This window comes from Temnothorax americanus, unplaced genomic scaffold, assembly GCF_048541705.1.
Source record: "Temnothorax americanus isolate GAGA-0224 unplaced genomic scaffold, ASM4854170v1 Scaffold31, whole genome shotgun sequence".
Classification (NCBI taxonomy): Eukaryota; Metazoa; Arthropoda; class Insecta; order Hymenoptera; family Formicidae; genus Temnothorax; species Temnothorax americanus.
The window spans coordinates 943,489-998,499 of NW_027509453.1; the positions used below are offsets into that span (position 1 = coordinate 943,489).

Genomic DNA, 55,011 nt, shown 5'->3' on the forward strand with positions numbered 1-55,011 from the left:
ATAATACTGAAAATATATATATATGGATAAAAATATATATAATAAATAATAACATAATTAATGATATACAAGAGCTTTTGTCGCGCATATCGATTTTCAATAATAGATATTATAACAAATACGTTTTACGTTCGCATTCGAAAACAAATATAATTCTACATGAAAGTAATTAAATTTGATTTAATTGTGGAAAATGGAATTAATGTGTCTATCTCTCAAACGATGGAAAGGCAGTGTATAAAAAATTACATCACGATAATTACATCTATCGTCATTTGCATATAGCAAATTTTACAAGTTATACGATTTACGTATCATAATTTGGTGTACACGATTAAGTACGATTTTTCGCGTAAGCGGTATACTAAATACATATAAATATTTAAATAGTGTTTCGACATATATATATATATGTAGGTCCGAAAGTATGTTCCGGGACATTTGGCAGTTTCCAGGACTGTCCTGGAAAAAATTGATGTCCTACGGCAATTTTCGGGACAGTTTTTTGAATTTGATTACATATATAGCGTTATATTCCAGGAGTGTACATTTCAAAAAACGTAAACAGTCCCGGAACATACCTCTGGACCTACATATATATATATATATATATATATATATATATATATATCCAACATGAATTATACATACATATACATTACATATAATATATATATATTCCTTATAGTTATTTTATATTTTATATATATTTTAAATAGTAACAATCATGTACATCCATGTGATAAGCGTATGGCATGAGTGAGGGCTTACAGATACAGGAATGTATATCGTATGAGAAATGTGAAGACGATTATTGTTCTGTGACAGTCTGTTTCACAAAGTGTCGTAAATTTTTCACGGTATACTTTCGAGACAACCTTTGATGTGCTGCCAAGCTTGGAGACCCTGTAAGAATAATGTTATCGTCAAGAAGCATCGCGAAACACGAATTCCGTAGAACATGAAATTTAATATATCGACCTTCCTAGCTAATTTAAATTGCAGAACGCAATAAGCTGCTAAAGTTTCTTTCAGATCAACGACTTTTTGATGCTGGAACCTCTCAATGTCCATCATGGCTTTAATGGAGAACGACCTATACGGTAATTTATCAAAATTATTAACGTTATCATCGGATATCGAGTAAGATGATGTCTAGAAACGTGATTTTACTTCAAATCTTCATCCACTTGCTTCACAGTTTCGTCGTGGTGCGCAATTCGCTGCTCCAGCTGAAGAACTTTCAATTCGCGAACCTCCTCAGTATCCACAGAGCCAAATAAACGCGACATCAGACCGGCCTTACCTTGAAAACAAAGTTTTGCATTCCCGAGAGTATATGTAACCAAACCAAATTCAAACGTTATATTTCAGGCACAGTTATTCTAATGCGTATAGTAAAGTCCAAAAGTTTCTGGCCCAAGGATAAATGAAAGATGATAAAATAAAACAATTTTCATTTGTAAATATATAATTACTTTATTTTTCAATACATTTTTTTACAACGATGAATTAATTTTTCTATACCATTAAAAAGATATTCTAAATTTTTGTCGTTAAAATAGTTTAATTTAAACGAAAAGATCACTTCTTCATCACCGATAATATTTTTTCCATAAAAATCGGACTTCAATTTTGAAAAAATAAGGAATAATCACTAGAAGCTAAATCGAAATTATAGGACGATGTTAAATTATTTTAAGGACAAAAATTGAGAATACTTTTTTGGTAGTACAGAAAAAATAATTTCGTATTGAAACAAAGGATAATTGTATTGAAAAATAAAAATGGTTGTTTTATTGTATCATCTTTTTTTACACCTTTTTTATATCCTTAGACTAGAAACTTTTGGATCTTACTACGTACCTTGCATGACTTTGTCTTTCTGTTCAAACGCAGCAGTCAAGGCATCGTGCGCTTCGTCCTTAGCCAATTGCAGAGCTTCTCTGCGTCTAACCACAGCCTGCAACGCTGACGCACCGAACAGCCATTCCTTCAGCTGATCAGCTATGAGCTCTTCCTCCTCGAGCGTGGTATCTATCGTCGCCGCTAACGAGTCCAAGTAATGTCCCGATTTCTAAGAAAACAAGCTGTAATACGGTGTTTTTCAAACTTGAACTGCATTTCTTTTTTTCTTTTTATTTTATCAAATTGCGTTGCTCTTTCTATTTTTCGACGTTAGCAAATAAAATCGATGTTTCTCGCTTTATCGGCACGATTACGGTGTTACTTTTTATAATAAGAAATACCTGCAATTCGTCGCCCATTCCTTTCTCTATGGCACTCCATTCGCTGAAGACACGCCCATAATTTGCGTGCAACTTGTATAGACTGTGCTGCTTTTCAACGAGCCGTGCGCGCACTCGCAGGAGATTGCACAAGTTATTCTGCAAAAATAATTATTTGAAGGCACACCGACAACACTTGCATCATAATTAAAATATTATCAATATGGGCGAACAAATTCTCAAAGATCGCTGGTCATTAAAAAATCTATTTTGTTAAAATAAAACATATAATATTACGAAGATAACATTTTAATTCGTTAAGTAAAAATAAGGCAATAAAAAAGCCAAGCGCAGTAATTCTTGCGCAATATTACATATTCTTAGTCATTACATCATAAGATTAGCGGACGTTTCGACTTTTTTTTGGTCATCTTCAGCGCAATTCGTTTATATTTTATCTAATTTGACTGCGTTAAACATCGACACTCTAACGTTTATATTGCGCATTAATTACTGCGCTTGGCTCTTATTGCGCCTCCTTTTTACTTATTGATTTATTCAAGCGAGCCTTTATGTACTTTTTAATTTTAATTCGTAGCATACCTGCAGCTCAATTCCATAATTTTTTATAGTTTCGAACCGTTTGTCCGGCTTTCTTAGTCGTACCGCTACGCTAAGTGCTTTCAGTTTCGATTCTGCGATCTGCAAATACCCTATGCAAAAAATAATAAATATGATTATCTAAGATATTTCTTAATCTTTAAAACTTAATGTTTCTATGATCTTCTCTATCATGCGTAAAAAATAAAAATTACCTGTTTCTTTAACACTTTCTCTCCAACCGTCCTTCTGCTGAAGAAATCCCATGAAATGTTCGTCGCGCGATAGTATAGGATGTGATGCAACTCTTATAAGGAAATTCTGTGCACAAAAATATTTTCTATGACGTTCCTAGTATACAACATTCATCGCACGGTATACTGTTATAATTGCAAATCGGAAACGTACCTCGAGTCCAGCTCTTCTGCGATCAACAAAGTCGGGATCGAACGTGTCAGTCGTCACTTTTTGCCAAGCGTAGAGAACCTTCTTTTCCGGCAGCGGTGGTAACACGATGTAGGGATACGAAATCTCCAGATAAGCACGAAGCAATTCAAATTCCGTATATCGCCGCCATAACGAGCTTATCCTAGTTAGCGCGTTTTTGAAATCTGGGTCAGTGACTCTGTAAAAGAAAGGAGAAAGAAATCATACATAATAAATAACCGCATGCAATAGTATTTCCTAAATAATAAAACTCATATCAGTTCGCAATAAACTGTTGCACGATTCGTATTTTTGCTTTTTTACTCACTTAGTTTCAATGAGGTATACCGTGTAGAATTCTCTTAAATTAAGTGCTCTATTCGCCCTCTTCTCAGCCTCCACTATTGAGATCTCCATGTGATCGAGCAGGCAGTCCTGAAATATATTGACGCTGCATAACATACTGTACGTTTACGCGAGCGTTAATTCTGTAGTAACTTACGATAATTCCTTCGAGTAAACGGGATTTTCCTTCGCGTAAACGGGATTTTGTAGTAACTTACGATAATTTACTCCGCGTAAACGGGTAAATTATCGTAAGTTAATACAGAAGTAACGCTCGCGTAAACGTAGTAACAGTCCATCTCGAAACGTTCGCGAGAGTTTGAGAGACACTGCCTTCGTTCTCCATCTGTTTTTTCCTTATCGTTCGTGCGGAATGTCGCGGTTTTGGCGAAGTAAACATTAGTACGCAACAGCTGTGCTCACACAATATACGATGGTATACGAGGGGATCGAGGGGAGAATAGAATACGAGTCACTGACACCAATTGAGAGGCGCAGGAGGCGCTGCGCGGTGCTCCGATGACTGCGCGACACACATTCGCGAGTTAATTAAAATTAAATCAATTAATCGACGTCTTTAAATTTGTTCAATCCATCGAACGATCGGCCGGGAAGTGGTCTTTCCGAAATTCCGGAGTCGCGCAACTCGCCGCGGGCGACGAGCGAGGCAGCGCGACTCCGAAAAAGGCGGACTGCGATTGACTGCGACGAGAGAGAGAAAGAGAGAGAGAGAGAGAGAGAGAGAGAGAGAGAGAGAGAGAGAGAGAGAGAGAGAGAGAGAGAGAGAGAGAGAGAGAGAGAGAGAGAGAGAGAGCGACTTATCGATTTGCCACAGACGAATGCGTGTGAAAAAGCGAGCCAAGACCCTTTACCTCTTTCCGCGTCTCCATGGCGGTCATGTTGGCGTTAGCCTCCCTCTGATAGTTGCCGTTCTGAAAGACCTCTTCCATGGTTTCACGTCGCCGTTTTGCCTGCAACTACCTACGGGTCCAGCCAGCGGGACTCCAATTTAGTTTTTCGCATCACGTCGGATCGCTCGACGCCGCCGACCTGCTACCACCACTGGTCGTATCGATACTGCCGAGTGCCGCGTCGCAGGTCGCAGGGTAACATGCTGCGCACAATCGCGGCAGTCCAACCGAGAACCGGTCCCAGCTACTGATACTGTAATACAGTCACTGTATTACTGTGAGAATACGGTCAAACTTAAAATACACCGAATTGCGAGGAAGGCGTATAGAAATTATGAGCACCGAAAGGCGCCCAACTGACGATTTTGTGATTCATACACGGACGTTTTTCTCAACGATGATTTTACGTATTAACGCAGTCGAATGAAGCGAAAAAGATCCTACGAAAAAGATACGTTGGCTACGCTGACGCTGACGCTTTTCTCTAGAGACGTCTCCACGGAGAGAACAGCCAGCGGTTTCTTGTTGCGTACTTTTTTGCGTCGCACGCGTTGCATATAGAAGGGGTAAAGAAGGCGTTATAGTAATAAAATTATTTTTTTATTACATTTTCTGCGTTGCATCATAATTATATTTTCCTTGTTGTTGTTATGCTTATAACAATAGATTGTGATAAATAAGATTAGAACAATCGATGACAGAGATATTTTTTTACGACTTTAAACATCGTAGTTGCGGGACGTACTTAAAATACGTTTCCTTCATACGCATGTCGAACACACACACATTGCGCGACCGTACAATTCATTTATTCTATATACATGTATGTATATATAGAATATAGTAGGTGGGAGCAAGAATACACAGCCTTATTTACTATATAGATGAGCGTGCGTATTTACATAATGAAAGATATAATGCGCGGATATAAAACTGCGACGGCGATTATTAAAGTGCATATATAATATAGACGGAAAGCTATTTACATGTCGATTTTTCGACAAATAATAAAACAAATTACAAAATCATCGTGGGACATATCTGCTTAAAGGTCAAACAATATCCTTCGGTTTGTCACCTTGCGTCGGTTTTCGGGGGAGAATAACAACCAGAAGTGCAGACACTGTAAAATAAGCAGAAATGTTTAAGAAACATTTTTATACATACGTAAAAAGTTATATTCAATGTAGAGATAAAAATGTAATTTAATATGCATTTAATATACAATTAATGTTGTTTTTACCTAAAGAGGCTGAGCCGATCATAACGAATGGTCCTAAACACGATAGATTAAATAAAACGGGAAATAGTAAATTGCCGATTACTGCGCCAATTCTTCCCATCATCATAGTTGTGCTAACCGCCATAGTTCTAGAACAAGAAAAAATATTGATATTGGATAGATCAATAGGGTAAACAATAAAATATACCTAATGTAATATCCAGACAGAAATAATTGGTCGAATCGACGTTTGTTTTTATATAATGTTATGTTAATCGGAGCAATTGCGAATATATTTGCGAGATTTCTCTTGTCTTTTGGCTAATTCTATATCAAATCAGTACAAAATCGGGAAGTACACAATACATTTATGTATTTGATGCAGAATTTGATTATAGAAATCTTATAGAAATATTCGTAATTATTCAATTAACATTATGATGAGGTCAAAGATTGTCAAAGATGACCAAAATATCAATCAATATTCGATATCGACCATTCATCGACACATCGACAGTACCTTAGATATGTAGGAAAATTATCAACAATAACATTAACGACAGTCGCACCGCCTATACTCGTCATAGCGACAAACACCGAGGACAATCCAAGGATACCGTTAGTATCTTCAGCCCAATACAGTGAAGCGCAACAAGCAGCAGCGACGACGAAACAAATCGCTGCACAGAAATCAAATAATTATAACACACACACAATTACAGATAATAGTGTATAAATAATTATAATAAAATTAATAATGAAAAAAATTATAATAAAATATAGGATAATTATAATAAAATTATAGTATTGCATAATATTGTTCAATATTATTATTCGCAATGTTATTTTATAAATAAAGTCGATATTTCTTCACTACCAAATTACTTCATTGTCTTACCCATTAGCGTCCTCTTTCCTACAACAGTAATCAAAGAACCAGCTATAGTATAACCGATAACGCTCGTCACAGCAATGACAATCGAATTGATGAAGACTCTAGAATTCAGCTCCGCCTGAAATTGACGTGCATGTCACTTCCAGGATTTATATTTTGTTTCCTGCGTTGCGATCAAAATTTACGAATTAGCGGACTTACCGGAATGCATATCGTTGTAGAGTTATGCATCATCTCGTTGATATACTGCGTAGAATTATGATGCGACTCTTCCTGGCCTAGCATATAACAGAATGTAGGCTGCAAACCCGACACTTGACTGTCGTCCTTCATGAGAGTACTTTTGTAACTCTCGATCATCGCGAACAGCTGCGGCAGCCAAAGCCGGAGTGAGTTTGACCTGCAATCGGCATTAATTGAACTCTCGAAGCTTTATTTATTTTGGTGACTCCATTTTTTTAAAATTAAAATTGAAGACAGAAAAGGGAAACGAAAGGTTGGTTAAACTGACCCTATCGTTGCTCCAAGTTGTACCATCGATATAAGTATCAATCTGAAGATGTTGGATCGCAAGAAAAGTGGCTTTATTCTGTTCCAACAGTTTTTCAGCTTGTCCTGTATACGTTCTCCGCATGATTCAACTGAATATTCATTTTCCAGACTCTTTATCTATCAATTAATAATAAAACAACCGTATTATTATTATTACCACATTAACTGTTCCTTCTGTTCTACAGCCGCTCAATTTATCAAATTCTCATTTCTTACAATTTCATTACGCGTTTTTTTACATATGTTTTAGTTTAGGTTTTGTTTATGCCTTACTTGTTATTTTATGCTTTGTTCTACAAACTCCAATTTTTCATTCTGTTTATTTTATGTTCCGAATAACATATCTTTTTTTATACAAATATATAATTAGCCTTATCTTTTATATGTACACCTTTCATACTTATTGTATTGATTTATCTTGTTACTAATCAATTCTGTATATATACATAAAGTTATTAAAATTATTAAAATCAATGCAATGAAACAAATAATGTATTTAAATAAATATAATGATTTTGTAATCACGCTGTACGCAGCTATCGTGCGTATATTAAAACATTGTCGAAATGACTCGGTAAAGCATCATGTTTTTACAATTGAATTTTATTTGCGCGACTTAATTGAAAGTTATTTGTGTTAACAGATCAAGCAATTTAATCTACAACAGTTGTAGATTAAAATCTTAATTATTTCAAATAAATACATTGCTTATTATCTTTGAATATAATATCGTCATTCATACGCATATTACCGGGTACGTGTCAGGATCCTTTCCAGTGTTGAGCGAGTAGATTTTCTTGAAGACACTCAATGCCTCGTCGTGCCGACCCTTCAGAATAAGGAAACGCGGACTTTCTGGGAAAGCGAAAAGAGCGATGCACGCTAGAAACTCGGGTAGTGAACAAATGGCTAAGAACACTCTCCAGGAACTTATCTCGATCTTTGTTTCGCTTAAAAATGTGATGTACCACTTTTGAGGTATTATAAGCCATGCTATACCTGCGAGATAAAAAGTAAAAATCAAATTTAACTGCAATGTATTCAAGTTTATTTGCCATAAAATGTGTATGTATCTGAATGAAATAAAATATTGCGCGCTCTTTTTTCCACGCTTTTATTTTAAATCTCTAAATCAACTTTAACTCTTCTTGTTCCCAGCGAGTTTCACACAATGCAGCAATATGTATCTTGCACCATTGCATTGCACGCATTACCGGCTTAAAAATCGGCGCCTTTATAATTTAACCCCCCGTCGATCTGTAGATAAGATTGTGTCAAGGCTGCACTTACATGGCAGGGAAATGTTTCCGAGTGAGAAGAACACGCCAAGCCACATGTACGACCTCGATCGATGTGCCTCATTGTGTATTTCCGCCAAGTACGACATAAGCGCCGCGTACGGGCCAGATATGCTGCAATTTGTCGATCGCGATGTCAACTCTTACGTAATATTTATATATGTATAACAAAATATTCAAAAAAATATTCAGTGATGTCATACCGCACCGACTGGCAATTCCCACTTACATCATGCCGTCAAAAAGTTTGAACGTTATTAAAAGCCAAGATCTGTGCGAGAAACACGTTGCCACGCTTAGTAGCCCGGTAAGCAGGTAACCGTAGAACATTATTTTCTTACGGCCGAACATGTCGGTCACGTAACCCCAGAAAAACACCGTACAGATCATTCCTGAAAACAAACCAACCGGTCAGCCGATTCTACCTTCATACATACCTGGATTTTCCCACCAGGACTTGCGATATTAAAATGAAAAAGGATGAGAAATAATATGCTGCAAAAATAAATCGTTTGCGTTCTGAAGTAATTTTGTTCCTGCATTTGCGATATGTCATGAATTTACGATAAGAGATCAATGCTGCATTATTCGATAGATACGCGCCTAGGGGCCTCCTATAACTAGATTGTGAAAATTAAAGGATTTCAGCCGAAATTATCGAAGATAAAAACACCTACTTTCTGTGTCGTGAGAAATCAACTCTAGTCAGAATCGAGGGACAAGATGAAAATTTACATAATGTGAATGTAACTGTTCTTTTCTTGTTGGTTTTTTATCCAACCTTTACCTTCAAGCGTGATACTAAATCAATATTTAAACTGTTTTCTATATTTCTCTTAGTTTCTTGAAAATTGAAACTAAATAATTAAATATCCTGTTTTTTTTTTCTTTAGTGACTAGTCGTGCAAATAAAAACCTGTACAATTTTTTGATAAAATATAAAAATATAGTTATGTTTACTTTATTAAAAATAATTCATAAACTTTTTATTGCGTGTTTAATAAACTTATCGTAATGAAAAATAACGTTATCTTACTATTAGTTTTAAATTAACAAGACACATAACGATGGAAAATTGCAAATGTCTATAATTGATTCAAAGTTATTTCAATGCCATGCATTGCTAGTTGCGAGGAGAGCCCCGTGATGCCTGTACCTTATAATGAGTCTATAGAGACCCATGCATTAATCTGCCACTATAGTTGCTCGCGGAGACCAAAAGTGATCGTTGAAAACGGCCGGCCGAAATATAATCGGTCGGTCGGAATTCGCATGCGACAAGAAATAAAATGATACGGTATTTACCGTGAGTTCGCGTTTGCTCTCACTATTGCCTACAACGAACCGGTAGTGTACACCGCACGATAATCATAGAGACTCTAAGTGTGCCAAGCTCTAGGCGCTCCAGGGCTCTCATTGAGCTCTCTGGCACCTGTAATAAAGCGTTGTTATGCAATTGTTAGACGGATCGAGATACTACCTACGAACGCCATCGAATTCAGCAGCCCTTTGTCGAACATCGTCAGCTGGAGATCACATTCGGCGGATGGTAGCACGTAGGACATCGCCGACGACGAGAAAATACTGGAGAAACTGGCCGGCAGTACCGCCAGCAGTAGCAAATAATTAAATTTTCCATATCCTAGTACGCAAATAAAAATATTTTAATGTGTGTATTAAATCAGTTCTGTTTTCAATGTATCACATTCTCTATTAACATGTTCAACGTCGTGAGGGCCATCGCCGTGGATATATTGATATGTCGCACTGCCATGGAACGAATAATATTTAGACAGTCACGTGCACATGTAGTGTGTCAGCAGAAATTCAATCAGACTTTTGTTTTTATTTATTATAAATATTTGTTAAAAAGTTAGTTAAGCATACATTGCTACTGTTTTTCTTGAAGACAAAATAGAATGACAATATTAAACAAATTATTTCATGTGGCGATAAACGTGTGTTAAATAAGTAATACTGAGACTTATAAACATAACACAATATAATTTGTATAATTTATGTATTTTTACTTACCTGCTGCTGCAATTGCCCGTTCAAAGTCTGCGGGACTTGAATCCTCAGACCTTACTTCCTCACCTAGAAGCAAAAACAGCGATTAGTTATAAATCTCGATAACATAGTTGCTTTAGAGTTGTATAATTAAAATTGAATTAATACCTGATATACAGCGCATACGTCTGTATCTATACGATCTATACGTCGTAATTAAATCAAGAAAGCGTCTAAAAACCATTTTTCTGACCTATCGTCAAACACGGCTACATTTGCACTAACTACGCACGTATAATCGATGTTCGTTGTACGAACTTATTGCGAGAAACAGTCAATATTGCCACAACGCTTGAAATGCCGTTAATGTTACCAAAACAGAATATATACTATCTTCGCGGATGTGTCAGTTTTATTTAGCACTGTATACAACGGTAATATCACTATACAACTTATTTTTATTTACAAATGCGTTGTCACTATAATTTATAAATACGTAATTAACTGTAATTAACTGTAAAAGATAGATATCTCATAGAACACGTCAAGTAATTATATTCTTTATACTTTACACCGTAACTGCGGGAAATACTTGATATAATTAAATTTGTATTTTTTAAAGTCGTTATGCAACTGCAAGTTAAACATAGATCTTCTTCAGCAACACGCGGAAAGATACTCGCACGATGCGAGAGAAGATAATTATGATAATCGTTTCGCGTGAGACTACACTAATTTCATAAAACTTGCTTTGCAGAAAGCGTCACAAGTTTAGTATAAAATGCTAATGCAATTTGTTAGAACACACTTTAAATTTGCATGATACTTCGTAATCGCGATGCCATTATCTCGAAGTTGAGAATTATGCACGGATCGGAAAGACCGAAAGATAACGTCAATCAACGAATACGGATCGTACCCGACTAACGATTTATTGACAATGTTCGTTCTAATATGCTGTCCAAAATATCCACACATGAATTATCTGAAGTGTATGTTTACAAGCGTTCTCGAACTCAGCGAATTTTTCGATACCTTATTGGTGAAATAAATTGAAGACTGCAAAATCCTTTGAGTTTACTTAATTGCATAAAAAAATGCTTTCTCAAAAAATATGATAGAATAAAATTTAAGTTTTTTGAGATATTTATTTGTGTAATTAATAATAAATTGCGAGTTATATATAGAGCTATAATGTTTTAATCAATAATATAATTTAGCAAGCTCGTTAAAACACCTTTCTGTATATCCAAATAATGATGAAACAATGCACTTGCATTTGAGATAATCTAACGCGGTGATGCAACATACACATTCCTTTTTTTATCATTTAGGTATTGCTTAAACACATGACGGTATGTTAAACACGCGATAAATCAGCGCTAAGTTCATGTATTTTTTTTATCACTTGGATTCGTTTAAGCTAAACATTTTTATTTGTCTCGCGCCAAGACACATGAAATATACGTGTACTTAAGTGTACTAAAATTTCGCGAATATTTTTTAATATTTATGATTTGACATTTTAACATTTTGATATTTTTGACATTTTCAGTGATGCAAATGTTAATGCGTGTGGAATACGTTGATATTGTGCTGAAATATAGAATAGAAGAGAAGCAAAATTGAAGTAGAAAGAGATTTAAAAAATAGAAAATGAAAAAATGGAAAGAGAAACTGTTAATCATACCAGGCATGTTAAATTCATTTTACGTAGCAATTCTATTTCTCTCGACTTGTTCTTTATAAATGCTCATTTCTTAGAAGATAAAAAAGTGCATGAAACATTTGTAAACCACGCCTATAAACGCTAAACATTACAATCAATTACAGCCAGCGCCAGCAAGCCTATTTTAATAATTTTTAATATGTGCATTATACAATTCCTAATGTGTTATTTTTTTGTATTCTATACATACATATGAAAGAGAAAGAGAGACAAAGCCTTACAGAAGTTAAGCCTACATTGCTCTGTTTGCAACTAGAAATTTGCATTTTGTAAAGTATTTTAATTAAATTCTTAACGCATTTTTGCTTACATAACGTAAAACATTAATATATAAATAATATAACGTAAGACATTAACGATAATGAACAGCGTTTAAAACTGTAAGGCAATTGTATGTATGATTTTTGATCATGTATGTATTGTATGTAATTTAGTATATAATTAAATAATTATTTATTTAAAATAATTTTGTAATGTGTTATGATAATTTAGCAACAATTTTTAATAATTTGTAATATTTTTATTTATTTTATTTATTCTGCTAATATTTCTTGTTTTCTTCTTTTCAAAATAATTAAAATATTTGTAAATATATTTGGAAATTTTGAAAAAGTGAAAATCAAACGGCCACCTTTCCAACAAAACAAAGAATGTTGGTTTAAACAAAAAAAAATCGATTTGTTATAATAATATAAATACTTGTTTATAATATTTCTAATTCAATTATTTTAAAAATTAGCGTCGATTATAATGATAATATTGTAGAATTTGCAAAGAAAGACATGGGATGACATTTTAATTTTGCTTTGATAAAAACATTATAATATATTAATCCTTTTAATAAAACAACTCAATAGTAAAAATGTTTTATTTAAAAAAAATGCAATGCACTTTTGTGTAATTTAATCTTCTCTGCAGTTTAAATTACTGAATAAACAAAGATTGAGTAATTTGTTTGTAAATATTTGACATATTATTCAACACGGCACTGCCAGCCAATACATAATTTCATTATAATTTAAATTATTTATCTTAACCCTTGGAGAGAGAGAGAGAGAGAGAGAGAGAGAGAGAGAGAGAGAGAGAGAGAGAGAGAGAGAGAGAGAGAGAGAGAACACAAAGAGTCAATTTGACCCTGTTCTATTTTTTTGCCAGAAAAATTTTTAGCCAGAAATATTAAAAATAAAAGAAATAAAATTTTTTTCGTAAATTACGTTTTTTTCAAAGGAACACTCTAGGTCAATCTGATTTTACACACACTTTGATCGTCCACCATTTTAAATTGACGAGTGCGATCAGCTTAAAAAAATTTCCAGATGTACTTGGAACATTCCAAATACATGTGGAAATTTTTTCAAGCTGATCGCACTCGTCAATTTAAAATGGTGGACGATCAAAGTGTGTGTATAGGGTCCAGATTGACCCAGAGTGTTCTCCGTGAATGAAAAAATAGGTGTGTTCTCCGAGAGTTAATTTTCTTATATATGTATATGATAATACGTACGATATAATGACATATGTAGATTATGTATATCGTATATATTTATACATATTGCAAAAATTTTCAAAATTTATTTAAAGATAAAAGCTCAATATTTTGTAAAAATTATACTAAACATAATTTTACGTAAATATGGAAATAAATAATAATACAAGCAATTCTTATTTTGACATTATGCGTATTATCGTATATTAAGCGATCGTGATTAATGGATTACATTAACGGATCAACTGTTCTACATTTACACACAGTTGAAGAAATATTGTGAGATATTGACGCAGAAGGTCATTACGTAAGTATTACATATACTTGTATTTATGAATCGCTACTTGCATTGTAAATTTTTTTTTAAACAACAGATAGTTAAATGATATAATTATATACGCAGTTAAAGAAATCGAGAAACTTTTGTAATAAAATAGATATCCAAACAAGAAAATTGTACAAAATGCGGAGAAATATGTTTGTAAGTGGTTCACTTATCATTACAAAATCAATCTTTATTTTCTCCACAAATTGTGAATCCAATTTAATTTATAAGGATTACAACTGTGAATTCCGTAACTAAAAAATTGTTTTAAAACCATACATGCAGATGTTTTTAAATTTAACTGATATCTAGTCAAATAATATTTATCGTGTGACTCATTTAGGCATTATTTAATAACGATAAATAATATTTATAAAAGGAGAAACTTACCGTCCGCCACGTCACGTCAATAAATATACGCGCGATGAATTTAATATTAAAATAAAAATATTTTAATATTTTAATATTAAATGTATGATGTGTGTGTGTGTGTGTGTATTTAATATTAAATGAAAGATAATGTTAGACATAGGTCGTAATAAATAAAGATATTAAATTAAAGACACCATTTTTGACACCTTCCTAAAAGTTTGAATATGCTGTGTAATAGATACAAATATATGTATATACACTCATTAGAAAAATTGAGAGTCGAATCGCTTCCATTCTCAGTACATGCCATCACATGCGCGCATATTCAATGGTATAATCTTCCGTAATTAAAGTACATATATAACAGATTTCTCCGCAATTGTCGTACCGTTGTGTTGTCGTGTTGCTGCGGTAATCCGATCAAAAGAAGGACCTACGCATTAGGCCAGACTAGAGTTAAGCTCAACAGGGTCTTCTTTCCCCGCTAATTTTTCCAAGCCCGTTCTCTTGGCAGTTACTAGACAAATATCTCAGTTTTTCTGGCATTTGAGTGTACGTATATATGTGTACATTTTTTATACAGTGTATTCAAACTTTACCTTTTTTTTCTTATAATATTATATATTTCTTATAATCTATATATGTGTGTATATTTGATAATAATATCACACAAAAACATTTCTAGAAGCTTATCTCTAAGAGTTCAAAAATACAAAAATAAATAATAAAACTTGCAAAAATCTCATGATGGAGAGTTGGGGGTAACTTGCCTTTAGGTTTCATTAATATCTTTTTCTATCGTCGTCGAAGGATTTCGAGAGTGAGATACGCAGGGATCGGGAACGCAGTAAAATAAATTCGCGATGCACCAGCAGCAACTCTTAATCGGCGATCCTAGCGTCGTCGTCGCGCGTGCACCACCCTGAGAGGGATGTTTCTTCAGTTGCACATGCACAGTGGTGCGCGACAACCGTTAAACTGATTTCGCTCGTTAGATTCACTACCAAAGTATCGTCGAGACGAAAGAAGTGCGAAGAAGACGGTGACGATGCCGACGACGACAGGCGCGTCCATCGCGTTACGCGGTGGGGCGAAACAGGTTCCTAAACGAACCTATATAATTTTCTCGCGTATCAACGAGAAAAAGCCATCTCCTGCATCCACACCCACGCGAGAACACGTAATATATATATATATATATATATATATATATATATATATATATAATACCGCGCTCATTTTAGATATATAAGAAAACTCTATGGTGTTTCTTTTCAAACGCTCCCAAGTGGTCTGCCAAGTAGCGCGGCGGCACATTTGTTTGGCCCGCAAAATTTGCACGAACTGCATTCCACGAACTTGCACATTTATAACAGCCTCATTTTTGCGCAAAGATCCTGCACGATACAAAAAAGACAGTTGAGAAATTCGAATGTCGTCGAGGCATGTTGTTTGTCTCTTTCTGACGCAGGTTGAACGCACACTCGCGTGTCGCACGGAATTTTTGCATTAATCGAATCAAGATTAAAATCAGGATTCTACTCGAAAATTAATGCCTAATGCATACTGGTTTGACCGCCGCGCATAGTTCACCAGTTCGGATCATATGCTATACTCGGTCTAGAACCGCGAGATTTTTTGGACAGAATGACATTTTGATGGAATGCAATCGCCGATCAAAAAAAATCAATGTGTATCGAAATTCAGAACTCTTTTTAAACGACGATTATAATGACATACATATGGGGGAAAAAAACAAATATAGTATAAGATGTCAGATCTCATCCTATAATACGTACGTTCCATTTTCGTCGGTATCTTTCCGCTCGGAATTGTTCCATTATCGGATCTCTTCGCAAATTCACCTTTCCCGAGCGCCATCGTAGGAACAATGCCAAAATCGGCATCGGGCCTTATGTTTTGTACATCGCAGGTGTCCTGTATATTATCACGATTCAGTAAACAAAAGCAATGATAACGAGACTGTATATATTTTTACAAGCTCATCCGCGATTTTCAATCGCAAATATCGACAACAAAAATGCATGGATTATTGCAGCTTCTGCCCGATTTCCGTGAAAGCCACAAAGTGACCATCATCACGTAAACCGGCCCGTCAGGCGAACGAATTGCATATTGCTGATCGAATGTAGCAGACAGTCTGTTTAGTATGTAAATTATTCCAGTGTACGATGCGAAGTGAAATTCCAAATTCCTTAGCACATAAAGTCGTTACTCACTGTTTGTCTTATATGGTGCTTCGGGGGTCGCAAATTACGATCTATCTTATCTTTATGTGCGGGCGCGTGATAATCTTAATTGACGACACGCGGCTTTCGGAAGAATACCGTGAGTCAAGACATGACGAATCTGTAAATTCGTCGGTGTCAAAGAATTTTATACGTTTACCTAGAAGTAGGCTTTGTGAGAAAGATAATAATGCATTGCATTATTAATTATTCTGCAAATAAATGCTATAAGCGCCTATACTATTATACTTATCGCGGACACGTAAATGTAAATAAGTAATTATATAATGTATTTAGCGAGGTATATTTAGTCGTTGCGTATGTTAGGTGTTTCGTATATCGAAAAAGTTTGAGTTTTGTTTTAAATTTCTTTTGATAAGATTATAAAATCATATTCTTCTACAAAGACACATTTCAGTTTCTACAACATACATGATTTTTTTTAAGTTACGCTAATTTGCGAAAATGTGGAAAATTGGAGAAGAAAAGTTCATATGTAGCATTGCAATATGCACATACGATATGCAAATAGATAATTATGTAATGTAAATATAATTATACGTGCAAGTATATTTGCAAAGATAAACTAGCACTAATAAAACCTGCGAATGGTGATTTGTAGAGAAAGATAAAATAGAATGGGCGGCTTTAACGCGTCGCTTGACTTTAATTGCGTTTGACCTTCCGCTTTTAAGCCGATTAACCGATGATCATGTTACGAAATGGCGATCTCGGCCAACGATAGAAAAAGCGAACCATGCGCTCTTTTCTTCATACAGAATCATATTGGATACAAAATTATAGCATTATTCTGACGAAACTATTAACATGGATTACCTTATACTATATGAATTATTTACAAGGCAGGAAGTGTACGTTATAGTGTATTAACTTATGGTAACATATGCAGTACTTTTTTTTGTCATCTACGGAAAAATCGAACGTGTCAGCTCTGTGTTAGTTCACTAATGTATATACAGGCACAAATTTGCATTTTTAATTTGCTTTTGATTAATTAATATAGCTAACGGACATTAGGTAATAATATCGCGGCATTAAAGCTGCTGCAATTGCTTGAAGGGAGTGTCATTTCCTTTGGTTACTTCAATGAGAATCACGATGACTACACAGTCGGAATTTGTGTACTTTTGTAAAAAAAATTTGCTGGTTAAAGTTTTTGTGTGTTAAGTATATAAAAAATATAAAATCAACACATTCATGTGTAAAAACACATGCTACGTTAACTGCACAGTAAAAAATAAAATGTTAATCGTAACATTTTTCAAATGTCCCAAAAAGTCCACTCTAAATTTTGAGTTAAACTAACTCATTCATCGTGTGTTACTTGTTGACAAATTAGAAATGTTAATTTATTGACACTATATTTTACATTTTTATATTTGTTCTTTTAACTTTAAGTATAATGTAAAAATAACTTGTAAAAAATGTCGATTTAACATATTTGAATAAACGATAGTTATTTCAACTTAAGAGAAATGTTGTTTTGAACATTTGATTGTAGTAAATTTGATTATTTTGTATGTCAAAGTTTACGATTATTTGAGAAGATTTACTTTAACTTTTGTTTATGTTAAAAGAACTTTAAAGCGTGTTGATTTTTTGAAATAATTATGTTAAAAGAACTCAAAAAAATATTCAATTTCTAAATGACATACATAAAGTGTTAAGTTATCACGTTGACATTAATATAACACATGAAAATGTTACGAAAATAATAACATAGCTGTTGTATGTTAATTTTACATTGAAATAATAGTCAAATCATGGTAACACAAAAAAATTATAACATTTGGACGCACAATTTTTTACTGTGTGAATTTAACAAATATAAAATGTAAAGTTATTAAAATAATAATAAAAAAAATATGTTAAAGTAACACAATTTGCACGTATTGCTTCCTCATAGAGGAAGCTTTGTAATGGTGAAAAAATTTTTTTTCGAGATTTTGATGGAAATAGGTTTAGAATGTTCTAAAATGTCGAAAAATCATATTAGTAAAAAATGTCCGGAAGTATGTATGTATGTGTGTGTGTGTGTGTGTGTGTACGGATTTTTGTACACGCATCTACTTCTACAATTTTTTAGATACCAGTTTGAATTTTTGCACACAAATAGAGTATCATAGAAAGTATGTCCTCCTCAAATTTTATTGAAATCGGTCTACCGGTATAGATTTTATGCAGATTTTCCTTTTTTTGAAAAATGTGTTTACGCTGCCGCTTTCTCAATATTTGAGATACCGATTTACTTTTAATTTTATTATATTTTCCAGTTTTTCTACCCCTATTTCATATATAATTCATTAAAATTTTATTGATTAGATCTCGTATTACACACATTTGAAATTTCGAGGAATTCGTACATACATAGAAGCTTTATAAAACTTGATCTGATCAACCAAATTTTAACCAATTATATATGAAATAGGGGTAGAAAAGACTGGAAAATATAATAGAATTAAAAATAAATCGCTATCTCAAATATTTATAATATCGGGCTGATTTTTTTTATCGATAAAGTATCATTTAAGTAAGGTTGGTATTGAATTTGGCGAAATCTGCATATTGTTTTAGTTTTTAAGTGGACAAGTATTTTTAGTATTTTTTAGTGAATGTACATAATTATTTACGCAGTCCCCAAAAGAGTTAAGTGTGAAATCAGAACCTTTGCTAACACAGCTTCCTCTATGAGGAAGCCAAAACAAATAAATACCGATAATTATACCTCGAATAAAATAAAAACTTGCACACTTAGGAACTATGAGGAAGCAATGTGCAAGTTTCTACTTGCACAATTAAAAACTACGAGGAAACAATGTGCAAGTTTTTTTATTATTAAATGTGTTAAAATTTACAGAAAAGAAGTGTTGATTTTATTTTATGACAGAAGTGGGGTTGACTATAATACTTACTTATTACCATTCTTCGTGTGATTTCGATGTAGCCTCAAAACGTCTCGACGTGTTTCATTGTCTTGTTATACTGTGTTATTAATAGAAGTACCAGAACTATTTTATCTATTTTATCTTGTCATGCACGTATATATTTTAACTATTACTATATATGATAGGTACGTTCGGGGAGTGCACTATCAGCGTTATTGTGTTATTTTATCTTTATTGTTTATTAGCTGTAAAACAAAGATAGAATGATACAACAGTGCTGATAGCGCGCTTCCCAAACGCAGCCCATAAGTTAATTAAACTATTATGTTGTTTGGGGTAAGTTATTGTTAGAGTTTAAATCCTTCACCTAAAATTGTATTTCAAAATATTATCTTGAAATAAAGTATATCAATATATGTATGTAATTATATTAATAAGTATTTAATATATATGTATAATATATATATATATATATATATATATGGACCTACATATATATATATATATATATATATATATATATATATGGACCTACATACATATATATATATATATGTAGGTCCGGAAGTATGTTCCGGGACTTTTATTTTTGATATCGGTATATTCCGGGACATTTGGCAGTTTCCAGGACTGTCCTGGAAAAAATTGATGTCCTACGGCAATTGTACTTCGCGCCTCTTCCTCGTGATCAAGATGTAGTACCCCCTCTCAGTCCCTAAGTGTCCACCATTTTAAAGCTAAAAACAAAGCGACGCACGCGCCGCCGTTGCCGTCGCCGCCACCGTCGCCACTCCCGAGTTCATTCTTTCTTTTGGTGCCAAGGTGTCCACACGCCCAAGATGGGAAATAAAAGGTAGAGAAGCAGAAAATCAGACAGGGAAGCGGAAAAAGAGAATCGTTGGAGGAAACGTGTAAAACTGCTGAAGGAAGAACTCAGGAGACAGAAAAGGAAACGGAAGGAAGCACAGCGTCGGAGATATTCCGAATCGTCGTCGATAGATTTAGATGCGTCACGCAGTAAGCATAACGTTCATTTCAGAGAAATGTTACACGCAGGTACTAACCTGCATCGTCAAGTGTCGGCACACAGGCTTTAACCTACATGTGCGACAACGACAGTCGACGCGGTACAGGCCCTAACCTATGCCGCGCGCAATTTCGTTCGTTTCGCGCAGACTCTAAACTGCACGTGCGACCCGATAAACGACGCAATGTAGGCTCTAACCTACACGCAGGCTCTAACCTGCATCGTCGAGCACCAGCACGCGGGCTCTAACCTGCACGTGCAACCCAATAACCGACGCAATGTAGGCCCTAACCTACATGCAGGCTCTAACCTGCATCGTCGAACGTCAGCACGCAGGCTCTAACCTGCACGTGCGACGCCAACAATCGACGCAGTGTAGGCACTAACCTACACGCAGGCTCTAACCTGCATCGTCGAGCGTCAGCACACAGGCTCTAACCTGCATGTGCGACGCCAACGATCGACGCAATATGGACCCTAACCGACACATCGTCGAGGGTCAACACGCGGGCTATAACCTGCATGCACGAACACTACAATTGACGCGACATAGGTCCTAACCTACACTGCGCGTATTCTCGATCACCTCGATAAGGCGATCTCAACAGATTCTAATCTGTCGCATTGCGAATAGTTCGCAACAAACATTATATTTATATAATATTACATGATTATAGGTATTCGTACGTCCCTTGAGACGACGAATATAGAAATGAATATTCCATGTACGCTACTGTTTTAGGTAACAGTGATAGCAACAGCAGCAACACTTCGTCATCGGGGGAAGAAACTCGGCATCGGAGACAAACCTCCGAAAGAGGCGCGAGAGTTGAGCGCCCACATACCGAGAACGCTGAAGCAGCGGAGTCGGACAGTCAAGCAAACGTACCAAACGAAGTTACGCTGGACAACCAAGCAAATGTGCCAACCGAAGCTGCGCTGGACAAAGACGTTTTAGACGTCATAGGGAAACGGTTCGCCGAAGAACGAACCTTAGCCGAGCCACTACATAGCGACGTGGTCGCCAGATGGGAAGAGATACTAAAACTTGGACTTCCGACAGAGGAGCAGGCGGAACTTCTCAAAAAATACCCCCCTCCTTCAAACTGCACACGCATCGACCCTCCAAAACTTAATCCGGAGGTAAAGGCGTGTCTGCAAGAGGCTGTCTGGAAAAGAGACGAAAGAATAGTCTCAAAACAAGCGAAAATTTCGACATGCCTCGCGGCAGTAGGAAAAGGTCTATCAACACTATTCAGACATAAAGGAGAGGGGGAAAACCTCGCAGTGATCGAAGCGCTCGGACACACGAGCCGGCTACTCGCGGACCTACACCACGATGAGTCCTCAATAAGGAGAACTCTTATATTGGCGAACATCAATGCGGCAATGAGGGAGACCTTAAGCTCGACAGTTATCGACGAATGGCTTTTCGGCAAGGAATTATCCGAAAGCGTAAAGGCAGCGAAGTTGATTGAAACTTCATCCAAAGACTTGAAACGACCTCAAAAATCGCAAGGGACGACATCGTCAAAAAACGCGAAAGCCCCGTCCTGACAGTCGCGCTACAAGAGGCAGCCAGCGACGAGGGGCGGGCGTCGATATCCACTATCCAACAGGGCTTTAAAACCGGATTCTCAGCACTACAGGACTTCACACAGGAGAGAACACACAAGAAGACGCGATTAACTCCAGTAGGTAAACCAGCTGGCAGGCTACGACAGTTCTTGCCACGGTGGAAAGCGTTAACCAATGACAAATCTATTTTGTCATGGGTAGAAGGGTATAAAATACCTTTTGTGTGCAAGCCTATCCAAATAAAACCACCGAGAGAGGCCCATTGGTCACGGGAGGAGAAAACTCAGATTTCGTTAAAAATTGCAGAGCTATTACAAAAAGGGGCCATAGAACCATGCGAACCGATTCAAAAACAGTTTATTTCAAGCATTTTCTTACGGAAAAAGTCCAATGGCTCATATAGACTGATTTTAAATTTAAAACAGTTAAACGAATTCATAAAGACTAAACATTTTAAATTAGAAGACCACAAAACAGTGGTTAGATTAATAAACAAGGGTTGGTTTATGGCCTCAATTGACTTAAGAGACGCGTACTACTTCATACCGATCGCAGAGTCGGATAAAAAATATCTAAGATTCGAGTTTGAAGGAAAGCTCTTTCAATTTTCTTGCCTACCTTTTGGCCTCTCTACCGCCCCTTATGTCTTCACCAAAATTGTGAAGCCGATAATTTCGGATCTCAGGCGAAAGGGTCTCCTCTCGGTGGTATATCTGGATGACTTTCTGTTGTTTGGAAGATCACATGATGAATGTGTATCGAATGTTTTACAAACACGAATAGCTTTAGAAAACTTAGGATTTATAATCAACGAGGAAAAAAGCCAGCTCTCCCCCGTTCAGAGATGCAAATACCTAGGATTTGTATTCGACTCTAATCAGATGACGATTGAACTTCCAAAGGAGAAAAAATTAAGAGCTTTAGAAACAATGTCAAAATTCATAGTGAATCAAAAATATAAGATCAGGGAGTTTGCTCAAATGGTAGGTTCAATCGTCTCGTGTTGCCCAGCAGTAAAATTCGGATATGCTCACACTAAGTCTCTGGAGAGAGAAAAATTCTTAGCGCTCGAGAAAAATAACGGCAATTATGATGCAAGCATGACCCTGAGCAATAACGTTAAGACGGACTTGCTTTGGTGGAAACGCAACATACAAAAAACATGCAACTCAATAGATGCATTAAACTTTCAGTTAGAAATCTATTCAGATGCATCTCTGACGGGCTGGGGAGCAGCTTGCGGGAATGAAACAGCACACGGTTCATGGGATGCGTCAGAACGATCGAAACATATCAATTTTCTCGAATTAAAAGCGGCGTTTTTCGGATTAAAATGTTTTGCGAAACACTTGCGAAGCACAGACATCTTACTTCGAATAGACAATACCACCGCCATCTCCTACATCAATAGGATGGGAGGTGTTCAAAATGTAAGACTAAATCGGATAACCCAGGAAATCTGGGGATGGTGCGAAGCTCGGGACATTATTCTGTTCGCGTCGTATATAAGTTCTAAAGATAACTTTATAGCTGACGCGGAGTCAAGAAAGATAGAACCGGAAACAAAGTACGAGCTAGCGAATGAAGCATTCGAAAAAATCAGTACGACACTGGAGAAACCACAGATTGACCTGTTCGCCAGTCGGGTCAACACCAAGTGCAAAAAGTACTTTTCGTGGTTCAAAGATCCCAACTCATTATCAGTAGACGCGTTCACGAAATCGTGGACAGATTTTTACCTATATGCGTTTCCGCCATTCGCGATTATCCTTAGGGTTCTCCGAAAAATCAGGGATGACAAGGCAGTAGGCATTGTGGTCGTTCCAGAATGGCCTGCACAACCCTGGTTCCCGCTTTTTTATTCGATGCTAGTTTCGGAACCTATTTATCTAAAGCCAAATATTAATTTACTAACCTCTTGCAACAGAGAACCTCACCCGCTGTGGCGGCATCTTACCCTGGTTGCCGGCAAATTATCAGGACAGGATTCGATCGGAGACAGACGCCAAGTAACACAATAGAAATAATGATGGCGTCATTAACGGAATCGTCACTAAAACAATACGACTCCGCCTTAAAGAAGTGGTAGAGTTTCTGCAGCGCGAACTCCGTCGATCCATTTACCAGTTCAATTCGAGACATTCTTGCCGGCTTAACCGATGCGTTCGAGAAGAGAGCTTCTTATAGCACTTTGAATTGCCTACGCTCGGCAATCTCATTAGTTGTCGGCCACGAAATCGGACAAGACCCGAACATTAAGAGATTTTTCAAAGGCGTTTTTAACAAGAGACCGCCCAGGCCTAGATATGACTGCACCTGGAATCCCAAAGCTGTATTAGATTATTTATCGTCTAAGGCGAATAACAAAACCACTACGTTAAAAGTCTTATCTATGAAACTAATCTCTCTACTTGCGTTAGTCACAGGCCATAGGTTACAAACATTCGCCTCATTAGACATAAGAAACATTCGAGAAACTGCGGAATCCATCGAAATAAAAGTTCCCGATAGAATAAAAACTTCAGGTCCGAGCAGGAAACAACCTTGTTTAGTCCTGCCATTCTATACAGAGGATAAGGAGATTTGCGTGGCTTCGACCCTAAAAAGCTATCTAGAAAGGACCAAAGACATTCGTGGCTCTACGAATTCACTTTTTATCTCCTTCAAAAAGCCTTTTAAGGCAGTTACATCCCAGACTTTAAGTCGCTGGATAAAAGAGATTTTGTCAAAAAGTGGAATTAACGCAGAAATATTCACGGCTTACAGTACTCGTCATGCCGCGACGTCAGCGGCAAGAAGGCACGGGGTTGATTTAGATATCATCCGGAAGACAGCCGGATGGACAAGTAACTCGAAAACATTCGCAAAGTTTTATAATCGAGACATCGCGAAAGCGTCCGATGTATTTGCGAGAGCGATATTAGACTCATAAAAAGAGTATCGAAGATTAAGCTAGGAAGGCCGTCAAAAACCCGACGCCATATTTCATGGCTTGTAAAAAACCGTCGAGAGAAAAAGAATAAATAAATAAACAAATTTTTTCTTTTTTATTCTGACATTCGGAGTGCCGTAACGAAACTTTAAACATCTACATCTTGATCACGAGGAAGAGGCGCGAAGTACAATTATAGATTAAACGAACTTACCTAAGTGAAGTTCGATCATAATTGTATGAGCGCCTCTTCCGAAGTGATCACTTCCACCCTTAAGCCCAGATCTACATTATAGTCAGATCTTTCTCCCCGAGAGTTACGGCACAGCTTTAAAAAATGAACTCGGGAGTGGCGACGGTGGCGGCGACGGCAACGGCGACGCGTGCGTCGCTTTGTTTTTAGCTTTAAAATGGTGGACACTTAGGGACTGAGAGGGGGTACTACATCTTGATCACTTCGGAAGAGGCGCTCATACAATTATGATCGAACTTCACTTAGGTAAGTTCGTTTAATCTATAATTTTCGGGACAGTTTTTTGAATCTGATTACATATATATGCGTTATATTCCAGGACTGTACATTTCAAAAAACGTAAACAGTCCCGGAACATACCTCTGGACCTACATATATATATAATTTATATAAACCCCCAATATCACAAACCCCCAAAATTACATGTCTATTTTGTTAAAATATTAACATTGGTATCAGTAAGTGTTATTATTTAACAGATCCAAAAAATTGAGTGAACCATTTGGGATACGTGATTTATGATAAATTTAACACAAATTTTTCAACTGTGTAATATCATTTAGCGCGGGTCATTATACGCCGTATAGTTTATTGTCACAAATACTGGTTATCGCATCGAGACGAAAAATATAGCAATCGAGCAGCAGTTATTTGAATAGTTATTTATATGTTATTAATAAAGTTTATAAAAAATAATACATTTCATTAAAAGTAAAAATTTACCAGATAAACCGTTCTCGGTAGTAATATTTGCTCGGCCGATCATATGCAGTTGCGAGTTGTGCGACAAAAACCTAATTAGCATTTAACTCCCGTGGCATTATACGAATAAATCGAGCAATATCGCGCGTCTGTAGCACCCGGCGATGCATAATTTACAAACGATCCGACAAACCTCGATAACTCTCAATCTATTTCTGACGTTAACCCCGCACGCGCTTCGCAATTTGCATATAGCTGTTAGTGAATGAGCATTAATGATTTGCGTCTTATTTCGTGCACGTGGAACGTCGATCATATCATCCGAAAAAGGTCGCATTTAATGGACACCGCCTGGTTAATTTGCTGTCAGTTTTTAATTTCGAGAGCATTAATTGTAACAGTTTTTTTTTATGTTATTTCCATAATTTATACAGATAAAGTTTCCTCGTTAAAGAAATGGTATCTTAATTGATGCTAACTTTTAATGGCGTTTCAAGTCGTTACATATGGAAAAACCTTACTACGCGCAAGTCTCGTTTAGCGCATAATATTTATTCAGCATTGCGATTTCTGAAGGTTACATAATGTGATATTGTAATCTTAATTCACTGGAAAGCTATCTGTTAACTATGTTTTATCAGAATATAAATATTCTTCGAGCAAAACTCACGCAAGCGCAAGACATTTATATAAGCAATATAGAAGCAAATTAAAAAAACAAAAAGTTATCTTGTTCTGCAAAAGAGCAAATATATAAAATATGATTTCTCGATAAACGTTTCGGACAATATGACACGAATAAAAAATTAATGAGACATTATATCTCAAAAGAGTAAATTAATCAGAAAAAGATACGTCACGCACGGCCTCAAGAAGTTGTATTTCGAGAAACACAAAATTGTGATAAATACATTAAACCTCATCGTTTGATTTCGACTTGAAATCAGTTATGCGGAACAATAACTGTCACTGGTATTATCCGCTTCATTGTATACTATAGCTTACGAAAGAGCGCGTGTTTTTCTGTAGACCGTAAGGAGACTTTGCACCGCGCGCGCGAATGAAAACAATTTCTAACTTGAGATCGCATGTCAAGAGGATCGTTGGCCCCGTCGTTGATATGTGTCACTGGTCATGCACTCGCACACGTCGCAAAATGGAATGGGACGCTTTTCTCTCTCGTCTGAAATAATCATTCGCGTTGGCACGGCACAAGAACCATTCTTTATCCATATTTATCTATTATATACAGATATATATGCGACATCTTTGCTTTAATGACGCGTACGTTTTTTTCCGTAGTAGAGAACGTAGGAGGTACTAATTAAGTCTGGGATTTCCGCAAAATAAAGCAGAGTATTCACTGCCACGCTTTTGTCCCCGATTGCTCCATTTTTTGCGGTTGTGTTAGTCAAGTTCGCAGAAAATATTGTCCGTCAGTATTCAATTATACATCTCGACCGATGGAGATCTTAAGAAACATAGCTAATAAATATAAAGGAACTATCGTCGATTTTATTAGAATCGAATGAAAAATATGCACTTTGCACTGTTATAATTTACGTTTCGCGGAATAGTTGTCAGCTGGTTTTATTTACAAATTGAAATATGACAACCAGTCGCATTGGTTGAACGGAAAATTCTCATTTCTAACGAAATGCATCGTGCAGTGACGCTATCCGTTTATAAATAATTCATAAAGATCGGGCCCTTTGTTTTCGCAGTTGCTTCTGCGAATTGTATATCTCCCTCTCTACTCGTGCACATTTCTTCCTCCAATTTGTCGCGTGTCGTCACAATGTGTCCGTCGATTTCTCGGGACTATATAAGACGTGTAACCGCGTTATAAGCCATGATATGATACTTCTCCGTCCGGGATAAGGGTCGATCCGAAACGACCCCGGGAAACAGCTATCTTCCCACCCGTTATCTGAAACTCCAAGATAACAGTCGTATCGCAGCGAAAAGGGGAGACGACGTTGCTGGCGGGCCTAGAAATTGTACTCTTCAATATAAAGCGACTGTGTTGTTTGACAAAGCGATCAGTTTGCCTCGTCAACAATATTGGTGTCTTCTCGCAAAAATATCAGTCGATCGAAAAACATCATTTTGCGTAAGTATCCTTGCTTATATATTAATGAAATGCACTTCAAGTATTTTCGTAGTAATATCCATAGTAATTTGGATTTTAAAGAGTTTGACGGTTGAAATCGTGCGAAGAGGGGTAGTAGTCTTAAACTTCTCGAATGCTTAACGCGTACACCGCAATCGCATTCGCGGTGAGGGATGACGTTAGAGAAATAACCCAGTGAATTGTTTAGTATCAAATAAAGTTATCGAGAAACTTATGACACGTTAGCGAAATAAGCCAGTGGAATCGTTAATAAGTACCGAATGAAGTTACACACGTGTACAGCGGTTTGCAGGGCACATCGGACGTAGTTTTAAGATGCTAGGTAAACAGAGCTCGGTTCTAAAAATAGAAAACATCTTCTTCTGATATTTAATTAATTCAGAAAAGATATAGGCAATACATTGACTCATTTAATATCGTATTCATTAATATACGAAAAAATCTGTTTTTCTTTATGCCCGAAAATTCGGACTCGCGATCGATCAAAATATATATATGTATATATACATATACATAAATGGATAGCCAAATCAGAAATAATTTATTACTTTTTACATCTGTTCAACGACCTTCCCCGCTAGAAATCAATACTTGTACGGTATACGTCGCGTCCAAATTAACTTCCATCAAAAATTAATTCTACCAAAACCGTGTAATTTGACAACAAAATGAGATTCTATTTTAAATTTATATTATTTACAGTATTACAATGCGGTGCCCGGGAAAAAAACCTCTTATTTGTTCATATTAGTTCGTATTAGTTTATATTAGTAAATATATGATTATGTATATGATCATATAAGAAATGGAAAATATAATCTTAAACAATATTATATGGCTATATATATATATATATGAGAGTATATAATTATATATTCCATAAAATCTCTTTAAGTATAACCTTATATAGCCATATATGGTCTTATATGCTTATATATCATCATGACTGATCATGTAAAAGTATGTCTATTTATAAGGTTAAAGATAATCATATATATGAACATATACTCGGATCTATCCATAAGTTTGTATAACTGTTATAAAACTATTACTTTGCAAACATAATTTAAACTTTAAACTACTGAAAATAATATAATCATATATGAACTTATATAGTGACATAAGATTATATATGATTAAATTACAATATTGTATCTCAAAGTATCCGATAGATAGCATTCAATATGGGATCTGTTTCTCGTATTTAAAATTCAAACAGTGTTATAAGAATGTACGGTATCAAAAGACACGACACTGTCTCGCGCTATGGAGCGGCACAAATTTTGTACACGGAGAAAAATTTCTCTTAAAATTTACCCTGAAATCATGGTAGTTGTTAGACAACATGTACCACCAAGAATTTTATGCGAGCTATTCTGATTAATATCTACCATAATAAAAAATATTAACATTTATTACATTAAAATATAAAATATGTTTGATTAATTTTACTAAAATATATCTAGGAAATTTCAATAATTTTTCAAAATTTACCAATTTGCTTGGTCATTTTCATCACGTTGCTTGTAAAATGTCTTTTGTATATTTAAAAAATTCCTTGGTTGCCAAGTTGTCCCAAGTTTGTAGTGAATTTAAAAAAAAAATTCTCTCCGTGTATCAATTGTATCGTGGAGTCCATTCTTATAATAAAGTGGCACACTTAAAAAATAACATTTGAAAATAACGATTTTTTGAAACTTATTTAAATATATATATATGTCCTTATATATAATCTTATATGTGTATAATCATATATGACCATATAAGCTCTTATCAGGCCAAAATTCATATATGAGCAAATAAAATCGCTTATTCTTATATATGAACATATAAGACATTATACAAGAGATATTTTTTATATGACCTTATATAATTATATATGACCGTATAAGATCTTATCGGGCCAAAACTCATATATGAGCATATTGAGCATATAAGATCGCTTCTTATCTGAACATAAACATTAGAAGAGATTTCTTTTTCCCGGGTGCATAATTTGCTTACAAAATTCAACTGACTATAATCAATTTATCGTTGTGTGATAAATGCTATATGTGTTAAGGAGTATCTGCTTAAATCTTTAGATGACTCTGTAGGTTCCATTTGTATTGCAGTTGCAACAAGCTGTATGTATATATATTCTCCGATTTAACACTTCCTTCTTTTGAAAAACAAAACTGTTTTGATAAGCGTTCTTCACGAATTTTGTTTTACAGAAAATATCTACTGAAAAATATAAATAAACGATTAAATAAATATATTCTTATTACTATCGGAAAATTATTAAAAGAATTTAATTATTAGAAGCTGAAAATTAATTACTTTTCATTTATAATTTCACTAATATATATTTCGGTTATAAAAATCAGGATGAAGAAAATTATATAGCCCTATTTACGAACCCGGTAAAAAGTTTTTATAAAAAAATATATATACACATAATTTTACAATGTTTATATTTGGACATATTATCAAGACTCTCTTATATAATATTTGTCTACATATATATGTAGAAAAAATAATAATAATAAAAAAAATTAACAAATATAATAAAAAAAACTTTTGCTTTGTTTTTCTTAAAAAGTAAAATTGTGATTTAGCTTATACAATATTCTATGTATAATTATATTTTATATACAGATTATTACATTTGTTTATAATTGTACATATATATATAGGCAATTTTTCCTCAAACTTTAATTTTTTAATAGAAAAAACAATACAACAATTATACTTTTAATTATTTTTTAATTCTTTTTCTTATTTTTCCTACATATACAAACAGATATTATACAAAAAAAAGAAAACAAACATATTTTATATATAATAATATACATTTATATAAATTTTTATATAAACCATTTTTTTACCGGAAATTATACGAATTGCAAGAGAGAACAAATAATGAAGAGAGAAGTGAAATTGCAAATAGCCAGTGCAATTGGATTTTTTTTTTAAAGAAAAAAGAGGCGAAATAAAAAAAGATATAAGAAAAGGACAGTTTAGGAGGAACATCACGCGAAACGGTTAATTATCACACTCGTATCACGTGCTGGTTAGACCGGCCAAAGTCTTCTTGCCATATCTTGTTCCGAGTACTTACGTATCACGTTTTGGTTGAGATTTGATCTATTTCGAGGCCGTTTTGTTCTCTTTCTATGACTTATGTTTAATAGCGATAATTATAGAGGATTGAATTGATTCCATACAATTTCTGACACAATATTTTAATTTAATGTCAACATTTTGGCCAATAAAATCCAAGAATTCTGAATAATTTTTAACTCTGATTGAAAATTCTACGAAAATCTTCTTCAATTTCTTCAAAGAAGTGATAAAATTTTATTTAAATAAATCTTGAAAATTTTATTATTATATATTTCTTTATCATTTGCATTGCTTTTCATTTTTTATTGTTTCAAATCGCTACGCGCGCGTCGACTGCAATTAAATAGAGAATTTATTAAAATTATAGGCAATAATTTTGAAATAAATCTTGTCTATTGATATACAATTAGCATCGTGACATTGACATTCTCGACGCAAATAATACTAACGTATTGATTTAAAGGGCGATGCCGGGTCTTCTACTTTTTGCGCTGAAAGACGCATGCGCCAGCGGGGGTTGAAAAACCTGTCCAATGAGATAGGAGTAGGGTGGGAGAAACGAATTCGGGTGGTCGATACGGTTCAGAATCAGCTGCTCCGTAGCTTGAACAGTGTGTCATTTACGTTAATTCGCCATAAGAGAAATTCGCAATTCCACATCAGCTAGCATTAAGGTCATTCGCGCGTTCGCGAGAGGATCCTCGATCGGCATCCGCTCGATCTTGAGGGTGCGCGGAAAGGGACACGATAGAGAGACCGTTATCTGGGTATATTGATCCAGGGTGGACATTTGGCGCGTCTATATACATAGCCAGTGTGCGCCGACGTGTCCCCGCGAGGAAAACTACGTCGTCGACGGTTCCAACTTCCGCGAGCAAGCAGGGCTCTCCGTGGCTCGCTCGACATTTACTCCAGAAGGGAAAAAGATGGGCGTTGAAGTGCTCGGCAGTCCGAACAGTTATCTACGAGTAGAGCGTTGCAAGAAGTCGTACCTAGGTAAGCCCCGCGCTCCCGATTCATCGAAGTCGGCGACGCGCCGCGTCGTGTTGAGAATTCATTGCAACGAGAAAGTTCCGTCACCGAGAGACTCCCATTGATTAGTTGTAGTGCCGAACCGGAGTAAACCGATTTTTCCGAGAAATAAGTTCATTTTGAGTGTGTGTGTGAGAGAGAGAAGAGAGAGAGAGAGAGAGAGAAAAAGAAATAACAACATTTATCGCAATCTTCCTGATTAGCTTGCTGTGATCTAATCTAGACGAATCAAGACTTAATGAAAAAAAAAAATTAAAAAAAGCTTTTTTAAATCTTGATGTAATTGACATTTGCTAGTTATCTTTACTGTTAATAAGAAGATCAATTAAAGTAAAAATATTTATTTACGAGTTTGTATCATATATACAGAGATAAATCCGGGTTTGCTGTATGTGTAGGTATACTCATAATATTGTTAGGTGAGAAAGGAGGCAATAAGAACCTGCTTCGCTAATAATTTATTCGGGAGTCTTTATTATATATTTTTTAATTTTTTTCATAATATTGTACCAAAATATATATATATATATTATAACAAAAATATAAATAGATCAAAATTAAAATACGCAATGTCGCTCGTTCGATCGTTGTTATATCTTTGCCTACAACAAATGTCATCGATCGGGGTCTCAGTTCTTTTTATAAACTTCCCTCAGGTTAACCTTAACAGTTTTATCGTCAAGGTCCCGCTTAATCGAATGAGTGCTAGAACTTTATATACGTGCTATTATTCTTTTATTAACAATGATGCCTTTTAATCGAGTCTTTATAGTTCCACATAGTATTCGCGCGCATGTATGCGCAAATCTTGTGCACGCGCAGAGTGTTGTTTTATATGCGAATCACTCGACGGTAATTTAATAAATTGTATCTACAATTTAATTATGGGTTTGTTGAGCCAATCACGCGCGCGAGAATGCCATACACGAGCGGAGCAATTCTTCTCAGAATTTAGAAGCGTCGTTAAACTTATCCTCTTTTTGCTGCTATTTTTACGGTTTGTGTATATCGAGACTAAAAATATAATATAAATATATAATAATACGTATCGTCGGTTCTATTTTTATCAAAGAAAAGTTCCGTTAAGATTTAATAGAGACATAATTTAACCGAGAGTATTATGCGGGCATGCGTTTGGGACACCTTGTATATTTCTACGGCGAAAGTAGTGGAAAAGTACTGGGAGACCTGTAGGGGATTGCACGAAAGTGGCAGAAGACCTACAGGTCTCTCCATAAAGTAGACCTAAAATATAAATTGATACCCCCTAAGCTCTAGGATGAAAGGATGAAATCACCTTCTTGTGTCCCAAAGTATAGATTTTGTGCAGAGCTGTTATTGAACATATCTACTGTTATAAAAGGTCCGATTGCAAATCTTATCCACGATAAAAGCGTAATATGTACTCTGTTGGAAATAATAAAGGATTTGAACATATAAAACTTTACTGTCTTCGATCACGATTCTATCGCTTTTTTCGCTCTTATCTTAGATAAGATTCACAATTTGATCCTACGTTTGATAGAAGCAATAAATGTTAGTAAATTCAAAATATTTTGGCAATTTTTGAATACAAAAAATGCAATGATAATATACATATAATAAAAAAGGAGATTCCTTAATTATACATTAAAGACCAATTATAATGATAAATTCCGACAGTATTTGAGTTGCGATTACAAGAAAACGTCAATTATCGGTGAAAAGACACAAGGATGAGCGATGTCTGGATTAAATTTTTAGATATTTTCTTTATTAAAATTTCTTACATTTAAATTTTTGGCTATACGAATAAAAGTGCGCGTTAAAGAATTGAGATAATCGAAGGAAGAAACAAGAACTTAACGGCAACACTCTGAAAGCCGACATGCAATGAGCCGCGGTGGAGGGAGGGAGGTGGACGAGCACGTGCTCACCGCGTGATAGAATTTTTTTTCCAAGTTAAATAAGGTGACTCGTTCTCGGTGGGGAAGTAGCGAGCCAATGAAAACGCGGATGAGTTATCGTGCGAAGCGAGATGAATGAAAAGAGCGTAGGAAAGAGTGAGCTGGAGAACCTTTGAGGAATCAATATGCGTAACGTGTGCACGTGATCGAGAGAGACCGCTCGAATGCGAGAGAAAGAGTGCGAGAGAAAGAGTGCGAGAATGGAGCGAGATGTTAAAGCAGATCTGTATGTGGAAACGACGAGTGGAAGTAAGATAGACAATATATATGCGGAGTGCTCAGTAGCGTATCTAGGCTGCATCAGAACTAGAAAATCCTGGTCGCCAACAAGAGTCAATAGTAGGTCCAATGATTCGAATCCAATAATTTTGGATAGTTGATTAATCAGTTATCCGAGAAAATATGCAGATTATCGCGTATGCGGTAGAAAATTTCAGCCAAATATTCGAGCTGTCTTATCCAAATACCCGTTTTATCAGCGGAAATATTTAGATGTCCGAATTATCTGGATATCCAAGTAGTATAGCTAATATGAGTACTTGTATGTATAATATATATCCGAATATAGTAAGTACTCCGAATAGTATTACTCGCGCACACTAAGCAGGAGTCTGTGTACTCAAATACTCCGGATGATCGGATATTAGTAGGTCCAGTCAATACTTCAATTCAGGTCGATTTATGTCGACCCTGAAGCTAAAAGAGGGAGCAGGTTAGAGGCGGGGCGGGGGGGCGGGCGTAAATAAATGAATGAACGAGATGGCAGGAAGGTTCTCCAACGGTTTCGCGAGCGAGATAGAAAAGGTGGAATGGAGAGGGAAATCTGTGCATTCGCAGTTCGCAGCGCGAAACTCCGTCGTTATGTATCGCCATCGTCATGTATCGCTATCGTCGAAGTGCGTCTTTGTCGGCCGCCACGCGTCCACTTCCTCGCGTACACCTGACACGAACTTAAAGACGCGTCACGGATAGTCGCGAGTTTCGCATTTTGTTCGCTCTCGAAGCCTTTCGAGGCAACGTCGCGAAAATTCAGTGAAATAGAATATAGAATTGGGCGCCGTGATACGAGGCCGAATCGCGCTGGCGAATTTATCAATACCTACGTGCCCCTAACAAAGATCGCGTCTCGTCGTTACCGGATTGGATCGTTGGAGGATGCTTCTTATCGCACCAGTCGACAACAATCGCTGGGTCTACGCGATGCACGGATTAGAAAAGCCCATGGATCATGTATCCGGTATTAATGATTTGTCAATGTATCTAGGAATATTGATAGGAAACATCGCGGTGTCGAAATGTTTGAAACATCGGATCTCGGAAAATGTTTCCGAGATTCGAAATACTAGCTTCTTCGGAAAATGTAGAAGTGATACCGCTATCGCTGACATAACGTTTTTAACGTGAAACATACTTGGTTTCGATCTCCGAGAATGTCACGCCGCATTGCGCGCACGCGCGCATATTACGTACCACGTACCTAAAGAAAAAACGCGATTTCTTCTTTATTGATTCTAGCTCATTCCTCAACGAGCTGGAATCTGTTTACTATAATATTAGCGACGCCATCATTGCTGTTCACGTGTCTCGCAAGTGCACGCGTCTCGCATTTGTAATTTGTTGATTTGCACTGCTCGCGCAATCGCATATAGAAAAGACTTCCATGATAATGTCGCATGTCAAGGCGGTTACGATTTGCATACATGTCAATAGCATCATCGTATAAAAGTATATTTCTTCTCTTTGGTACGATCGCTTCTCTCAGTTCGGAACAACTGTGAGAAATTTTAACTTGCGCGTGCTCCGATCAGATAACCGCTCGAGAGGCATTTCAGCTGTCACGTTAGAACCGAAATCCAACGAGCTTAAAACCGCGATAACGCATCATATTTTAACGAGTACTCAAGTATTATCAGAATGCAATTGTTAATGCATATAATGCTATATATTAACAAGAATTATTTTTCGACCTTTTAAACTACCCGCAAAAAATTCTTTCTCTTATATATATTCTTTTACACAAAGGAAAGAAAACATAGATATATTTTATATATAGTGTTATACATATATATAAAATTTTTCCCCGGGTAGAAAGTAATTTTTGCGCCCACCGGTGCTTTATTTTTCTCGCAACTTTATTTCTAGCCTTTCTAGCTCATACAGATTTCATTTACAATTAGCTTATTTCTAGAATAAAATCGTATGAAATTATCTCAAAAAGTGACCGTGAACCTAGTTTATCGATAAGAGATTTTTAGCCGTTAATATTTGACTCTGACTTGTAATGCCGAGCAAGAAAAAATCCTAAAGTCTCTTATTATCTCGTCGTTGTCAAAACTCACTATATGCTATATCGCGGCTGAGAAGGAGCGCAGTATCAACGTGATAACGAGTCGAGCTAGCATCTATAATTGAACGATCAAACGATCTCATGGAGAGAAGTTCGATCGTAATTATATAAAGGGTCTCGTTCGAGACGATTAACGTGTAGTACCGTCCTTTATGCCTACAAGCGCCACAAGCTTCAGAGCCATCTATATTTTTATTTTCTTCCCAGCGTTCCACGCTGTCCCGCTTCATATAGTTTAGAGTTTCTAAGACATTTTCTATAAAAAATTACTGCGTGGGGCTGGGATTACTTATTTACCTCTTGGGCGGGAAATATCGTCTCGAACGAGACCCTTTATATAATTACGATCGAACTTCTCTCCATGAGATCGTTTGATCGTTCAATTATATTTCAGGTCTCGTTCTCAACGATTAACGTGTAGATATTCAGAGAAAGTAATTTTTTATCATCTTATCATAATTCGTGTATATTCTAAAATCTTGAATACAATAAATATCTTTGATATTAATTGATAAAATAAAACCTTAAACTTGACTGCTTTTTATAACTTAATTCGTATTTTCTTTTCGCATAAGCGATTTAACAAATGAGTCTTTAATCGGAACAATAGTTCTGTTATAATGTTTTTATCCATCTACCTATCCTCGTTTCATGACAAATTGCCACCATTGTCTTAATGGCCTTGCGTACTGCTTATATGTCGACTTCGTTAGCGAGGCTTCGAATATACTTAACGACGATTCAGGTAATCCCTTCTTCCTGAAGGATTCCCTGACAATTTTCCTGCCATCAAGGCGCCCCAGCCGGAATAGTCACGTCGATTCGACGTCGATCCGACGTCTAAAGCTACATCTATAGACCAGCTACATCTAATCTAAATTAAGGTCGACATCGACCTAAAAATGGGCATCTTTTCGACGTTTAATCGACGACGTCTAATCGATCTCAGATTTCGACGTCTTATCGACGTCTTATCGATCTCGGATTTCGACGTCTTACCGACGTCTTATCGACATGATAAGGCCTAAGCAGAATGGCTGTTTTGGCAGTGTTTTATGCCTTAAGTCTTTGTCTTATGTAACGCACAATACTGTACTGTACAGTATTGTGCGTTACATAAGACAAAGACTTAAAGCATAAAACACTGCCTTAAGGTTATAAGACAGCCATTCTGCTTAGGCCCTTATCAATGTTAGTTTTAAATGTCTAAAATGTCCATTTCTACCAATCCCGATTAACTTTAATCTTGGTTTAACTAATTTTTTATTCTTTTCTAATTTTAAGAATTAGAAAAAAATAAAAAGTAAATTAAACCAAGATTAACGTTAATCTGCATTGGCAGAAATGGACATAAGCCCAATATTTATAGTTGGATCTTATATTTAAAATCGTATTATTTTAAGTTCAATTTCAGATGTTGTATATTAGATAGCTTTATTGATGACTACAAAACGTAAACTTTCAAGGTAAACTTAAGACGATCGTAAATATAAAATCTGATCAATAAATACCAGCCTAAAAATGCCTAAAATACATAGTCGGATCTTGTTAGAGAAAGAGTGAAAAACATTTAATTTAAAAAATTTTTTTAATACACATAAAACCATATACTATATTAAACATATATTATGTTTTTAATAAAATATACATAAAAACAGTCCGTATAAAACTTGAAGACGTTACAGAACCTCTAAAAATTTTTATCAAAATGGAGAAATCATACTGTTAGGTTACTATTTAATCTTATATAAAAGAATATCTCTAAAAAATATCTCTAAAAAAGAGAGATCAGTGTAAGTTGGCTGGCTAGCTAATTAAGATCTAAAGAAAGTCTTATATAGTAAAGTAACTCTTATATAGTACGTAATTGTAGACGCAATCGTGAAGAAAAAAACATATTGTTTCGAAGCAAGTGAAGATTAGGCCCAACTGTACACGTATATATACACAAAAAATACACACCTAGATACAGATACCTATGCGCGCGCGTATACATAAATATATATAAATAAAAAAAATTATGCCGCACCCGAAACGGTCAATGAGATCAACGATAACAAAGTCATCTCTGCGGAAAGATGGTTCACGTTCCTTACAGCTCATGATAGCCCCTAATCGAGTCCGCTTTCCCAAGTTTGTTGCTCCATCCGGTTGCTCTGCGTTCCGATGTTTACTCCGTAGCAGGCCTTCTCTCGCGCCTTCACGCTTTTATCGCTCGGACGTGTGTGTTCGGTAGGTGGGCGAGAGAAAATGTTTTTCTAATGACTATCAGAGCCAATATATTCCTTTTGTTTCCTACCGCTAGCATTTCGTAGCCATGACTTTATGGTTTTAAGTGCTGTATCAAGGTTGCTGTCCGGAAATTTAAGTGATAAAGCCCGAGATAAAGCCCCTGCAAAACAAGAAATAATAAAATTATTAGAGGATAAGACATCCATATTAACAAGATACATTAAACCGTTATTTACTAAAATAAAAATAATAGTATACATACCTAGTAAAACATTTTTTATATAAAAACAAATACAAATATATATAATCATATAATATTATATAAAATATTATATAAAATATGTCCATATATGTCCATACTATGTTTTTTTCTCTTGTATAATCTCTGTTTATAAAATTATATATACAATTATTACATTATATATGATTATATATGAGCAAATTTTTCACATTTGCTCAGATTTTATTCTTTTGTAAAAAAACAATGCAGAAATTATCCTTTTAATTATTTTCTAATTCTTTTTCTTATTATTTTTCCTGTATACATACGAACAGAGATTATATAAGAGAAAAAAACATAGTATGGATGTTAATATAAATAATCATATAATATTATATAAAATATTATATGATTATATATATATATATTTGTATTTATATATTTTTATTTGTATATATTTATGTTTTTATATAAAAACTTTTTTACCAGGTTTGTATACTATTATTTTTATTTTAGTAAATAACGGTTTAATGTATCTTTATTAGATTATACATGATTGTATATAAGAGAAAATTTTTCACATTTGCTCAGATTTGTTTTTTGTAAAAAAAAAACAATGCAAGAAATATTCTTTTATTTTCTAATTTTTATTATTTATTATTTTTCCATATAAAACATTTTTTATTGAGAATATATACTTTATAAACCAAAAAATTGACGCATTAGATAACAGTTATTTAATTGTACAAAAAAAAATAAAATTTGAGCAAATGTGAAAAATTTACATTTTTGATGCAACAAAGCTTTTAACATTGACAATAACAAAAAACGTAATAAAAAAAGTATAAATGTGTACTTACTGGAAGGTCAGCCATACTATTTCTCCTTATTTTTAACTTCCTCTTATAATAATTAATACTTGATCTCCTAAACGGGCTCGATACACGGTCACAATCAAATATAAAATCTGGAAAATAAAGTCAGAAATGTATGTTAATGAGTGTGTGTGGTCGTATGCTGTGTGTCCGCAGCGACGAACTCGAGCTTAATGAACTCGTAGGATTATGCGTGCGAATCAATCCTCCCTGCGGGTGCTAAGGGTCACTATTTTCAACATCTGTTAACCTTTAACCGACGGTTAACACTTTGGAATAGACAACAAAAATTCGCTATTTTGAAAGTTAACTGTCGGTTTAGAGGTTAACAGACGTTGGAATTATGACCCTAGGCTGATGGCAGAGAACGAGAGACATAGGCGCTTTATGCTGTGTAGTCGACAGACGTCTCGTTCTCTGCCATCACACACGCACGCACACGCACGCACACGCACACACACACACACACACACAACCTAAATGTATTTTAGTTACATACCTTTTTTTTGTTGAGGTTAATTCCCTCGGTTGAGGAAAAATTAGTGCCTTCAGTTCCGCCCCGGATTCTGGCTAAATACCTCAGGCGTGGATGAGGTGCGATCATGCATCACCGTACCCTCGTCGGCGTTTCGACGGCCTCGTCGTGCGGCAACGCACGCTGCGATTGCGATCGGCCGGATCGGCGTGCGGCTTTCGTATCTCGGTATATACTCGGTACTGATGCGGTAACTCGCGTTACGAGGCTCGATATATTCGATATATCCTGATATATCCGCGGTATTCGATCGATTTTTCTTTAATTGTCGCCTCGTGCACACAACACACCGTTAACGCGACTCGACTTGTTGAATATCAAGTAACATACTATAGCATCCACGCCATTTAGATTAGACGTAATCTAGCTCTCTCCGACGTCGGTCAGACGTCGAATCGACGTCAGCGTTCCGGCTGGGAGACAGGTTGCCCGCTAAAGGATGTCGAATGGACCTACAAGGAGATAACAGTAACGTAGGTGAAGGTTTCAAGATCAACGGCTTTTCAATTAACAATTTCGAATACATAGGAAACCATGGTTGACTTGGCCAGTAAGGAACAATTACGATACCCGTTGCCCGATCTATTTTAATTTTCTTTAGTACCTTTAAAATAAGGGCAAACGGTGGAAAGGCCCAAAATAAACCTAAATCGCGCCAATCCACGGTGAAGGCATCGACCGCTACCGCCTCTGGATCTCTACCCCAAGCGATAAACCTTCTGCATTTTGTGTTACATCTTGAGGCAAATAAATCGATTTTTGGAACTCCAAAAACTCCTGTAACTCTCCGGAAAGCATAGTCTGCTAGCTCCCATTCCGTGTCGATATTCCTAACTCTAGATTCTTTATCCGCCTCTACGTTATCCTCTGATCTTATGTATGACGCCGTTACCCAGATATTCCTGGCTTCGCACCACTGCCATATTTCTTTTGCACACGTGTGCAAATTCGGATTTTGTACATCTCCCATTTTGTTAATGTACGACACCGCCGTGGTATTATCTATGCGTAAAAGAATTTCGTGATCCTTAAGATTCTTCGCAAAACTCTTCAGTGAAAAAAGAGCTGCTTTTAATTCTAACCGGTTAATGTGCCATCCTTGTTCTTTCCTAGTCCAGAACCCTCTAGCTTTTTTCCCTTCACAAAACGCGCCCCACCCCGTGGTAGACGCGTCAGAAAAAATTTCCTTTTTATATCTACCTCGTCTAATCGGGTTTGAAGCTTTCAGAATACTCTTTTTCCACCACTCGATGTCCGCTTTGAGATCTGCCTGTAAACTAATTTTTGCCTCAAAGTTGTCATTGTTCCTTAATAACCCTAAATATCTTGTCCGCTCAAATTTTTTCGTATATAAACGTCCATATTTAACCGCCGGGCAACACGCGTTAATCGAACCTACAAAACTAGACCATTGTCTAAGAGAAAGTACTTTCCCTACTCTGAGTCTTTCTAACAGATCGTATGTTTTCTTTCTCTTGTCCTCCGGCAATTCCAATGCCATCTTCACGGAGTCATATATTATCCCCAGAAACTCCATTCGTTGACTGGGTTCCAAATTACTCTTATTGTAATTTATTATAAACCCTAGGGATTCTAACAACTCGATCGTGTTCTTTATATAGTCTAAACACATTTGTTTTGACGATCCTATCAAAAGTATATCATCTAGATATATCACGGACGTGAATCCTTTATCACGCAGATAACTTACCACCGGTCTCATAATCTTCGTAAAGACGTACGGGGCCACGTTAAGCCCGAACGGTAAACACCGAAACTCGAAGCATTGCCCTGCTTGAAAGATAAATCTTAGATATTTGGAAGAAATTTCATCTACTGGGACTAGAAAATATGCATTTTCTAAATCTAATTTGGCTAGAAAGTCTTCTTTTGCCAATAATTTTTCTGCCGTACGACCGTCCTCTAATTTAAAATGTACCGTTCTTATAAACGTATTGAGTTTTTTCAAATTTAAAATAAACCTATACGTCCCATCCGATTTGGGGTGCAAAAAATAAGTCGATATGAATCTAGAATCTTCTATCTTACAGGATCTAATGGCCCCTAACTCCCGAAGCTTATCTACTTCTCTCTTAACATCACAAATAGATTGTGAACCTTGCAACAAAGGTGCTGTTGGTACCACGTCCTGGATCGGCTGCGACTCGAACTTAATTGCATAGCCCTCGATACTTTTTAGAACGAATTTATTTCTTGTGATGTGTCTCCAATTCTCCTTGAAAAATTTTAATCGGCCGGCCTTTTTCCTCACCTTCAGCGTCTGTGATACCTCGATGTCGTTGGTCTCAGGGCATTGTTGTTGTTGTTGTTGTTGTAGTAGGAGCCCTTTTGTCGATTCTTGTATTACTAAAAGTATTTCTCACGTAACCTCTCGCTTGTGGTTCCTTGAAGCACAAAAAACGTTATGAAGCAGGACAGCGTGGAACGCTGGGAAGAAAATAAAAATATAGATGGCTCTGAAGCTTGTGGCGCTTGTAGGCATAAAGGACGGTACTACACGTTAATCGTTGAGAACGAGACCTGAAATATAGGGTGCGTTCCACTTATCGCTTGCAACGCTCGTGGAATTATTTCATCCTTGTTGTTTGTCAAATGTTAAACAAGGACGAAATGATGCTCGCGAGCGTTGTGAGCGATAAGTGGAACCCAGCCATAATAGTCAATAATAGTCATGTGCGATGCACGTGAACACTTGAACAGCCGCGCCGCGGACGTGTTTACCACGTTATTAACGAGATATGGATAGGAATGCACACACAGACGCGTATCGTTTTGCTGATAGTCCCGCTAAAACACGGTCTAAATAATCGAGAGAACACGCGCGAAGGTCGCGGAAGAACGTAAAAGAATTTGCCGGCCGGTGTATGCGTGGGTGAACCATTCGTACATTTGAGTACAGGTTAGATTGATTGTCTAAACTTAAGCAATGCATGCGATAAGAAGCATGTTTATTTCTTCATCCTGCCCGTATCTGTAAACTCTTCAAATTTTACTCATTTTTAAATCTATAAGACTCGCATGTTGCTTTTAATAAAAAGTGTTTGCGAGTGTCATCGTTGGTTCAATGAAACGCTATATGTACTTTTCATTACACAAGTTCATCGATGTCAGACGATTCGTCTACGGTTTTGCATCGCATTGCATAATAAAGAATGTTTCATTTGCTATACGATATAGGGCGTTTTTCTCACGTCTAATCTTTCGGCAATTTTCTTCGATAAATTTCATAAATCGGTAGAAAGGTTGATAACGACATTTTTATTGTCTCGGCAAAAACTTCTTTGGAATATCTATTATGACATTTTAATAATAAAAACATTCGGCGAACGCGTGAAATGTAAAGAATGTTTGATGTTTTTATCTTAAGTACTACGAATAGGAAAATGATAATTTATCGAATAAATATCAAATACAAATTTGCTGCAACAATGATATAACTTAAAAACAAAGTTTTCTATAAATTAATAAGCTTGAACGTTTTGAATCATTAAAATTTTTTAATATAATTTTTAAATGCAATTTTTGTGCAATAACTTATTATAAAAGAATAAAAGTATCTAGCTATACATATGTATATATCAGATCTTTATTCAGTATAATATATTAAATTCTCGTCATTCTTTTGCAAACATTCTTTGCAACTCGTTGCAACTAAAAAATGATAATTCTTTATGTCATGTTGTAGCAAATAAGCGATATACAATATATATGTAAGCATAACGTAGATGCATTAAACGAAACCAGTGTGATCATACCGAATGATCAAATAAATCAATTGAAAAAATTGAACATTTATTTATTATTTAAAGTTAATAAATTTAATAGTATTAAAGACTCTCTCTCCTATAAACAATCCTATTTTTTAAATTATATTTAATTTCTTTTTGAATGACACGAAGATCGTGTTCAATGTCAACACGATCGAGATAAGACTCAAGGCCTGATTATCAGACATATTTGACAACAAATGTACTCTGAAAATACGATAACGTTGTACGAAAATAAATTCGTAGTAAAAAAATGATGATATTTTTTTTTAATTTACCAACGATTTAATTAAGCAACAATCACTCGTGCACATGTGTCATGTATATCCGGTATTTGTTAACGGAGCCAAGCGGAGTGGGGGAGGGGGCGCAGTGACATCCTTTCGGGCGAGCCGCACGATATTAATAAAACATTTTCATTCGTGACAAGAGAGTCCGAGTCGTTCTCTTTGACTCTTTGGTTCGCGCATGCAAGTCAACGTAGACCGATCACGCGCGTGAGTCACGTATTGGGATGCAAGAGGAGCGCGTCTCGGCGATCTTACGTTAGTCAGTCTGGTCAGTCATTCCGTTTTGTGCAGCCGGCGGTGTTATGGCGGGCTCCGTTGCCACTCTGGCCATCCTCTGGATATCCCTACAGACGATGGGACTTCTGGGTCACTCACACTCGATCGGCACCTACAGGCTACCCGACTCTCTGCAGAATTACCTTGCCAGTTACACCGGTAAGTGTAGCTACTCATTCATTTACGAAGTATCGCATTAGCGATTTATTAGCTTCCATAAGTGCACCGATACTTTGAAAAAATCTCGGTGTTACAATTAACGATGTTGTGTTGCATTTTAAGCATTGTACCGTACGTACGTCACATATCATTCTGTAGAATTACACGCTGTCGAAGAAATAAATTGTAACACAATTTCGTTTATTATCTATCTTTAGTCTCGCGTCGATTTAGCAATATTTGGAAACGGTCCAGACATACTCAAGTGACTGCGATATTTATTTTAGAATGAGGGCTTAAGTTAAATTAAAGATTATTTTTGGATACTATCGTGTTTTTAACTTATCCGCTATTTAAATTACATCTTTATTCATTATTTCGAAATATTTCAAAGAAATGATTTCAGGATTGCCATCTAATTACGGTTCTGGAGCAATCGTGGATACCGGTCGTTTTGAAAATCGAAGATTTCCCAGGATTGATGGAGCGGCTCTGAACAACTCAATCGCGTTCGCGCAAACGTTAATCGATCGCTTGAGCACCCTTGAGAATAATATCGCAAACGCCGGGGTCGGGCTCGAGGCACGAAGCCCGGCCGAGAAGCAATTCTGGAATTCTTATCCTTCCGCGGATGCTTTTGACAGGAGCATCGATGCCATCGTAGCAACGAAAGCGTCATCGTATCTCATGCAACAAAACTGCCGAAGGTACGCTTCTGAATAGCCGCTTAAAGGTATTTTTTCGTTAGCACAAACTTTCTCTTAATTATTAACCATCGAAATTTGATATCCTATGAGTTATCGAGATTTTATGATATTATTAGTAATCGCGGGTCGATGTTACATGGTTATTGATCGTCGTATCACGCGCCTTTTGTTCAAAAAACTAAATCTGATCGCGTCCTATTGATCTTCACTCGCAGATTCGGCTTAGATAAGAACGACTGTGCTCGGTACATATCGACGCTGGGCCTGCAGGGCACCCCGCTTGGTGAATCTTGTGCCGCGGTGCATAGCGTAGAATGTGACGAGACGTCCAAATACCGCAGCATCGACGGCACCTGCAACAACATTGACAATCCAAGCTGGGGCAGCGCGATGACCGCGTACACCAGAGTACTGTTCTCCCAATACTTCGACGGTAAGTGTCGCTTCCTCTTGTGATCGCGCTTCCCACTTTCTCTAGCCCACCCTCCGATTTGTCAACTGCATTAGCTCGCGATATGGCATCGTTCTCATCATCCCGGCCAAGTTTGAGTTGCATCTCGGCCGTACGTCGCCGTACATAGGGAAATAATTGCTGACCGCGCGTCATCGTACTTTCGACCCCGTATCGCGGACCGATAGCAGCCCCCGCGAGCGAATCAACCCCTGTCTCTCTCCCCGGAAACTTTGCACGGGAAGAAATTTCGTGATAGAGCGATTTGTTGTAAACGCGCGTCGTAAAATCTTTATCGTTAAATTTGTGTGGAATAATAATCGTACAATTATTTACAGCCTCTGAACGTTTGGCGCTTTCCTTCTTTTCCCTCAAAATTTCCCATCCAACGCACCCATCCATCCTATTTTCGAAGGGATGATTATTCCCTTCTGTAAGGATCAGTTTCGAACAAAACGAGATTCTTTTTTTAGATAAAATAAACCGCAGTTTGTAAACGCGTATGTGAGTTTTTCGAATCGAGAGCTTATCAATAATAACAAGAGAAAACAATGTCATAATGCACAATGTGAAAAATCATCCTGGATTGTAAGATTGCGATCACATTACAGAAAAAAATATATATATGATTTTTATCTCTTAATTACGCGGACTGATAATATTTATTGCGTATGTCGCGACAGTGACCGGTGTTAGTTGAATGTTATTTTATACGATGTTTCGCAATTGCATATTTATTAGATACCACGTGTGTATCGAAAAGACGTAGCGAATGTAGCGATGGGAATGCGTCATCGTGTAAACGATATACGGTGATAAAAATTCGAACCGTTTAGTCACGCGTAAACTTTTTGTTCGCAAAAGAGACCGAAATAACAACATGCAAGATAGTAATGATGGCTGGCGGCTGCACATTATCGGCTCGGACAGTCGCAGTCGGAATGATAATAATACATGTGTCATACCGCGATTCCGCTAACGCAGATAAAGAGAGATGTATGGTTTGTTTTCAACCTTGGACCACTCGGGTCAGATAAGGATACCGGCATTATTGTATCTCCTTTCTGTAGACTCGTGAAATTCTCGAGCTTCTCGTTACATAGAACAAAAAACTTTGCTAAACAAGACACATTGCATTTCTCGCGTTACGTCAATGCCTTTCGTATTGTCACACTAGCTTTTGCGTTTTTACACGCCTTTCGAGATATAGGAAATTTATCCTAGATACATCTTAGGACATTTAGGATTCACAGTTAAGCGTTTTTGTTAACATACTTTAACTCTAGAAATACGAATCGATATCTATCGAGTTAAAAGGAAATATTTATACATTTAAAAAACCTAGTCAAATGTGTGAGTGACAATTACAGTAAATTATAATCAATCAGAATCAATTTGTATTCTAGAGTTAAAAACTGATTATATATCACTAATCATTATTTCTTTGTATCTCTCTTCTGTCTCTAACGAAGTATACTAAAACTATAGGATCAAATGTCGAATTCACTCATCAAAATATTAAAAATGATGGGAATATAAGAATAAGTGAAATAAGAGAGAATCATACATTTTATTAAATTTATCAGATGTGGATGAGAGAATTCGACATTTTGCGAATATTATATATATAATAGAAATATAATTACATAAATACTGTTTCAGTCAATGTGCTCATAGAAAGCAAACATCCAAAAGATAATTGATATTTTCATTATAATATTGCGCGGTGAGTTCCAGTGTATAAACAAAGCGACGATATTGGAAAGTTTGCTCTATATACGGAACTCACGACGCTAATTTGATTTAAACAGATTCGCGGAAAATGTATATTATGAAAAATTATTATTTGCGCGATTTGCGTCACGCCTGCCTTTTTTCTACTATTCGAGTCTGATATCGTCTGAGGTTTGACGATTAGAAGTCGCCGCTTCTTGTTTTGATTTTATAATCAAAGCAAGAACGGCGTCTTGAATGTCCACAGTCTCATCAACCAGCAACCTTGACCTACTAACCCATCTATCCCACTTATCACGACACCTCTGTAACACACATTCATACATATGTATATTTGTGTTGTGTATGTATGTGTGCGTGCGTGCGTGTGTGCTATACATACATCTACAATGCGTATATGTGCATACGTACATAAATACAAAAACGTACATACACATACACAAATCCTTGGCGCTAATGGATAAACGTTCGTCGATTGGCTTAACAAATTATATTCTGTGATTTGCATTACAGTTGTTATGCGATAAGGCACATAGAGCATAAAATGCCTGAGTGTAGCAGTGAATAATACTGTCTACAATAGGGTGCCCCGGTCGGGAGATTGTATCCAGCAGTAGAATGTGTATGTAAACTAATTCGGATATACCTAATAATGTATCATATTTATTATGTAACACTAGTTCGAGTTGTTTTTTCTGTTCAATTTGCGGCAATTTACGCAGCTCGCGCGAAGGTACCTGAATGAGGGAACTCGGCTTGGGGGAATGCGCGATTCACAGTCGCACTTAATAGATGTTTCTAATTGTCACATTCAATATTATAACAAACGCAACCCATTGTGACATATACTTCCAAAAAATTGAAGTATTCTTATTGTTAGTTTGAACTCGATTAAGTAGAATCCTCTTTTCTCTCACATATAACATGAATTTCTCGTCTTAACAATCAATCGATCAATCATCGAAATTGATTTTGGACATTGTCAACGTTTTGCAGTCTACCGTCGCGGTGTATTTTCGATACATTTAAAATTACCCTCAGAACCTCCTCCCAGCTCAGTTCGCTCGTTCGAACGCCTTCATCGATCATCTATATTATAGATAAGTTCGGGGACGTTTCTGCGAGCGTTTTCGATCCAGGCGGCCGTAACTTTGATGCCAGGGCGTCGATTATATATATATGTATATGTGTATATATATATATTTATCCGCGAGCCGTTCTTTCGTAGTTGCAGTTACACAATCGCGTCTCTGCCAGTCTGCTTAAACAGCGACGCAACAGACGGCTCGTCGTTCGATAACGCATCAGAACGTCGGAGTCGTTGTAGTCGAGGTAATACTCGCTAGCAGTCTCGCATTGCAGCACGAGATTTAGGATTTTTCAGGGACCGATCAGCGTCAGGAGCGAGATTACCGATTCTCCGGTGAGAATGCAGGGTACGAATCCTTCACCTCCCCCCAGCGATGATAATTCCTGTTTACGATTCGTCCCGGATACGTTCGCGATGCGAAATTACTCCTCTGATCGTTCCCTGAATTTATCGCGCGGACAAGGCAGGTTGTAGGCGCAGCTAGGATCTCAAGATTAGCACAGCCGGCAGTACACTCGCCTATTTATAGCTAAGAAAATTTATAGTCATTAATAGTTTTCTCTCGTGCTGCATTGCCAAACGTACTATTTTGAGCGCGCGCGCACGCGTCTAAGCTCGTTAAAATCGGAGTAATCACGATTGATCAGATCTGTAATACGATGACTGTTCGTTCGGCTGATCGGTTTACTGCGAATTGTCAGGAAATCGTATTGTATCTTTTTTCGTTATAATTTTGCTCGCGTGACTCGATGATTATAATTTATGTTTTATCTCGCGAGTATCTTCGGCAAGAGCAAAGCACTGCGTCCCGCGCCAAAGTAGCACCGATTTACTCCGATTTTGCGACTTCAAGCCATTAATGCGACACAGATCTAATGTTCGGTTTGGGAAGCAGGCATCCAAGAACCGAGGCGTGTCGGACAAACGAAGAAACCACTGCCAAGCCCGAGGCTCGTAAGCGCCGCTTTGTCCACCGCGAACGATCAATCGGATGCTAGCAGAACACTGGCTGTGATGGGATGGAGCCAATTCATCGCTCACGACATGGCCCACACCCCAGTTCGTAAAATGGGTCAGTATACCCTGTACGGGTAAATTTAAGTGGCTAATTTTAATCGACTGATTTCTCATTTGTTATGTATAAGAAGTATGCATGGCCTTTTACGATTAAAACAAACTGGAATATATGTATATTTTGTGGCGAAACATATAATTCTTCTCTCTTATAGAAATCAACAACTCCATATCGCGAATTTACAAAAAGTTCTCATTTCGCAACAATGTAAACTCTGAAGCTAGAGACTAAAAATTGTAAATAATGTTTCTTCTAATATGTCGAAGCAAAGATCAAATAGCGATATGTCGATTGTAAAGACAATTCTTGCTGACGTAATCAAGTCATAAAAAAAATTATTTTTTAATTGCAGTCTCAACCAGAAAACCAATCTCTTGCTGTCAGCCGGATGGAGATACTTTGTCACCACGTCACGTTCATCCAGATTGTTTTCCGATCAGTGTGTCAGACCGCGATCCCGTTTACGGCCAACATTACGTTAGGTGCATGAATTACGTTCGATCGTTACCTGTCTTAAGATCGGAATGTACTTTCGGACCTGTGGAACAAGTAAGTAATTATAATACGGATCATACCTATATTAAATCAGAAATTTTTGGAATTAAATTCTTTACTTTAAGAAAGTATAAGAAAATTGACTCAAGACTGCTCAATTATAATTCCAAATTTTAGCGCATGTGAATTTGTGTATGAACTTGCAGATGAACCAAGTGAGTCACTTTCTGGATGGTTCCACTGTTTACGGTTCTACTATGAAAAAATCTCGCGAGCTTCGCACTTTCGAAGGAGGACGTCTTCGCATCGACGTTCAAAACAATCACGCTTACTTGCCAAGAGGAGATGCCGAACTTACGTCGCGATGCGGAGAGAATTGCTACAATGCCGGTGAGAATCTTAATTCTACACATTCATCTATCTAATAACTAAGAATTTATATATTTGTTGCGCACAAGGCGTTTTACAACATTCTAACAAATACGCGTTTACTAGGTGACGATCGCGTGAACGTTCATCCTCAGTTAGCTGTGATTCATACGGTTTGGCACCGTGAACACAATCGCGTCGCCAACACACTTGCCAGATTGAATCCGGACTGGTCGGACGAGATTTTGTATCAAGAGGCCAGGGGCATCGTGATCGCTGAGATTCAGCATATCACGTACAAGGAGTGGTTGCCCATCTTGTTGGGCAGAAGATATACTCGAGCCATCGGGCTCATCGTAGGGAATAATTACAGCCGTAACTATAATTCCGATGACGAGCCGGCGGTCAGCAACGAAGCCGCCACCGCAGCACTGCGTTTCTTGAATTCGCTGATGCAGGGAAAGCTGAAGTAAGCGTTACGACGCGCCGGAAATAAATCCTGCGGTGATTTGCCGATCGCAAATGTAGAGAAATGTGAATGATCTTGTTTCAGCTTGCCAGACAATTTACGCCAACAGAACAAAACGATACAGCTAGCGGAGCACTTCTTCAATCCGCGCGTAATCGAATCAGAGGAGGTGTTTGATGGATTGCTCCGTGGTCTTGCTACTCAAACCAGCCAGAAAATGGACATTAGTCTCATTCCAGACGTAAGCATTAAGTTTTCCTTTCGTATAAAAATGCTCGTTGGATGAAGAATTTTACGATGATATACCCTTGCGTTACAGATGACAAGCAAATTGTACACTAGCAATGGCAACGATTTAGGCTTGGATGCCATTAGCTTGGATATTGAACGTGGCCGCGATCATGGCCTCCCAGGTTACAATTATTATCGTAGATACTGCGGACTTCCTGCTGCCAAGACTTTTGACAATTTCCTAGATTACATTCCTGTGGAGGTGAGCTCTCGAAACAAATCGCTCCTTTTACATTTGATGTTCTTACGAATTATAGTTATCAATATGTTATCGTTCTGTTACTAGATGATGAGAAAACTGCGCACAATTTATTCCCATCCCAATGACGTCGATCTTATTGTGGGTGGTATGGCGGAGAGACCAGCGGACGATGGCATGATCGGTCCAACCTTCCGCTGCCTTATTTACGAACAATTCTCCAGAACCCGGCGGACCGATAGGTTCTTCTATGACTCCGCGACGCAACCGCATCCTTTCACACCTGGTACGCTGAATATTGCTTCTATACGTCATCTAATGTTTCCCGAATTGCATGTATTGTTACAAACTTTTGAATCTGATCAATTATCTTCTTTTTGTTACAGAACAATTGGCTCAAGTGCGTAACGTCACCTTAGCGCGGATATTCTGCGATAATAGTGATGACATCACGCATATGCAGTACAATGTGTTCCTCAAGCCGCAGGCAGGGTAAGTTCCGAGAGTCTGTGGTCTAACTTAATTAATTTGGATATTTTAATAACAAAAATTTATCGCACGCTTATTTCATTATTGCTTCTGTAATGCTTCAGGAATGAATTGAGACGCTGCACAGACTTTGAGGCGATACCCAGCGTGGACCTCTTTGCCTGGGCGGAGAGAGCAAAAGCATATCGTTGAAGTCCTTAAATAATTGACTGGTCACACAATAAATGGTATCCGTTCGCCCGTAGACGTAGTGCGGGCCTGAGGGAAAAGGCTTAGCGCACAACGAAAATGGGAGCGTAGAAAAGCGATTATGTCAGACTACGTAATAGTCTCATTAGAATCGTCGCCAAGTGTTGCGGCGACGATGTCGCGCACGCCATAATGAAGTGATTGAGGCAGTAAAAGGGAAAGCAACAGCGAAAACAGTGACTAGTCGATTAAGAAAATATCCAGCAGATGGAATGAGACTGAATGGCGCAGGTGCAAACCGACGATTGCAGGTGAACAAACGGATGAAGATCGATTCTTAGCTATCGAGAAAGTCGACATTAGGGTTCACTTTGCGATTGGCTTCGCTTGTAAGCCTGTATTTTGTGACAGTTTGATATTATATAGTCTGATACACGTGTAAGCACATCCATAGATAGTCTCGTGCATACGTATTGAGATGAATGTGTGAAAACAGTGGAACACAAGAGTGTTACTGGCGTATTTATGTTTTTGTAGACGGTTATACTGAATCGAGGCTGAAGTTGAAATTACTTAGCGACTGAACAATTTGTGATGATTTAGAATATAGAAGCGCATATGATTTTTATCTAAGCGATAATTGCAATATATTGTTTTCTCGTTACACGAGATTGTAAGCATCTGGTCAATAAATATGGAATATGAAGATCTGTAAATTTAAATATAAATATTAATATGGATAATATATAAAAAGAAATATATAGAAGGATAAAGAAAGGATACACGAAACAAAGACACAAAGTATTACAAAAGAAATAAAAAGATGCATTTTTTACTTTTGAAAATAACTCGAAGAGTGAATAGAATGAAGCTATAAATGGAAGCAATAACTTAATGGACGTATCATAAGTTTTAATATTTAAGATACAGCAGAAATATAAAAAATCAATTTCTTACTTTTTTATATATAATTCTGTTAACAAGTAGCGTTATCGAAGGATGTTTTATACGTTGAAAATTTACATAACGTCTGCCAAAAATAATTACTTAAATAACAATTTTTACAAAATTTAATAATTGTCATATAATCGATTTTATACAATCGATTTATACATGCAATCAATAATTTTAATAATGTTTTAATTTATATATTACAGTTAAATGTAGGTACGTACTAAAAAATACGAATACTTTATTGTTGCAATTGCTTGGCTCAAGTCGATTAACTTGTAAGCAACATTATATGTGAATAAATTATATTTTATCAACCATACAATGAAAATACATATAATTGCATAAATATACTTTACTCCTCAAATCCTAACGCTTAAGGGGATGCTAAAGCCGTCCAAATTACCGACAATTCATTTCAAAGCTCTCATTTTGAAACGGCTTTACAGATCGCAAAATCCTTTTACAGGAGTAAAGTAGAGGTACTAATGAAGAGTGGGATTGTCAAATAATTAGTAATAATTGAAAAAAATTTGGTAAATCTGAAGAATAGTGGCCTCCTCACCGATTTCGTTCAACTTGGGCTTAATCGACGCGTTTTTGCACAAAACGACCGAATCTGGCAGAAAAAAGTGTCGCTCTGCCCTGCGAAGCGAGATATTAACGGTTAAAGTTGACAGGAATCAGGTTATGATTCCTGTCATACCGACGAGATGCAGCGACTACGACCATGCTCTGCGGCCACACGCGCATGCTCAGTGGCCGCACGCGCATGCAGCAGATCACGTGACAACTGTTTGGTTGGTATAAGTCAGAAGTGTAACATAATATGAAATGATATTTACATGTACTATTCATACACCAACTATTCTCTGCTTTAACAAATTATTTCTGTTACAAATATTAAGCGTTTAAGTTAACGAAACATAAATAATTTGTTAAAGCAGAGAATAGTTGGTATATGAAAAGTATACATAAATATTTACTTTTCATATATCAACTATTCTCTGCTTTAACAAATTATTTATGTTACAGATATTAAGTGTTGAAGTTAACGAAACAGAAATAAAATTGTTAAAGCAGAGAATAATTGGCATATGAAAAGTTCATATTTACATGTACTTTTCATATACCAACTATTCTCTGCTTTAACAAATTATTTCTGTTACAGTTATTAAGCGTTTAAGTTAACAAAACATAAATAATTTGTTAAAGCAGATAATAGTTGGTATGTGAAAAGTACACATAAATATGTATGTACTTACCAAGCAGACAGTTGTCACGTGACCTTCTTTTGCATGCGCGTGCGGCCACAGGGCATGTTCATGGTCGCTACCAGTCGCTACATCGCGTCGGTATGACAGGAATCATAACCTGATAGTCGTCAACTTTAACCGTTAATATCTCGCTTCGCGGGGCAGAGCGACACTTTTTTTCTGCCAGATTCGGTCGTTTCGTGCAAAAACGCGTCGATTAAGTCCAAGTTGAACGAAATCGGTGAGGAGGCCACTATT

At 36.5% G+C, this 55,011-nt stretch overlaps 5 protein-coding genes and 1 long non-coding RNA gene across 12 annotated transcripts; 3 read left to right on the forward strand and 3 right to left on the reverse strand.

The window, feature by feature from the left end:
- Window positions 1–250: 250 nt before the first annotated feature.
- On the reverse strand, window positions 251–4,865 carry LOC143900896 (sorting nexin-4). The gene is made up of 10 exons (XM_077412674.1): window positions 4,472–4,865; window positions 3,583–3,689; window positions 3,237–3,453; window positions 3,044–3,149; window positions 2,832–2,941; window positions 2,250–2,387; window positions 1,867–2,077; window positions 1,174–1,306; window positions 982–1,096; window positions 251–906 (listed from the first exon to the last, which is right to left on the reverse strand). The coding sequence occupies exons 1-10, from the start codon at window positions 4,547–4,549 to the stop codon at window positions 856–858; spliced, it is 1,266 nt and encodes a 421-aa protein (XP_077268800.1). The 5' UTR covers window positions 4,550–4,865; the 3' UTR covers window positions 251–855.
- A 589-nt stretch (window positions 4,866–5,454) lies between these two features.
- LOC143900886 (synaptic vesicle glycoprotein 2B) lies at window positions 5,455–16,444 on the reverse strand. Of its 5 annotated transcripts, XM_077412655.1 has the most exons (13): window positions 15,338–15,362; window positions 15,170–15,270; window positions 10,512–10,574; window positions 9,958–10,119; window positions 8,707–8,869; window positions 8,470–8,591; window positions 7,931–8,178; window positions 7,139–7,296; window positions 6,829–7,027; window positions 6,631–6,745; window positions 6,253–6,412; window positions 5,754–5,881; window positions 5,455–5,633 (listed from the first exon to the last, which is right to left on the reverse strand). In XM_077412655.1, exons 2-13 carry the CDS (start codon window positions 15,180–15,182, stop codon window positions 5,563–5,565), a joined length of 1,602 nt encoding a protein of 533 aa, XP_077268781.1. In that variant the 5' UTR covers window positions 15,183–15,270; window positions 15,338–15,362; the 3' UTR covers window positions 5,455–5,562. The 5 variants fall into 5 exon arrangements, with proteins under 5 accessions (XP_077268781.1, XP_077268778.1, XP_077268780.1 ...); XM_077412652.1 differs by lacking the exons at window positions 15,170–15,270; window positions 15,338–15,362 and adding an exon at window positions 16,199–16,444; XM_077412654.1 differs by having other exon boundaries at window positions 15,170–15,445.
- A 3,434-nt stretch (window positions 16,445–19,878) lies between these two features.
- On the forward strand, window positions 19,879–26,052 carry LOC143900870 (uncharacterized). Its single transcript, XM_077412608.1, has 4 exons — window positions 19,879–19,890; window positions 20,412–20,571; window positions 21,324–25,590; window positions 25,664–26,052. Exons 1-3 carry the CDS (start codon window positions 19,879–19,881, stop codon window positions 22,136–22,138), a joined length of 987 nt encoding a protein of 328 aa, XP_077268734.1. The 3' UTR covers window positions 22,139–25,590; window positions 25,664–26,052.
- LOC143900871 (uncharacterized) lies at window positions 22,666–24,180 on the forward strand. The gene has a single exon (XM_077412609.1). The coding sequence runs from the start codon at window positions 22,666–22,668 to the stop codon at window positions 24,178–24,180; it is 1,515 nt and encodes a 504-aa protein (XP_077268735.1).
- Window positions 26,053–27,903: 1,851 nt separating the features above from the next.
- LOC143900879 (salivary peroxidase/catechol oxidase) lies at window positions 27,904–53,252 on the forward strand. Of its 3 annotated transcripts, none has more exons than XM_077412633.1 (13): window positions 27,904–28,159; window positions 44,845–44,988; window positions 45,383–45,695; window positions 45,911–46,128; window positions 49,866–50,042; window positions 50,398–50,594; window positions 50,747–50,930; window positions 51,036–51,378; window positions 51,463–51,619; window positions 51,698–51,871; window positions 51,956–52,154; window positions 52,255–52,360; window positions 52,462–53,252. In XM_077412633.1, the coding sequence occupies exons 2-13, from the start codon at window positions 44,856–44,858 to the stop codon at window positions 52,547–52,549; spliced, it is 2,289 nt and encodes a 762-aa protein (XP_077268759.1). In that variant the 5' UTR covers window positions 27,904–28,159; window positions 44,845–44,855; the 3' UTR covers window positions 52,550–53,252. The 3 variants fall into 3 exon arrangements, with proteins under 3 accessions (XP_077268759.1, XP_077268757.1, XP_077268758.1); XM_077412631.1 differs by lacking the exon at window positions 27,904–28,159 and adding an exon at window positions 35,133–35,503; XM_077412632.1 differs by lacking the exon at window positions 27,904–28,159 and adding an exon at window positions 35,133–35,503 and having other exon boundaries at window positions 45,395–45,695.
- On the reverse strand, window positions 38,291–42,891 carry LOC143900908 (uncharacterized). Its single transcript, XR_013257907.1, has 4 exons — window positions 42,748–42,891; window positions 40,440–40,927; window positions 39,926–40,032; window positions 38,291–39,005 (listed from the first exon to the last, which is right to left on the reverse strand). It is a non-coding gene; the product is annotated as an uncharacterized LOC143900908 (long non-coding RNA).
- Window positions 53,253–55,011: the final 1,759 nt, after the last annotated feature.

Excerpts from the sequence above, each read along its gene's own strand:
- LOC143900896 (XM_077412674.1), bottom strand. The coding sequence starts at position 4,549 with ATGGAAGAGGTCTTTCAGAACGGCAACTATCAGAGGGAGGCTAACGCC. Across the intron at positions 3,690-4,471 it reads CCATGGAGACGCGGAAAGAG|GACTGCCTGCTCGATCACAT; the intron begins GTAAAGGGTCTT and ends AATATATTTCAG. Across the intron at positions 2,078-2,249 it reads GAATGGGCGACGAATTGCAG|AAATCGGGACATTACTTGGA; the intron begins GTATTTCTTATT and ends TTGTTTTCTTAG.
- LOC143900886 (XM_077412652.1), bottom strand. The coding sequence starts at position 16,280 with ATGGCGCTCGGGAAAGGTGAATTTGCGAAGAGATCCGATAATGGAACA. Across the intron at positions 10,575-16,198 it reads GATACCGACGAAAATGGAAC|GTGAGGAAGTAAGGTCTGAG; the intron begins GTACGTATTATA and ends TTTTGCTTCTAG. Across the intron at positions 8,592-8,706 it reads AAACTTTTTGACGGCATGAT|CATATCTGGCCCGTACGCGG; the intron begins GTAAGTGGGAAT and ends GACAAATTGCAG.
- LOC143900870 (XM_077412608.1), top strand. Across the intron at positions 20,572-21,323 it reads AGATTTAGATGCGTCACGCA|GTAACAGTGATAGCAACAGC; the intron begins GTAAGCATAACG and ends CTACTGTTTTAG.
- LOC143900871 (XM_077412609.1), top strand. The coding sequence starts at position 22,666 with ATGGCCTCAATTGACTTAAGAGACGCGTACTACTTCATACCGATCGCA.
- LOC143900879 (XM_077412631.1), top strand. The coding sequence starts at position 35,422 with ATGCTTCTTATCGCACCAGTCGACAACAATCGCTGGGTCTACGCGATG. Across the intron at positions 44,989-45,382 it reads TTACCTTGCCAGTTACACCG|AAATGATTTCAGGATTGCCA; the intron begins GTAAGTGTAGCT and ends AATATTTCAAAG. Across the intron at positions 45,696-45,910 it reads ATGCAACAAAACTGCCGAAG|ATTCGGCTTAGATAAGAACG; the intron begins GTACGCTTCTGA and ends CTTCACTCGCAG.